The sequence below is a fragment of the Ornithorhynchus anatinus genome, chromosome 13, assembly GCF_004115215.2.
Source record: "Ornithorhynchus anatinus isolate Pmale09 chromosome 13, mOrnAna1.pri.v4, whole genome shotgun sequence".
Classification (NCBI taxonomy): domain Eukaryota; kingdom Metazoa; phylum Chordata; class Mammalia; order Monotremata; family Ornithorhynchidae; genus Ornithorhynchus; species Ornithorhynchus anatinus.
This window is the reverse complement of record NC_041740.1, coordinates 286558-353996: the sequence shown is the minus strand read 5'-3', so window position 1 is coordinate 353996 and position 67439 is coordinate 286558. Positions and strand designations below refer to the sequence as shown.

The 67439-nt window shown below is 56.7% G+C and overlaps 4 protein-coding genes across 10 annotated transcripts in view; 2 read left to right on the top strand and 2 right to left on the bottom strand.

The window, feature by feature from the left end:
* Nucleotides 1–3216, top strand: part of CSRNP1 (cysteine and serine rich nuclear protein 1) — a 9051-nt gene extending 5835 nt beyond the window's left edge. The window contains exons 2-5 of the mRNA XM_029078421.2: nt 248–444; nt 635–894; nt 1001–1297; nt 1685–3216. Of these exons, the coding sequence (XP_028934254.1) occupies nt 276–444; nt 635–894; nt 1001–1297; nt 1685–2428 (1470 nt within the window). The 5' untranslated portion in view covers nt 248–275 and the 3' untranslated portion in view covers nt 2429–3216. The remainder of the gene's footprint in view (nt 1–247; nt 445–634; nt 895–1000; nt 1298–1684) is intronic.
* Nucleotides 3217–12454: 9238 nt separating this feature from the next.
* On the bottom strand, nt 12455–32025 carry TTC21A (tetratricopeptide repeat domain 21A). Of its 7 annotated transcripts, none has more exons than XR_005660716.1 (29): nt 31925–32025; nt 29012–29141; nt 28368–28478; nt 27922–28088; nt 27069–27191; nt 26354–26511; nt 26130–26214; nt 25552–25650; nt 24314–24506; nt 23256–23353; nt 22849–23049; nt 22572–22701; nt 21763–21920; nt 21383–21598; nt 20039–20277; nt 19785–19857; nt 19131–19241; nt 18523–18661; nt 17067–17170; nt 16607–16795; nt 16348–16458; nt 15732–15813; nt 15495–15645; nt 14698–14862; nt 14378–14567; nt 13693–13917; nt 13353–13473; nt 12719–12975; nt 12455–12596 (listed from the first exon to the last, which is right to left on the bottom strand). XR_005660716.1 is itself a non-coding variant. In XM_039913959.1 (29 exons), exons 1-29 carry the CDS (start codon nt 31952–31954, stop codon nt 12519–12521), a joined length of 3945 nt encoding a protein of 1314 aa, XP_039769893.1. In that variant the 5' UTR covers nt 31955–32025; the 3' UTR covers nt 12455–12518. The 7 variants fall into 7 exon arrangements, 6 of the variants coding, with proteins under 6 accessions (XP_039769893.1, XP_039769894.1, XP_039769895.1 ...); XM_039913959.1 differs by having other exon boundaries at nt 12719–12786; XM_039913960.1 differs by having other exon boundaries at nt 12719–12786; nt 14698–14859.
* Nucleotides 32026–32351: 326 nt separating this feature from the next.
* On the top strand, nt 32352–42768 carry GORASP1 (golgi reassembly stacking protein 1). Its single transcript, XM_029078364.1, has 9 exons — nt 32352–32483; nt 36628–36708; nt 37122–37325; nt 37655–37741; nt 38211–38341; nt 38507–38681; nt 39170–39332; nt 41648–41779; nt 42198–42768. The coding sequence occupies exons 1-9, from the start codon at nt 32421–32423 to the stop codon at nt 42416–42418; spliced, it is 1257 nt and encodes a 418-aa protein (XP_028934197.1). The 5' UTR covers nt 32352–32420; the 3' UTR covers nt 42419–42768.
* A 2094-nt stretch (nt 42769–44862) lies between these two features.
* WDR48 (WD repeat domain 48) lies at nt 44863–59264 on the bottom strand. Its single transcript, XM_029077917.2, has 19 exons — nt 59147–59264; nt 56592–56732; nt 55676–55754; nt 55280–55362; nt 55021–55150; nt 54366–54454; nt 54147–54248; nt 53695–53919; nt 52922–52996; nt 52319–52421; nt 51569–51666; nt 51027–51134; nt 50635–50731; nt 50236–50331; nt 49287–49392; nt 48671–48758; nt 47764–47840; nt 47013–47205; nt 44863–46462 (listed from the first exon to the last, which is right to left on the bottom strand). Exons 1-19 carry the CDS (start codon nt 59192–59194, stop codon nt 46367–46369), a joined length of 2034 nt encoding a protein of 677 aa, XP_028933750.1. The 5' UTR covers nt 59195–59264; the 3' UTR covers nt 44863–46366.
* Nucleotides 59265–67439: the final 8175 nt, after the last annotated feature.

The following is a 67439-nucleotide window of genomic DNA, read 5'->3' as shown; positions in this document are numbered from 1 at the left end:
ATATGCACGGTTGGCCATTGTTGGTCAGGGCTTTAAGCAGGCTAGCTGCTCGAATCAATCAGCTGATGCTTGTAACATTTGGGACTGTTTAGGCCTTGTGGGGTGGTGCGCGCCACCCCTCCCCTCTTCCAGTTCAGGGCCAGCATCTTGCAAAGCATTGGTGGTGTTCAAGGAGGGGAAAGAGGGAGGCCTAAGAGAATGATGGACCCCAACATGTCCACTCATCACCCATCCCTGTGTCCCCCAGGACTCTGTGCCACAAGTGAAGCCCAATCATGAGTGCAGTGTTGAAACGCAAGTTTGATCAGCTGGAGGACGATGCTGCCTCCTCCTCCTCCTCCTCATCCTTCTGCTCGTCGGGATCCCCGGGCTCCTGCTCATCCGGCTGGACCTCCGACGAGGAGACCCCATCTGGCAGAGCCTCCCCCGGCCAGGAGTTAATCCGTGAGTAGCCCGGTGCCCTCGACCCCTGGAGGCTTGGAGTGGGGGGTGTCCCTGAGTCTTGGGGTGGGAGGCTCTGTGGGTCTCGAAGGCGGGTGTGTGTCGGGGGCTCGATCCTTGGTCACCCCAAAGTGGTGTCCAGGTCCCCCAGCCGCTACTCCTCACGTGACCTCTGTGTCTCCTCCTCTTCCAGCCCCGTCCATCCTCAGGAAGAGCCAGCCCCAGGCGAGGAAACGTGTAGCGTTCGCAGGAGTCACGGTGTTTTACTTCCTGCGCTGCCAGGGCTTCATAGGCGTGCCCAGCCGGGGCGGCTGCACCCTGGGCATGCTCCGTCGGCACAACTCCTGCCGCCGCTTCACGCTGGCCGAGTTCGCTGCCGAGCAGGTGCGCGGGCGGCAGGAGCGCCTGCGGGCACGGCTGAAGGAGGAGAAGCTGGAGGCCTTGAAGTGGAAGGTAGGCGTGGGGTCGGGTGAGGGGTGGAGACGGTGGCTGGGCTTGCCTGGTAGGAGCGGGGCAGCCTGGGGGTTTTTCGTCTGATGCCACTCCTCTTGACCCCCAGCTGACTCTGAGCGGCACGGAGGAGGGGGACGAGGCCGACCGGCTCACGGTGGACGACGTGTCGGATGTAGAGATGGACCTAAGTGGCGGGGAGCTGGACGGAGGGTCCTTCCTGCAGCCGAACCCCCCCAGGAGGCGCCGAGAGCTGCTGCGGGCAGCGGGCGTGCGCAAGATTGACCGGGAGGAGAAGCGGGAGCTGCAGTCACTGCGCCTCTCCCGTGAGGACTGCGGATGCAGCTGCCAGGACGTTTGCGATCCCGAGACCTGCAGCTGCAGCCTTGCCGGCATCAAGTGTCAGGTACCGCTGGGCCGGTGAGAGGGGGAGGGGGAGGCAGGGGCCCAGGCCTGTGGATAATCCATGGCCCAAAGTGGGGCCTCTGAGAAGCGTTGGCTGCCTCTCCGGCACCGCAGGCCCCCATCAGGCTTAGTCAGTGGAGGTCAGTTCTCCGCAGTTGGGTGCAGGGAAGCCTTGAGTAATGGCTGCTGTGCTCAGACTATGGGCCTCGGCCGCGTTAGTGGTGTGTTGGCGGCATCGGCTGCCTCACTGAGGTCGTTGGCTCCCGTCCGGCTCGTGAATTATCTGGGTCAGGGAGTGGGTAGTGGGTACGTGGTGGGGCGGCATGCTTCCTCGCTTGGGCTTCCGGCCCTGACCTCTGCTGGTCCTGCTCCCCCCCGCCACTTGCAGATGGACCACACGGCGTTTCCTTGCGGCTGCACCCGGGACGGCTGCCGCAACCGCGAGGGCCGCGTGGAGTTCAACCAGGCACGCGTGCAGACACACTTCATCCACACGGTCACACGGCTGGAGCTGGAGCGGAGCCAGTGGGCCGGCGGCCAGAGCGACCAGACCCCTGAGCCGCCCCCCTGCCCACGGCTCCCGACGCCAGTGGAGGAGGAGGAAGAGGAAGAGGAGGAGGAAGAAGGGGAGCGGGAACAGCCGCCCCCAGAGGCCACCCTCCCTCTCGGTACCGGGTTGGACTGCGGGGCTGTGGCCAGCCAGAGCGAGGAGCCTGAGGGACTGGCCGACAGGCCACACTTGGACGCCGGATTCGGCCGGACCCTGCCCCCCTCTGGCCTGGATGGGAGCTCTCCCTGTACTCCCTCCCTGGCTGCGGGCGAGCTGGGGGCCAGGGGCTCACTGGACCTTGGCCTGGCCGACTCCTTGGACCTGTTCCAGGTCCTGGCAGAGTACGGGCTGGGGCCGCTGGACCACCCTCTGCGGGATGCTGATCTCCTGGATGGCCTGTCAGCCCTGCAGCCCCCCTTCCCCGGCCTGGCCCCCTCCCCCGGAGAGCCGGGCCCCTGTGTCCTAGAGTCCCTGCTGGCGCTGGCTGAGGCCGGACCCGAGGCCCCTGCCCCCTTTGCGGACAGCCAACTGCTGGAGGATGCGCTGCTCCAGGCTTCTATGATGGAGGCAGTGCAGGTGTGAGGGGAGGCAAGCCCCTCTCTTCGGCCATGACGCAGGTGGTCATCTGAGTTTTGTGCAGAACCTTGCCACCCACTCACCACCCCTCCTGGACCATGGGCAGTCACTGCTACTCCCTTGAAGTTAGAGGGGTGGACCTACACAGGCGGTGGTCAGGGAGTCCCTCCCGCCCAGTCCCCTTCCCCCTATTTATTGCTGCACCAGCAGGAGGCCTGGGGGGGGGGGGGCTTGCTTGTGGCATGTCCTCAGGGGACTGGGCAGGCTTCCATGTCCCTTTGGGAACAGGGGCCCAGACCACCCTGCAGCCCTGTGGCCAGATGCTGGCCTTCATGTTCGTGACCCCTTACCCTGACAGATGGCTCCCCCCAACAAGGGCTTGCGTTGGCACAATCGCTCCTTCACACCCGACGCAGGAAGCAGTGGCTTCTGGCATGCAGGGGTAGGATCCATCAGGTGGTTTCAGCGCGACCGGTGGGAAGGGCTGTGGTCTCTACGGGGGTGGGCAGAGCCGCCCTCACCGGGCCCCACCTCTCAGAAGCCCGGATCCTTCTGGATACAGCCCTGCCCTAGAAGGCGAGACTCTGGTTTTCTGTAATTTATTTGGTGCGTTTGTGTCGGGTCATGAGCCGTGCTCTCAGGCAGAGTTTTTGATTTGGGCCTCCTCTGGGCCCAAACGGAGCTAGGCCGGATATTTCTAGATGTGGATTAGCAGACAGCCGCTGTGCCTGCTTCCTCGGGTGTGTGTTTGTCTACGGGCCCGGTACAAGTAAAGCCGCATCTTTTCTTCCTGACCGGCTGTGACCTGTGTTGTGTCTTATTGCAAAATTCATGGGCCATGGTGTGTGTTTGGGGATTGGTAGGGAGCATGAGGAGAGCCTCATTTATCCTGTCATGGGACCACCAAGAGCAGTTCAGAGTAGATAAAGGTAAGGAAGGGGATGCCAAAAAGACAAGAAGTCCCTGGCCGTTGTTCCTGGACCTGGCCCGGCCACTCTATGGTTACTCCCTCCATCATTCGGTGCCACAGTAACTCTACAGTCCGGGAGGGATGTCAGTTAGGGGGTGGCTGGCCTGTTCCTCCTGCCGCTGGCAGGTGTTTGCCCTGCTGCACAGCTGACCCTGAGCCAAGAGCTGTGTGAAACCAACTGAGCTGCTCCCAGCTGCATCCTGAGTCGTTTGCCTTGGGGAATGGGGTGGGGGCGGAGGAGGCTGCACATATGTGCACACAATCCCTGCACCTCTCTTATACACACACAAACACACACTCCCTCCCTCTCCCTCTCTCTCTTTCTCTCTCCCTCTCTCTCCCTCCCCCTGGGCAGCCAGGAATGGGGGCCCAAATTCCCTGAATACCCCATACCCAAAGTCACAGCCTTGTCCTCAGTTTCCTAATTTGTAAAATAAGACTGGTGTGTGGCGGCTGTTTCGGAGATGACAAACTCTGCTGGGGAGAACTGTCTGGTGTAGGGAGGCTTATCTCCAGAGCCCCCAGGATCTGAATTCAGCTCCTCTATCCTTAAGCCCTACCCTTGCAGCAACCCCACTCCCCACTCCAATCCCAGCATGGGTCCAGACAGAGATGTAGTATGTCAAGGAGGTTTGGTTTATTGGTTCAAGGTGGCCGGTTGGGTTAGACCGCAGGAGTGAGGGCCAGCGCTGGTCCTGTTCCTGGCCTGGCCTCCTCAAGCCCCACCGTTGACGTCCATGGTCTGCGGGACAAGTGAGGCTTCAGATCTTGTGAGCAGAGACCCAGGCCCGCTGGACCCACCCATCAACCAGTTGGGCTTCATTGACCCCCGATAGGTCCCAGAGAGCTGTACTGAGACCCCTGGGGAGTCCCCCAGATGTTGGAGCTGGAAGCGGGGTGGGGGTGGGACCCGGCCACGAGGGATGGTCTCCTCGGGGGTCTGAGAGGTGCCAGAGTGTGGCGGGGGATGAGCGAGGGGTCCCAGGAACTTGGGAGGGCAGGGGTGAGACTCACGTGGTAGATCCAGTTGGTGAAGGCGGAGACACGCGTGAAGACCGTGGGTTTCTGGAAGGTGTTGCAATGGGGCACGAGCCCGAAGCTCACGATGCCATGGACCTGCCACTCATCATCCCAGAAGCAGTGTAGGGGCCCACCTGAGTCACCCTGACGTGGGCAAAGGGCATTGTGGTAACCTCCTGGGTGCCTCAGCTGCCTGGTTCCCTCATCTCCCCCCACCCTGATGCCCCTGCAGCCAGTGCTGTTGGGCTAGTGGGGACCTCCAGTGCTCCCTGCCTGCTCTCCTGCCACTGGGCATCTGGGTCCAGCTAGAGGAGAAGGCCCCTCCCCTCCTTCCACGCAATGGGTGGCCAGTGAGGGGAACATATTTGGAAGCGGAGGTCTCCCCCTCCCTCTGATATGCCTTCCTGTGGCCCTTACGCTGCAGCCAGATGACCGCCCATCGCCGCCGGCGCAGATCATACTGTCCAGTGCGAAGGAACCCCACCAGTTGGGCTGGGAGCAGACCGAGTTTTCCACCACGGGGAGGAGGGCTTCCTGCAGGAGGCTGGGGACGGTCCAGTCCACTGGCAGGGGGCAAAGGGGGAGAGGTTCACAGTGCCCTACCCCGTCTGCCAGTGCTGGCAGCACTTCGTCTCCCAGCCAAGTGGCCTTGACCCTGGTGGTGACAGCATGTTGGGGTGCTGGAGCGATGAGATCTGGTCCCCTCTCCCTCCTGCCTCGGGAATACGACCTGGGGGCCGGCTGCAGGCAGCCTGCCACAACCTCTGCAAGCCCGTGCTAGCCCCGGCCAGGACTCTGGCCACAGATTAGTACCTGCTGCCACTCATTTGCTTGGGCTGGGCTGGGGTTGGGCTGAGATTGGGACTGGGGCCAAGGGATGGAGCTGGGCTTGGTCAGTGTCCACTCCCTCATGGGGACAGGACACTCCCTGCCCTGATGGGCTCATCCTCCAGTGCTCACAGCTATCCACTCCCCAGCCAGACACATAGCAGGGGTGATCAGCAGGCAGAACGTGGTCATCTCGGGGCAGCCGGGCCAGGGCCACGAAGCCGTTGTCGTAGGCCGACGTGCTCAGCCGCAGGAGTGCGATGTCGTTTCTAAGATGGGGAGGTTGCAGTGGAGAAGGGGGATGATACACTAGTGGTGCAGGACCCCCACGCCCCCACCACTCAAAGCTTGGCATGAGTCTGTTTGGGTCACGTTGGCCCACAGTGGGCCAGATGAGGCCACACAACTGTCGGGAACCCCCCCTCCCCCAACCCTCCAGCACTTCTGGCTGCAGCCCAAGGAAGAACTGAATGTGGTTCCTGTGGGTAGGGAAGCCCCTCCACCAAACCCAGGGCCGAGTCCAATTACCCATTGCCGATGTTGAAAGGGTCCCAGTCCTCGTGCATCACCACCTTTTCCACCCCGATGAAATACTCCGTCCCATCCACCTCAAAGATGTTGTGTTCACCTAGGGCCACCCGGTAAGTCTGGTCGTTCTGCCTGGGAGTGGATTGGACATATCCCTTAGGCCAGTGAGACCCCTCTGCCCCAGAAGGCAGGCCTGGGTCCCCAGGGCCAGGACCTGCAGCATAGACTCACAGAGGTCAGAGGTAGGAGCAGATTCAGAGCAGGAAGGTCGGTGCAAAAGAGATGTGGATGAAATTTGTGGGGCTGATAGTCTTGGGGCAGTTGGGGAGCTGGTGGTCCCAGGATAGTCAGGGTGCTGGCCACCATCTATCTTCCCCGCCCTCCCCCCACATCCTTGCCCGCACTTACCCATCTATGCAGTGAGCTGCCGTCATGACCCAAAAGGGGCTGATGAGGGTCCCGCCACAGATGTGATAGAAATGTGTGGGATCTTCTGGATAGGGGATTTGCAAGGAGACCTGTGGGGCGGGGGGATGTCAGACCTCAGCTCAGGTCCCCAGGGGCAGTGCCAACCCATTTACTCTCTCCCCTTCACTCCTGTCCATGCTGACCCTCCAAGCCCCCTACCTGCCTTGGTCTGTGCTCTCTCTCCCCCTTGGCCCACAGAACCAACCCACTGCCCAGCACAGAACCCACCACTCCCCACCCCAGGCTCCCCTCTAACCAGACCTGCCATTTCCACTGGTTTCTTGGGGCTTCTTGGCCTCCAATGACCCGCTGCGCATTGTGGTCGGCGTGGAGGGCGAGATGTTCTGGGACCACTGGGCTGGCCAGTGATCTGCCTACGGGGGTAAGTGTGGGTAAGTGCTCCTGCTGTACCCTGGCCTAACACATACACCAGTCTCCTCTGACCACCCGCTGGCCACCCCCCCTCCCCATTTCGCCAGGGGTTGCTAGGTGCATTTTGGGGGTGACCTGCCCCATCAACTTACCCAGGCAAAGCACGAGGACCAAATGGTACAGCATTGTTAAGAGTGTTAAGAGAAGGGCTGTGCACCCCTTTTATAGTGTGGGACTGATGAGGTTTCATCTTGTATACTCCACTCCTGAGCCTGGACCCCAACTCCGCCCCTGCCTAAAAATAGTGCAAGGCCAGGAGAAGCCAATAATGACCTGGGGCCAGATGACTGCCCCATATCTTCCCACAACACCCCCCCCCCCCCCCCCCCCCCGCCCAACAGGTAGAAGCCTCTGGGCCTGTGTAACTGAACAGCTGCTTCCAATGCCCAGGGGTGGAGACAGGGAGGTCCTTGCTCCCGTCCGCCCACCTTGACCCAGACACTCCATCATGTCCGCCTTCTCCCACCTCTGATCCACTCCTCCCTCACTTCCTGGGCCAACCCCTCCACCCCCCTGCCTCTGCTTTGAGCCTAGAGCTGATCACAGGGGGCTCCTGGCTCTTCAAGGGCCAGTTGGCAGACTCCAGTCACCAGCCCTCAACTCCCCGATCCACACTCACCCCGTTTTCCCATGCGGGGCTGGGAAAACCCCAGCCCCGCACCAGCTAGATGGGGGAGGGGTGGTGCATGAGGTCATCAGTTGGGGAAGGGAAGGGGAATGGGAGAGGGAGCAGGTGATCAAGGCCAGGTGAGGGGCCTGTGGATTCTGCCTTCAGACTTTCAGAAGTGAAATGGTCACCCTACACTGGCCCCACCTCCCGGACTCAACTGCCTCCCTAACGTGGGCCTCACCTGGCATGTCTCAGTGCCCACCTGCCCACTGTCTCAGGGCCCCATGATCCCTGGAGAATGGTCTGGGACTGGATTTTGCCTGGCCTGGGATTTTTCCCAGGAAGCAGCATGATCTAGTGGAAAAAGCCCAGGCCTGGGGGTTCTAATTTCACTCTGCCACTTATCTGCCATTGTCTACTTGGGCAAGTCACTTAATTTCTCTGTACCTCAGTTACCTCATCTATACAGTGGGAATTAAGACTCTGAGCCCCAGGTGGGATGTGGGCTTTGTCCAATCTGATTACCTTCTATTTACCCCAGCACTTAGTTCAGTGCCTGGCACATAGTAAATGCTTAACAATGCCATAAAAAAGGGCTGTTGGTCAGAGGAAAACCTCTTTCAGGAGATTTTCTCTGACTACATTCCTCCCCCCCAGGGTTAACACCCCCTTCTCCTGCCCCCACATCATGCCACCCCATTAGCTACTTCAGCACTAACCTATCCATCAGTAGTATCCAGTAGTGCTTTTCAAGAGTGTGGAAAGTGTTTTAAGGACATGGGAAAGCAAAGTCTCAAATAATATTCCCAGAGCAGTGTGGTTCAGTGGAAAGAGCATGGGCTTGGGAGTCAGAGGATGTGGGTTCTAATCCCCATTCCACCACTTGTCTGCTGTGTGTCCTTGGCAAGCTACCTCACTTTTCTGTGCTTCAGTTACCTCATCTGTAAAATGGGAATTAAGACTGTGAGCCCCATGTGGGACAACCTGATAATCTTGTATCTACCCCATGCTTAGAAGAGTGCTTGGCACATAGTAAGTGCTCAACAAATATCATCATTATTATTATTATTATATTACATCCCAACTGAAAACTGAGAGTTAGTGGTTGAAGACTGACCAGAAAGACGCACTGCCACGAAAAAGAAAGTGCCTCTTTTTGAGCAAAAAGTTTCAAACGAGAGAGAAGGAGGCAAAAGAAAAAACAGTGCAGGGCACTATAAACATCAAATCACAACAACATCACAATGGGGAACAGTCTTTTTATGTGTGCTGGGACTGTGGATCCCACACTGGCCTTTTTAGCCTCTTGCCCTCATAAGCGAACTTCATCATCAGTGGTGTCATCTTCCAATATGAAGGATTGCTTCATATTCATACCACTCTATCAGGCATTTTCTATGAGAAAACACAGAAAAATATGTCAGTCATCTCAGCACTTAAGCACTTGTGGCCACACTCTTAGCACCTCTGTACATATTCATTTTTTAACTTCAATAATAAATTGTGGTAGTTATTATATGCTTACTATGAGCCACACCATATGTATTACGCACTCCCTTGGATACAAATACATTCAAATCAGGCACAATAATAATAATAATAATGTTGGTATTTGTTAAGCGCTTACTATGTGCAGAGCACTGTTCTAAGCGCTGGGGTAAACACAGGGGAATCAGGTTGTCCCACGTGGGGCTCACAGTCTTAATCCCCATTTTACAGATGAGGGAACTGAGGCACAGAGAAGTTAAGTGACTTGCCCACAGTCACACAGTTGACAAGTGGCAGAGCTGGGATTCGAACTCATGAGCCCTGACTCCAAAGCCCGTGCTCTTTCCACTGCGCCACGCTGCTTCTCAACCTAACCTAGGTTAACCTAACCTAACCTATGGTGGCACAATCCATCCCACATGGGTCTCAGTATAAAGGGCTGAACTTTCATTCAATCCTCTTTTTACAGATGAAGAATATGAGGTACAGAGATGTTACTCTTCGATTCAAGCGCTTTCTCCTTAATCTTTCCATTCTCCTTTTCCTTCTAAAATCATTTATTTAGCCCTTATGCCCAATGCACTCTTCTAAACTCTGAAATAGATACAGATATTCAGAGAGGTCACAGTTCTTACCCCAAACTGAGTTCACAGTCCGAGAGAAAGAGCAGGAATTTTATTCCCAGGGTGCAGAAGAGGAAACTGAGGCCCAGAGAGGTTAGGACTTCCTCTCACCAGCCTCCTCTCCCGCCTCCCTTTCCCCTGAATTCCACCGGCCTGAGCCGTATCCCAGGGCTCTGCCAGTGGACAGAAGCAGAACTCTGGCCCAACTCTCGGTGACGGTGGGTCCGGCCTAGGGAGCTGGTAGCAGGAAGGTGGCGTAGCCCAGGGGTGAGAGCAGGCCAGGGGCACAGCTGAGAGAAGCAGCATGGTGTAGGGGGTAGAGGATGGGCCTGGGAGTCAGAATGTCATGGGTTCTAATGTCAGGATGGCCAAATAATAATAATAATAATGTTGGTATTTGTTAAGCGCTTACTATGTGCCGAGCACTGTTCTAAGCGCTGGGGTAGACACAGGGGAATCAGGTTGTCCCACGTGGGGCTCACAGTCTTAATCCCCATTTTACAGATGAGGTAACTGAGGCACCAAGAAGTGCAGTGACTTGCTCAAAGTCACACAGCTGACAAGTGTGGCTCAGTGGAAAGAGCACGGGCCCTGGAATCAGGACTCATGAGTTCGAATCCCAGCTCTGCCACTTGTCGGCTGTGTGACTGTGGGCAAGTCACTTAACTTCTCTGTGCCTCAGTTCCCTCATCTGTAAAATGGGGATTAAGACTGTGAGCCCCACGTGGGACAACCTGCTTCCCCTATGTCTACCCCAGCGCTTAGAACAGTGCTCGGCACATAGTAAGCGCTTAACAAATACCAACATTATTATTATTATTAAGTGGCCAAGCCGGGATTAGAACCCCTGACCTCTGACTCCAAAGCCCGCACTCTTTCCACTGAGCCACGCTGCTTCCCACTTGTCTGCTGTCTGACCCTTGGCGAGTCACTTCTTGTCCCTGGGCCTCAGTTGCCTCATCTGTAAAATGAGGGGTTGTGACTGTGAGCCCCACATGGAACAAGGGCCTCATCCAACCTAATTAGCTTGTATCCTTCCTGGCACTTAATACAGTGCCTGGCACATAGTGAGTGCTTAGAAAATACTATTATTAGTAGTAATAATAAAAATCAATTATATTTATTGACTGCTTCCTGTATGTAGAGCCCACTGTACTAAGCCTTTGGGAGAGTATACTATCATAAAGTTGGTAGACATGTTCCCTGCCCACAAGGAGCTTACAATCTAGAGGGGGAGATGGACATTAATATGAATGTTACTATAGGGGCTGAAGGTGGGCTGAATAAAGGTTGCAAATCAAAGTTCTAGGGCAATGTAGAAGAGAGTGGGAGAAGAGGAAAAGAGGGCTTACTTTTCTCACCTTCTAAGACTTATTAAAGGCACTTCTCCAAGAGGCCTTCCCTGACTTAGCCCTCATTTCCTCTTTTCCCCCTATTAGATCCCTTTATTCACCCCTCCCTAAGGCCTCTTAGGTACATATCTGTAATTTATTTATCTTAATAATGTCTGTCTTCCCGTCTAGACTTAAGCACTTGTGGGCAGGGAATGTGGCTACCAACTGTTTTTATATTGTACTCTCCCAAACTATTAGTACAGTGCGCTGTACACAATTAGTGCTCAATAAATACGATTGGCTTAGTTGGAAAAGGCCTCCTGAAAGAGACATGTTTCTAATAAAGCTTTGAAGGTAGGGAGAGTGATTGATTATTCAGTATGAAAGGGGAGAAAGTTCCAGACTAGAGTCAGGACTTGGGTGAGAGGTCAGCAGCAAGATAGATGAGATCGAGGTACAGTGAGTATGTTGGCGTTAGAGGAGAAAAGTAAGTATGCTAGGTTGTAATAGGAAATCAGAAAAGTAAGGTAGGAGGGGGCAAGGTGATTGAGTGCTTTAATGCCTATGGTAAGGTGTTTCTGTTGGATGTGGAGGTGGATGGGCAACCACGGGAGGTTCTTGACTAGTGGGGACTTTAGTAACATTCCCAAGGTGATGTAGCTGGCCAGGAGTAGGGTCGTGACAAGAACCCCAATCTCCTACTCCCCTTGCTTCTAGGGTCAGCTGCCTTCAACTCTACATCATTTTATGTCCGCCTCCTTCTTAAAGTGGTGAAATCTTCCAAGGCAGAAATCGTACCTTCTACTTCTAGTGAACTCTCTCCCAAACTGCTTAGTACCGTGCTCTGTGAACAGTGGGTGCTCAATAAATACTCCGGGGTGACCCGGAGTAAGTGCTGCAATCACTTGCGGGGGGGGAAGGGAAGGTGGCTGGAGGATGCTGGTCTAAACGCGGGGAGGCTGGAGCCTGCTAGGAGGGGATTGAGGCTGGAAGCACCTTTTTGAGGTTTGGGGGCTGGAGAAGGGTGGGGGGAGTGGGACAGTGGCGGTTCGGGGTCAAGGGTCAGATCCGATGGGCGTTTCAGAGAGAAGGTGAGGACGGGAGCTCCCTGCCGCGTCCCCGCGCGCTGATCGGAAAGGGGACCGGATCCCCCGGAGCATCAAGGATGTTCATTCATTCATTAGTATTTATTGAGCGCTTACTATGTGCAGAGCGCTGTACTGAGCGCTTGGAATGTACAATTGGGCAACAGAGAGAGACAATCTCTGCCCAATAACGGGCTCACAGTCTAAACTCAGGGGAAGAGGCCAGAAGCTGAGGACTAGAGAGCTGAGGAACAGAGGCCACAGAGCAGAGCGACCCCCACCAGGGGTGTTGGCGCAGCCAGGGGGAGTCTTGGCGGATCCAGCGGGCCCAGCATCGTCTGCTCGGCTGAACAGGGGCTCCGCTGGGCCGCTGCCGGCGGGGTCCCTGGACGCTCCGGGCAGGGCTCCGAGTCCCGCCGCGGGGCTCCGTGCAGCTTTCCGCGCAACGTTGCGTGTGCGCTGCGAATCTCGCCCCCGGACGCCGCGTGGGCTTCCCGGGCTTGGCCGCCAGAGGGCGCAGCGGCCCCGCCTGCAGGGGGTGGCGCGGCCCCCCCCTCCCCCCGCCCCCCCCCCCCCCCGGCGACCTCCCCTGGAGCCCCCTCGCCCCCTGGACAAGACCCCCCGTTGAGGAAAGAGAAGAAACGCGGTTGGGCCATGAGACTTTATTGGGCCTAATGTCCCGCCGCGCCGCCGCGGCCCGGTCCTTCCTGCTAGGGTTTTAGGGCTCCCTGCGCCTTCTCCAGAATTTCTTCCTTTATCCGGGGGTAGTGGGGGAACTCGCTCAGCACCTGCGAGGAGACAACGGTCGGGGTCCCCAGCCGGGACAGCCAGCCCCGGGCGGGCACGGGGCACGGACGGGACACGGGGCAGGGACACGGACAGGACGCGGGGCACGGGCAGGGCGCCCCACCTTGTGACACACTTCTATGGCTTCCACGTAGCGCCTGTCCTTCAGGTAATTGAATGCGAGTTTGTAACCTGGGAGGAAAAAAAACAGGAAAGGGAAATTCCCAGACACTGGCAACTGCGGGGATCCCGATTCTCACCTCTTTCTAGGGGGAGAGCTGGAGAACGACCACCGGGGCCAGGAGCAAGAGGAGGGCGACGTCGTCTCCGAGATCGCCTCTGTTGCTGTGTCGTACTTTCCCAAGCGCTTAGAACAGTGCTCTGCGCACAGTAAGCACTCAATAAATACGATTGAATGAATGAATACGATTGAATGGATGAATGAGTGAATGAATCCCGTCTCAAGGCTGCCCAGCAGCCCCAGCTGAAACCACTCCGACGGCTGAGGGGGTGTCTGCAGCCAGAAAAGGATCCCGAAGTCCCGTGATCGCAGTATTAACCCCGCTCTCCCCAGCGCCCCCCGAGGCCCGGCTGCTTCCAGATCGGCTGTATGTCCGTCAAAGGGCAGGGACTGTCTCTGTCTGTTACCAATTTGTTCATTCCAAGCGCCTAGTACATAGTAAGCGCTCAATAAATACTAGTGAATGAATGATTGAATGGCTGAGTCCCCCGCTACCAGCTCCCTCGCCCCCACCCACCGATGACGGGGTTGGCCCCGTTGCTGTATTTCCAGGCGAGTTCGTAGTTCACTGCCGCGTCCTTGTACGCCTGCTCCTTCTCCATGACGAAGCCCAGATACTCGTAGGCTTTGCTGCAGGACTGCGAAGGGAGCCGGGATCCGTGCGGGAGCAGGGTGCGGGGAATTGTGCCGGGGCACGGGGTGGGGAGCCTTGAGGCCCGGTCTTCGCAACCCCAGTCCCGGCCACGACAGGGGCAACCGCAGCGCTCCGGGACGCTCGGAGACCACGACAAGCCCCGCGCGGTTCCCGCCGCGCCCCGGCCCGTGCCCACACCCGTGCCCACGCCCAGCCCCCCCACCTGGTTGTACTGCAGGCAGCGGCGCAGCAGCTCGCTGGCCACGTCGAACTTGCCCCTGAGGCAGCAGACGTCGGCCAGCAGAATCCACGCCTGCTCCAGGGACTCGGCGTCCCGCAGGTTCCAGGGCACCTTGGCCAGGCGCTTGAGCTGCGTGCGGGCCTTGGGCACCTGCTTCAGGATCATGTAGGCCTGGGCCACGGCCAAGATGGCAGAGGCGTTGTCCCTCTGGAGACACGGACATCGGGGCCCCCGAGTGGGCCGACGCCTGCACGGCCCCCTCGGAGCCCCGCGGGTATAGGGCACGGGGCTCCCTGGGCCCGACGCAGTCGGAGCCCCCTAGGACCGTGGCATGGAGGAGGGCAAGCTCGTCGTGGGCAGGGAATGTGTCTGTTATACTGTTCTCTCACAAGCGCTTAGTACAGTCCTCTGCATCCCGTAAGCGCTCAGTAAATACGACTGATTAAGGAGGAGACCATGACAATACTCCCTGGGACGTGGGAAGCACATGGGCGGAGCCGGGCCTGATTCTGTGGAGGAAGCTGGTGGCGCCGGGGAGACGGATCCAGAGGAAATACCCCCGGAGGTCCCTCCTCTCCTTGAGAGAGCGCGTGGATAGCTGCCTCTCCTCGTGTCCCCTCCTCCACAGCCCTCCCGGCCTCCCAGTCCCCACCCCCCGGAGCCTCACCTCGGCCTGGGCCACCTGGATGAACGTACTGAGCGCCTGCTCCAGGCTGGGCTTGTCCCGGGACACCAGCAGGCAGGCTCCTTGCAGCATTTTCAGCTGGGTGTGTTCATCCTCGGTCCGTGGGCAAAACTCCCGCAGCAGCCGCTCCGCCGTCCGCACTCCGAGCTGCAGGGACTCCTCCGCCGAGTAGCTGCGGGTATGGGTGCGGGTGCAGGTGCGGGGGGTGGGGGGACGGTGCCCCGATCAGGGACGCCCCCGCCAGGGATGCCCGCCCTCGGGGGGGATTTCCAGAGCTGGGGGGGGCTGGCCCTGGCCCGTACCTGGCTTCCTCGCCCATCTTCTCAAACACCTCTCCGCCCACAACCTCGTTGTCCGGATTGAGGCAGATCTGGACCATGAGGGAGGTGGCGCCGAGGCCCCAGGTGCTGTCCCTTCGCGCCTTGTTCAGGGAGCGCAGGGCCTCGTTGGGGCGGCCGACGCGCCTGCTGGGAGTAAGGGTGCTCGAAGGGCGGCAGGCCCTGAACTGTGCACTGTACTGAACTCTTGGCAAAGTGCAATCGGACCTTGACCCTCCCCTTTCCGTCCCTGACCTCCCCCGCCAAGACAGCCCACCCGACACCCCTGCCTCTCCCCAGTGACCCAGCAAGGACCATATGTCACCTCTGACTCTCCTCTCTCCATCCTTGACCCCTCCCCACCCCAGTGACCCAACAGACCCTCCGACATCCCTGACTCTCTCCTCTCCATCCCTGTCTCCTCCCCGGTGACACAGCACGGCCCATCCGACACCTCTGATTCTCACCTCTGCATCCCCGTTTCTCCCCAGTGACCCAGAGTGGACCATCCGACACCCCTAACTCTCCCCCTCTCCATTCTGACCCAGCTTGGAGGCTCCATCTGGGAATCTCCCCAAATCCCTGAGGACGTGCCGGTGTTCCCGGCTGCACAGATCCCCGAGGGGACGGTGGGAAAGACGCGTTTTCTGTTTGTTCTTAACTTGCCCCCTCCGACTCCAGAGAAGCGGGGTGGGATTTGGGGCACATCACTCTTGGGTTGATCGTATCCCCCTTGCTGGTTCTGCCCGCCCTGCGCCTGCCTGGGCCGCAGGGGACGTTACCAGTAGTAGACGCCTTTGCAGTAGTTGTAGCCGGGCTCCAGGGACAGGTGGTTGGACGGTCTCTCGACCAGCTCGAAGAAGGCTGGGGCCTCGTCCATTTTCCCGCTCCGTCTCAGCAGGTCGATCAACTTGTTGAGCACGCAGAACTTGTCTGGAAGGAGGGGAAGTTGGAAGTCCGCGGTTCCGGGCCGCCATCTCGGGGTCTGGGGGTCCCGAGGCGCAGACCCAGGCCCTCACCGGGTTCTCGTTCCAGGACCCGGCGGTACAGGCTGACGGCGGCCGTGTATTTCTGCTTCCGGAACATGAGGTCCGCCAGCAGCTGCGGGGAGCCGTCCCGCCCCGAAAGGTGAGAGAAGCGGACGGTCCCGAATCCAGAAACTCCGACACGGCCTAGGCCCGGCAGGGAGGGGCCGCGCTGGACAATGCCCCCCCACCCAGGCCGTGGCGGGGAGAGGGGTCCCAACCCCCCTGAGGCCAGAGGTGACTGGACCCCCTCATCCTCACCCGCGGACCGGCCCGGTGCCTACCCAGGGAGAGTTATAATATAACGGTAATAATAATAATGGTATTTGTTAAGTGCTTCCTATGTGCCAGGGACTGTACTGAGCGCCGGGGTGGATACAAGCAAATTGGGTCGGACACAGCCCCTGTCCCACATGGGGGTCAGAGTCTCGATCCCCATTTTAGAGGTGAGGTAACTGAGGCCCAGAGAGGTGAAGTGACTTGCCCGAGATCAGCCGGCAGACGAGTGCCATGACCTTCTGACTGCCAGGCCCGCTCTGTCCACTGGGCCGGGCGGTGGGGTGGGGGGGAGGCGGGGGGGAGGCGGGGGGCGGCTGCGGGAAGCGCCTACCACGGCGGCGGCGCCGTTGTCCCGGTCCTCCTGCAGGAGCGCGGAGCACTGGTGCTCGCAGGCGTCCAGGTCTCCCTGCAGCAGGCACAGCTGCGCCTGCTGCAGCATCACCTGGGAGCGGCGGGGCGGGAGGCCGCCTGACCATCGTCACGGGGGGCTCCGCGGTGCCCGACCCCGAGTTCCTCCCCGGCCCCCCCGCCTCCTCCAGCCTCCCCGCCCCGGACCCCCGGGTCCCTCCCTCCCGCCGGCCCGCGCTCACCCGTTGGTCCCCCGGGCACAGCGCCAGGGCCTCCCGGAAGCGCTGCGCGGCCTTGGCGAGGTCACCCCGGGCGGCGAGCTGCTCCCCGGCCAGGCCCCAGAGCTCCGCCGCCCGCCGCTTCTGGGCCGGGATCATTTCCGCCTGCTCCAGCGGCAGCCGTTTCAGCACTCTGGTCTGCAGGTCCAGGGCCTGCGCGGAAGGAACCGGGCTTTCGCCCCCGGCCTGACCGTCCCGCCTCCCCGCCCCCGGCCCCTGCTGCCGTGGTCTCCCACAGGGAGCGGGGAAGGGTCTGCGGGGGGAGCGGCGGGGGGAGCGGCAGGGGAACGGGCAGGCGCCACTCACCCGGAAAGGTGGGAGGCCGCCCGAGAGCACCGACCGGACGGCTCGGCCAGGGAACGGCGGACCCGGGACGGGGTGTGAACCTCCCGCCGCCCCGGCCCGCGGAATCCCCGCTCCCCACCTTGTCCAAAGTCCCCAGCACCGCTTCGTTCTTGTTGCCCTTGTAGACTTGGGCCAGAAGAAGCAGACACTTGACGTCGTTCATCATGGAAGGGACGTCATTCGCTGAAAGAGCGGGACAACTGTTGTCGCCTCCCAGCTCCCCCACAACAATCCCTTTCCCCTCCCCTCCCCCCAGCTCGCTTTCGGTGGTCCTCTTCTCCAATCCCCCCACCCTCAGCTCTCCCTCTTCACTCCTTCCTCCCGCTCCCCCAGCTCACTCTTTACAGTCTTCTTCGCCATCCCCCCCTCCCCCCACAGTTCCCCATCTCTTTTCCACCCAGCTCACTCTCTAAGGTGTCCCACTCACCTCTCCCCAGCTCGCTCTCTCGACTCCCCCCTCCTAACCTCCCCCAGCTCCTCCCAAACCACTCTAGGAGTAACCACAAGCCCTGGCCCCCTGGCTCACACCCTCCCCTCTACTCCAAAATGGCCCCAACCAATCTGCCAGATTTTAGCTCTCCCCACCTGAGAAGTTGCCTCTTCTGGGGCGCCTTCCCTGATTGACCCTGCCTCCCTGGCCAGGCCACCCATCAGCTACCTCGGTGTTCGTGTGTGTGTGTGTGTGTTTGTGTGTGTGAGAGAGAGTTCCTTTCATTTTTCTTTCCTCACTCTATGCTGTCAGTAGGGGAAACTCAGTTTTCCACGGTAATAATAATAATGTTAAGCACGTACTATGTGCCGAGCACTGTTCTAAGAGTTGGGATAGGTACAGGGTAACCAGGTTGTCCCACGTGGGGCTCACAGTCTTAATCCCCATTTTAAAGATGAGGTAACTGAGGGACAGAGAAATGAAGTGACTTGCCCAAGGTCACACAGCAGACAAGTGGCAGAGCTGGGATTAGAACCCACGTCCTCTGACTTTCAAGTCTGTGCTCCTTCTACTAAACCATGCTGTTTCTCGGTATCCAATGGATGTTGACCCTGCCCACGTAGCCTGTCTGCCCCATCCCACTGTAAGTTTCTCGAGGCAGGGACCCTGTCTGTATGACTAATGACTCCCTCAAGCACCCTGCACTCCTCCCTATACCCAGCTGGGGCCTGGTCCAGTCAGTCAATCTTATTTATTGAGAGCTTATTGTGTGCAGTGCCCTGTACTAGGCACTTGGGAGAGAACAAAATAACAATAAACAAACGCATTCCCTACCCACAAATCTAGTCTAGCTCTACCACAGTCTAGCTCTCTGCACCCAGTGGGCGCCTGCTCCAATGCCCTGAATCCAGAAGGGACCCAATACAAGTGCTTTGCCCACAGGAGGTACTTAGTCCATCCTGGCCAATGAATAAATTTTCCTTGGCCTTCTGGCCCGCCCCTCAGGGGCTTGGTGGTAGGCAAGCTGCGGGGCCAAACTCAAGATGGGCTGGTGCGGTCCCATGAGTAGGCTGGTGCGGGCCATTGGTGGGGTGGGGGCTTGTACCAGAGTCATGCTCCAGGGCTTGTTGAAGCACCTTCTCTGCCTTGGAGAACTTTCGTAGCTTCAAGAGCAGCTGGGCCAGGTCCCAGCGCAGCGACTCCTGCCCGCTCATCTTCTGCGCTGCCTCATAGTAGCTGATGGCCTGGGCAGGGGAGGGCAGGGCTGGGCCGCGGCGGTTAGGGGCCAGACGGGCCCGTTTGGACCCCCCCCCCCCACCTTGAATAGACCGGCATCTGGGCCATTTCTTGGGCTGGTAACTGATTCTTCTAGGAGGGAGGATGGAATTCCACCTCTGCCCCATCCCTTCCTCGCCCCTTCCTGGGGTCTCCCTCATTGTCAGGAGTGGGGAAACTGGTGGCAAAGTTCTGCTCCCTCTGGTGGAACCGCCCCCCACCGTCCCCAAGCCAGCCATGGCCCCCTCCCCATGTTGCATTCATAGTGCCTGAGGACAGCCTCCCTCCTGCTCCATCTGGGGTCCACAAGATGCCCTGGCCTGCCAACACATGCCGGCTCCTCCCGGTGATCAACCACTGGGGATGGAAGGCAGGATCGGGATTTCCTGAGGCTGCTGGCACCCCCGCCCAATAAACCCGGCCACGGGAAGCGCGCACCTTGCCGTACTGGTGCGTCTTGACATAGGCTTGCCCGATGCGGCTGATCAGAGACGCGTCATGAGGATTTTTCCGGTAAGCTTGGTCGTACACCTCCAGGGCTTTCTCTGGCTGAGGGTCAGGTTCGGGCCGCCGGGGAAATCACAGGGAAACAGGGGGAATGGGGTTTCAGGAAAGAAGGCAACTGAGGCCCAGGGGGATTGAGAGACTTGCCCGAGGTCACCCAGCTGACCAGGGGCAAGGTTGAGATTAGGCACTTTCCACTTCAACATGTCACCTCAGCTTCTGAGAAACTGTTCTCCTACTGTCTCATTGTTTTTCATGCAGGTACCTGGTTCACTTCCAGTCCTGGGCCTTCTCTCTTGTGCAGTTTCCACCCCTACTCTCCCCCACCAGCTCCTCCTGCATCTGTGGTGGTGGGCAGAGCAGCCCGAAAGAGGAAACAGCTTCCCTTGGGGTCATGGGAGTGGCCTACTCAGACCACCCAAAGCCTGCCGTGCCTGGGCCAGAACCTGTCTCCATGGGTGGACCCTGTGGGCTGGGTGATTCAGCTGCCTGGTAGCCCCCAGGCTCTCAGAGGCCCCATCTGGTGGCCGTCACGCCTGGGCCTGGCATCTAGAGCACAGAGTGGTGGAGGCCTGGGCCCTTGCTCACCTCCTGGATGGTCATGAAGGCGTCTCCGAGGAGCAGGCTGCTGTGGGGCCCGGGCAGGTGGTCACACAGGTCACTGGGAAGGGCAAGACCCAGAGTCCTGAGCATCGGGGGGCACGCGGTGGCGGTGGGGGCCGGCCATGCCCATGACCTTGGGGGATGGACCGGCAGGTGGGGGCGAGTGGGGCACGGGTGGGTGGATGGGAGCGAGCGAGGGGGTGGTGCTAGGGAGGGACGGGCAGGGTGGGCGGCCGCACCGGTAGCAGCCGATGAAGAGCCGCGGGTCCTTGCGGGTTTGCAGGTAGATGCGGGCCATCTTCTCTTTGGCCTCGGTGTAGCAGGGTTGGTCCGGCGTGACACCCCGCAGCATGCTGACAGCCAAGTCCACCTGACCCTTGCTCAGTGCCAGGTCCACGTTGGCGATGGTGACGCGGATCTCCTCTGGGGTCCCGCTGAACTCATTGATGGTGTCCTGCATCACCTTGGTGGCCTCGTGCTGGGAGAGTAGCGGCGAGACCCCTGAATGCTGATCCTGGCACCAACCCGCATTTCATCCCTGCACTTTCCTGCCTCCTGAGGTGAGCCCGCAGGGTAGACTCCAGCCCCAGGGAAACAAGAGGGCGTCTCCAATCCCAGGGAACCATTAGGGAGTCCCCGTTCCCAAGGAACCATCAGGGAGTTCCCATGAAAATGGCAGACAATTCTCCAGCACCAGAGAAATGGTGAGGGAGCCCCAACTTCCAGGTAACAGCAGCATGTCCCCAGGAAAAGGGTGAGGGAGCCCCCAATCCCAGGGAAATAGCAGAGTCCCCAGGGAAATGGTGGGGAAGTCCCAGCCCTGGAGAAATGGTGAGGGAGGCCCCAATCCCGGAGAACAGCAAGGTGTCCCTAGGGGAATGGAGGGGTAGTCCCCAGCCACAGGAAAATGGTGAGATGGTCCCCAGGACCAGGGAAATGGTGAGGGAGCCCCCAGCCTCAGGGAAACAGTGGAGGAGACCCTGGTCTTGGGGAGAGGGTGTGGGAGATTCCAGTTCCAGAGAATTAGCAGGGAGCCCCAGCCTCAGGGAAATAGAAGAGGAGCTTCCAGATAGTTCTCATTTCCACTGGACCCCATCTTCTTGACCCCATGGCCTCTGCCACCCCCAGGGGCTGCCTCTATGCTTCTGCCCCCTCTTCCAGAGAGACCCTGACTGGTGTGTGAAAGAAAGCTCGGGGGCTCTTACTAGAGGCCCAGCCCTGTTATAGCCGTTTCTGCCGTGAGAACTGCTGGGCTGGGGGTCCTTTGTTTTATAGTATTTGTGGTCCAGGCACTGTTCTAAGCACTGGGGTAGATTCCAGCTAATCAGGTTGGACACAGTCCATGTCCCACATGGGGCTCACGGTCTTAATTCCCATTTTACAGATGAGGAGACTGAGGCACAGATAAGTGAAGTGACTTGCCCAAGGTCACACAGCAGACAAGTGATGGAGCTGGGATTAGAATACAGGTCCTTCTGACTCCTGTGCTCTATCCACGAGGCCAGGCTGCTTTTCACCAGTTCACACTATTCCTCAGGGTCCTAGGCCAGAGGGCTTCTTGGTCCGGGGGACAGGACCCTCACCAATTCTCCGTTCAGCCTCAGTGCCTCGACCAGCTCCAGGAGGACGGACACACGCTCGCTCGGGGGCATGGCTGTCCTGTGTACTTTCCGGCCTTCACCCTTCTTTAGCCCGGGCAGCTTCAAAACCATCTTCAGTGTCTTGATGGCCTCAGGGTAGTCTCCCTTCTGGTTCAACGCTCTGGCTTTGATCAAGTGGTAAAGGGGTTGGTCTCGGACCTGAAAAACCACAAACCATGTTCAGGACTGGGCACTCTGATCTGGATGCTGTGACTGGCCCCCTCCCCCCTACTCCAGGACCCTACTGGCCCCCTCCCCCCTACTCCAGGACCCCAGGGTAGGGGTCATGTGGCCCATGCCTCTGGCCCTGGCTAGTGTCTGACCTGGAAGTTGTGGCTGACGCCCAGCTCCAGTAAGTGGGAGCACATTTTGGAGTTGCCCTGGGCCAGGTAGACCTGGGCCATGAGCAGGTGGGCATCCGGTGAGGTGTGGTGCATGTCTATGCAGCGCTGCAGCGTGCTCTGAGCTGTGTCCAGCTCTCCTGCAAAAGGAGGTGGCCAGGCCATGGGGATGGGCTGTGGGGAGTACTCCAGCTGGCTAATCACAGGTCAGGGACACCGGCTGCCAGCCTCCCACACCTCCCCAAGCTTTGGCCTCCCCCTCTGCCTCGCCCCGCCCTGCAGAGTTTGTGCTCTGGAGCCCGTCCCAGATCCTGGCTTGTCTCTTCATCCATCTGCCTGTCCACTCATCTGTCTGTCCAGTCATCCATCTGTCCATCCATCCACCCATCCCACCCCAACCTGGATGAGGAAGATTCAGACACAGGGTGATGATGATGACAATGATATTTGTTAAGCACTTACTATGTGGCAGGCACTGTACTAAGTGCTGGGGTAGATACAAGCAAATCTGGTTGGATGTAGTCTTTGCCCCACATGGGGCTCCCCATTTCAATCCCCATTTTCAGATGAGGGAACTGAGGCCCAGGGAAGTGAAGTGACTTGTATGACAAGGTTATACAGCAGACAAGTGGAGGAGGCGCGATTAGAACCCATGACCTTCTGACTCCCAGGCCCATGCTCTATCCACTACGCCATGCTGCTTCTCACAAGGGTGGTTCGATGGGGCAACAGGTGTGCCCCAGGGTTCCAAGGCCCCCGACTGGCTCAGGGCAAGTGGACGGCCGGCTTACCGGACAGGTAGTTCACTTGTGCCATGAGATAGAGTGGCTCGAGCAGCGCGGGAGCCACCTGGATGACCGGACTGAGGATCAGGGCCGCTTGTTTGAGTAGAGGAGATACGATCTGGCCGGGCGGCCGAGGCTGGGAATGAAGTGGGGACCATGCCGGTGTCAGCTGTGCCTGGTGGGGAGCTCTAGGCAAGCTCTCTTCCCTCCTCACTCCACCCAGCCCTTCATAGGACCCCTCTGGGCTGGGCAGGTGGAGTAGAGCATGGCCCAAGGCACCCACCTGCTTGGGGCAGAAGGCCAAGAGTTCCTTCACCAGGTCTGCCAGGAAGAGGGGGTTGAGCCTCTCCAGGTATTCCATGCCCAGGGGGAGTCCGCGCAGGCATGAGAAGTGCAGCTCAGCCGCCTCCTCCAGAAGCATGGTGGTTGACTGCTCGCTTTTCTGCCCCCGGGATGCCAGGACGGCCTGGAGGTACAGGAGGACCTGCGGAGGGAGGGTTCTGTCTTGGATTTCCCAGTCCGCTCTCTGGGGGCCAAGCTCTGGAGTCCCAGGGCTGGGGGTTGGGGACTGAATGTCGGCTGCTGAGGAGCAGGAGGGTTGGGAGCCAGGGCGAGGTGGTAGGGAGTCTCTGTTCCCTGGCTGCAGGGCCCAGAGGCGCAGTAGCTGGCTCCCGGTTAGCCGGCTCTGACCTTGCATTTCCCCGAGGACTGCTGCACCTCCTGCAGGAATTCCAGCTGCTGCTCGGCCTCCTCCAGCCGCCCCTCCAGGACCTGGCACCTGATGATCCCTGCAGACCCGAGGGAGGACGTGGAAACAGGCATGCCAAAGAGATTCCTTCAGCCGCTCCACCCAGATCCCAGTCCAGCCCATTATGCCCAGACCTGTGCAGGTCAAAGCCTTCCCCTGGTGTTCCTGGACTCCTGCGGGTCAGAGACCAGGCCCCTGGGCCTCAACCTCAGCTCGGGAGTGGAGTTACAGTTACAGTGCAGGGGGTGGGGGGAGAATGGATGCTCTGGAGCCCTATTTTCCCCAACTCTTAAGCATACCTGATGCAGGTAATAATAATAATTATGGTATATGGTAAGCACTGTTCTAAGTACTGGGGTAGATACAAGGTAATCAGACTGGACACAATTTCTGTCCCACATAAGGCTCAAGTCTTACTCCCCATTTTACAGATGAGGTAACTGAGGCACAGAAAAGTGAAGTGACTTGCCCAAGGTCACAGCAGACAAGTGGCGGAGCTGGGATTACAACCCACATTCTGTGACTCCCAAGCCCGTGCTCTTGCCACTAGGTCATGCTGCTGCCCTCCTCCCCGTCGCCCAGCCAGGCTCCCGCCACCTCTGGCATCGACCCTGCTCCCTGCCCTTAGGCCCTTGGTATCCATACACCATCTGTGCCTGTGGTAAGCTATTTCTACTGTAACTTGAACTGCTTGGATTTGACATAAGGAAAGAAGAAATGTGGTGCTGTAAGTAACAGAAAGGCCTGCTGAGATTGCCCAGCATCACATGAGATTAGACAAAGGGAGAGTTTGCACTTCCTCAGCGAAAAGACATTATTATTGTTATTATTATTAGTATTAATAAATGAGCACTAACACCACCTACTCCTACAACAAAAAGATGTGTAATGGCAGGGCTATACGTTTCAGGATGGCCAGTCATCTGGGGGTGGGGGAGAGGGGATCCTCATGCCTTGAGCATAGGCCACTGCTGCCCACCCCTCCAAGGCCACCACACACCGGTCAGTGCGGTCAAGCTGCTCTCATCCAGCTTCATGGCTTCCGTGTACCACTGAGAGGCCTCCTTCACCTTGCCCTGGATCAGCAGCTGGTAGGCCAGCTCGGTGGCAAACAGGGCCTCTGATGGGGCCATCAAGAACGTGCGTTCCATTAACCCCGAGATGTGCTGCAGGATCATGGGGTTCCTCCCGCTCTGTGGGGAGAAGAGCCATGGGGTCCTGCTCATTGGGGTGTGGAAGAAAAGAGGCTCAGAGTCCAAGTCTCTGAAGAAGCTCTAGACATGTCACTCCCCTTCTTAAAAACCTCCAGTAGTTGCCTATCAACCTCCGCACAAAACAAAAACTTCTCACTCTAGGCTTCAAGGCTGTCCATCATCTTGCCCCTTCCTACCTCTCCTCCCTTCTCTCTTTCTACCGCCCACCCCGCACGCTACACTCCTCTGCCGCCCACCTCCTCACCGTCCCCCGTTCCCGCCTATCCTGCCGTCGACCCCTGGGCCACGTCCTCCTGCGGTCCTGGACCGCCCTCCCTCCTCACCTCCGCCAAACTAATTATCTTCCCCTCTTCAAACTTAAAGCTCACCTCCTCCAAGAGGCCTTTCCAAACTGAGCTCCCATTTTCCCTCTGCTCCCTCTACCCCCCCTTCACCTCTCCTCAGCTAAACCCTCTTCTCCCCACTTTCCCTCTGCTCCTCCCCCTCTCCTGACCCATCCCCTCAGCACTGTACTTGTCCGCTCAACTGTATATATCTTCATTACCCTATTTATTTTGTTAATGAGATATACATCACCTTGATTCTATTTAATTGCTAATGTTTTAATGAGATGTTCTTCCCCTTGATTCTATTTATTGCCAGTGTAAGCCCGTCAAAGGGCAGGGCCTGTCTCTGTTACCGATTTGTACATTCCAAGCGCTTAGTACAGTGCTCTGCATAGTAAGCGCTCAATAAATACTATTGAATGAATGAATGAAAGTCCATGGCCTGTGGGAGGGGGCAACTGATGGGGCTGCTGGTTGACTGGCCTACTCTGGTTGGCTGTCCCGAGGGGCCGATGGCCAGAGGGACCATAACGTTCGGCAGAGGCAAAGCCCAGGGACTGTCAGAGAGGGGCTTCTTCGCTGGACTGGACAGAGCACAGGGTCCCACCGTGGAAGTGGGAAGAAGCATGGGGTCAGGGAAAAAAGGCAGGAGGCGGGGTGAGGAGGGGAGGACCTGGTCCGGCTGCGCTCACACATACCAATCTGCTCACGACGCGGATTTTTTTCAAGTGAAGGTTTGGGTTCTGGGGCTCTCTGGTCTCCAGGGCCTTGATCAGGTTCCTGACGTGATCAATGGTCTGTGGGGAGAGACGCGAGTTGGAGTCCATTTGGCGAAGCAGGGGGTGTTGCTAGGTGGGTGGAGGGGCGCTCGGCCAGGCACTTGGGGGACAGGAAAGGCAGAAGGCCCGGTCAGAAGCAGGATCCTGCCCTCAAAAAAGCTCACTGTCCCACGGGTAGACAGAAGCCTGGCGGCCCTCTAGTTTAGGATGAGAAAACAAATGGAAGCCACAAGGCATTTGACTGATGAACCACTTAGATCAATACCTGGGTGGTGGGACAACTGGGAGGTCCTTAGTGGGTTAGAGCCCCACGCACCCCCAAACTTGCTGCTAGCAAGCACTGGGCTATGTGGGCTGAGTTCCGGGGGGTCGGGGAAAGGACTCACGATGGGGACACCCCTCTCCTCCACACCCTGCACCAGGACAGAGCCCCGGAAACATGCCAAGGACACACTGTCCCACACCCCATGCCCAAGAGTGGAGCCCCGGGGACCCACCGAGGACCCGCTGCCTTCTCTGGCCAGCGCGTGCACTGCGAGGAGCTGCCTGGCATCGAGGTTGCTCAGATCTTTCTCTAGGATCCTTCAACGACAGCGGGGGAGACTAGGCTGTGAGCAAGATGGGGTGCGGGGTCCCAGGGCTGACAGAGCTCCAGGCAGGGGGCCTGGGGCGCTTCAAGCAGGGCTGGGGTCCCGGCAGAGTAGTTGGGTCCACCGCTCACCTGTGCCCTGCCTCCACCGCCTGCTCCCAGTCCTGCTGGGCCAGGAACAGCTTCATTCTGAGCACCAGAGCGGGAATGAAGTGCGAGAAGGAGGCGGTCATCTGGTTAACGACTTCCAGAGCCCCAGCGTAGTTCTGCTGCAGCATGAAATAGCTGACCTATGGGGAGAAGCAGGGGTTGGGGGGCTTGCTTGCCTCACTGGTTCCTCACGATGTCTTCACTCGTCCCACTGCCCCGTGACTGCCCCGGGGCTTAGGCGGTGGACTGCTCTATACTTACCCAGCCACTGACAAGGGGCATGGCCAGTGGGTGGGGAGGCTGTCTTTCAGTACCCTCCTGTCCCCTCCAGTGAGTGTGAGAAGGACGCCACCCCCAGACCTCATGGCCATGCCAGATTTGTTGCCCTGCATGCGGATGCCCGTATGGTAGGGAGGGTATAGGTGTTAACCCCCTGCGTCAGTCCATCTCCCCAGGCCCCCATCACTGGGCAGCAGTTCGACACCCAGAGCCCCTCTCTGTGCTGGTCCCTCAGCCAGCAGACCAGCCGTCCATTCGTGAGGTTCGAGGGTGCTGCCGACCGGGTCCACGCCAGTCACCCCCCGGGGCTTCTCCTCTGTGTGTCACCCCCTTGCCCGGCCCTCCTCCCCGCGGCGGTGCCTCGGGCTAGGGAAGGAGGAAGGGCGCCACGCAGGGCAGTTCCGCCGAGCTGCCCCACCTTCCCCAACAGCCCGAATGCGTCCTTGGCGTCTTGCACACCCTGGTCCAGGAGCTTGATGGCTTTCTTCCCGGCGGCCGGCTGTTCGGGGCACAGCTCCAGCCAGCCTCGGAGGACGTAGCCCTGCACCGGGCAGGGAAGTCTCTGGTCAGTGGAGGGATGGGCCCCGGGGCACATGGTGGGGATGGATGGCACAGAGAGGTGCGCGGGGGGCCCCTATCCCCACCCAGGCGCCTGCTCCTTTTGAGGAAAGTGGAGAGAAAGGAGTGGAAAGGGAGGAGGCTCTCCCCCGGCCCAGGGGGTGACGGACTAGTTCTGGATGGGGGTTTGAGGATGCCCTCCCTGCAGGTCAGCAGTGTGGGTGGGCCTGGCACTGTCAGAACCCGACCCCATCAGAATGTGCTTCCTTCGAGGCATGTGCCCGTGCGTAAATGTGTGTATGTGTGCATGTGCATGTGTGGTGTCGGCGTTAGGGAAGCAGCATGGTGTGGTGGATAAAGCAAGGGCCTTGGAGTGAGAAGGTCATGGGTTCTAATCCCTGCTCTGTCACTTGGGTGCTGTGTGACCTTGGGCAAGTCATTCCACTTGTCTGGCCCTCAGTTACCTCATCTGTAAAATAGGGACCGAGACTGTGAGCTCAACATGGGACAGGGATTGTGTCCAACCCGATTTGCTTGTATCCACCCCAGAGCTTAGTGCAGTGCCTGGCACATAGTAAGCGGTTAATGACTACCATAATAATAATAATTATTATTAGGGCAGGGCCAAGTCCAGGATCGGGGCTTGAGGTGGGCCCAGGGGTGGGGGCAGGCTGGGGGCCAGGCCAAAGCTAGGCTCCAGTGGTGGGTGCTACCTCTCTGGAGCCCTTGGAGAGTTTCAGCATGCGGTCGGCATATTCCCTCGCCTTGTCTTGGCGACCCAGCAGCCACAGGAACAGCGCGGCGTAGTACAGCGCCTTCTCACCCGCTGCCTTGCGGGTTTCTTTCAGCTCCCGCTCCAGGTCCAGAACTGCTTCCCGGTCTGCAAGCACACGCAGCCTCAAGGGCCCGGCAGGAGGCCCAATTGGGTTTGCCGACAATGTGGAGACGGCCTACTCCATACTTAACCGGTGAGGCTGGGAGCCGGCTCTGAGACAGCAGGTTCGGCTGAGAAGTTGGGCGTGGCCAGAATCTGCCCCGGGGCCCACCCGCCCCAGGTCCCCACCCAGCCTCGCCCAGGATTTCCACTTTCTCGGCTCCCGGGTGGGTCCCTGCCCTCGCGGCCTTCGAAGAAGAGGACTCCAGGGGGGTAAGCACGCACCCACGGTTTCGCAGCGCTTGTGAGCGTAGATGAGGGCCATGATGGAGCAGAGGGAAACATCAGGGCGATTCCGGATGTTCTCCAGCTCACCGATGGCATCCCTGATCCTCTCTGCCAAGAGATACCTGGCCTCTCACTTTCCCCAGTGCTGTTTGCGGCCGAGGCTTGGGCGGCCTCCACAGCCTCCCGGGGGCAGGGGTGGGGACCTCTCTGGCCGACCAAGGGTGACCATGCTGCCGCTTACTTTGCTATTTTTTTTACGGTATTTGTTATGCATTTACTCTGGGCCAGGCACTGTACTAAACCTGGGGTAGATTCAAGCTAAACAGGTTGGACACAGTCCCTGCCTCAGCTGGAACTCACAGTCCTAATCCCCATTTTACAGATGAGGTAGCTGAGGTGTAGAGAAGTGAAGGGACTTGCCCAAGGTCACAAAGCAGATAAGTGGCAGAGGCGGAATTAGAACTCAGGTCCTCCTGACTCCCAGGCCTGTGCTCTATCCACAAGGCCACGCTGCTTCTCTATTGCACGGCTGCCGGCCTGTTCCCGCGGGGCGGCTGTGAGGTGGCGAGGAGGCCGCAGGGCCGGAGGCATCATCGCAGACGGGCACAACCGGGGATACGCGCCGTGCGGCAGCTGCTTACCCTCACGCAGCAGACCATAGGCTTTGAAAAACTGCAGCACCGCATCGTTGGGGGATTTCTCCAGCCCCTCGATGGCTGCATTCTGCACGTGGCGGAAGTAACCTTCTTGACAGTAGTATAGGATTCCAGCCTGGGGGCCCAGAGGAGAGGGGTCGTGGTTAAGTAAGCTCGTTGTAGGCAGGGAATGTCTACCAACTCTATCACACTCTACTTTCCCAAGCGCTTAGTACAGTGCTCTGCACACAGTCAGCACTCAGTGAATACCACCGATTGATTGGTTGAGGGGCAGTGCTCCGCTAGCCCTGGAAGGGTCAGGTCCCATCTCCCTGGGCTCGGTGAGGTCATTCATTCATTCAATCGTATTTATTGAGCGCTTACTGTGCGCAAAGTACTAGACTTAGCACTTGGGAGTGTACAATATAACAACAAGTAGAAATATTCCCTGCCGTGGGGGAGGGAAAACTGGCGAGGGAGAGGGAACCACGGAGAGACCGCAGATCTTCCGCTGCCGATGGAAGATCTCATCACTCTGCTTTGCTCTGGGCCCAAGGAAACGGTCTCTGTAGAGTCAAAGATTTTATTCCTTTAGTCACACCGGTCATTTCCGTGCCCCCGAGCCACCATCTGCGTGACCTCTGAGTGGCAATTGTTGTTTGGAGGTACGGGAGGGTAGCTTTGGCTCTGCCACCCGATGCCACGTGAAGCAGTAGGGTGCCGGTCTGGAAGCCGGAGGAGCCGGCTTTGAGTCCCACCCGTCCAGCTAGTCTGCCATGTGACCGTGGGCGAGTCACTTCACTTTCCTGCACCTCAGTTTCTCCATCTGTAAAATGGGGGTAATAATAACAATAATAATGTTGGTATTTGTTAAATATGAGAAGTGTGGCTCAGTGGCAAGAGTCTGGGCTTGGGAGTCAGAAGTCATGGGTTCTAATGCTGGCTCCGCCACTTGCCAGCTGTGTGACTTTGGGCAAGTCACTTCACTTCTCTGTGCCTCAGTTACCTCATCTGTAAAATGGGGATTAAAACTGTGAGCCCCACATGGGACAACCTGATCACCTTGTATCCCCCCAGAGCTTTGAACAGTGCTTTGCACATAGTAAGGGCTTAACAAATTCCACCATATTATTATTAAGTATGGAGGCAGGAAGGGCCCCCAAAACGCCAGCTTGGCCCAGTGGCCCGGGGAGCCCTGGGACAGAGCCGGCTGGTGGAGGGATGATAATAATAATAACAATAATGGTATTTGTTAAGCGCTCACTATGTGCCAAGCACTGTTCTAAGCACTGGGGGAGATACAGGTTTATCAGGTTGTCCCAACTGGGGCTCACAGTCTTCATCCCCATTTTGCAGATGAGGTAACTGAGGCACAGAGAAGTGAAGTGACTTGCCCAAAGTCACACAGGATGTGGGGGGAGACAGGCGGGCAGAGGGACAGAGCCTGCAGTGGAGGGAGCGGGGGAGACAGAGAAGCAGAGGGAACAGATCTGGGGACGGAGGGATGGAGAGACAAGGGGGGAGAGGGACAGAGCTGGTGGCGGAGGGATAGTGGTGGTATTTGTTAAGCGCTTACTATGTGCAAAGCACTGTTCTAAGCGCTGGGGGGGAATAAAAGGAGATCATGTTGTCCCATGTGGGGCTCAGTCTTCATCCCCATTTTACAGATGAGGTAACTGAGTCACAGAGAGAAGTAAGTGACTTGCCCAAAGTCACACAGCTGGCAAGTGGTGGATCTGGGATTAGAACCCATGACCTCTGATTCCCAAGCCCGGGCTCTTTCTACTGAGCCACGCTGCTTCTCATAGGGATAGATAGAGGGATAGACTGTGAGCCCGTCATTGGGCAGGGATTGTCTCTATCTGTTGCCGAATTGTCCATCCCAAGCGCTTAGTTCAGTGCTCTGCACATAGTAAGCACTCAATAAATACTATTGAATGAATGAATGTATGGAGGGGTGGGGACAGAGGGCAGAGCCGGCGGCGGAGGGCTGGGGGAGAGGATGTTGCAGGGTTGCGAGGGTGCGGCCGCCACAGAGTCAAGGGGACCTAGACACCCGTTTTGGGTCTTTCCAGGCGTCGGGAGGCTCTCATCCATTCATTCATTCAAGAGTATTTATTAAGCGCTTACTATGTGCAGAGCACTGGACTAAGCGCTTGGAATGGACAATTGGGCAACAGATAGGGACCATCCCTGCCCAACGACGGGCTGCCAGTCTAAACGGGGGAGACAGCAAAGCGAAACGGAACAAAACAAAAACAAGACAACGTCATCAAGATAAATAGAATCAAGGAGATAAACGGCTCATTAACAAAACAAATAGGGTAATAAATAATATAGATAAATGAGCACGGTGCCGAGGGGAAGGGGAAAGAGCAGAGGGTGGAGGGGAGAGGGTCTCATTCATTCATTCAATAGTATTTATTGAGCGCTTACTAAGTGCAGAGCACTGTACTAAGCGGTTGGAATGGACAAATCGATAACTTTCATTCAATAGTATTTATTGAGCGCTTATATGTGCAGAGCACTGGACTAAGCGCTTGGAATGGCCAAATCGGTAACAGATAGAGACAGTCCCTGCCCTTCGACGGGCTTACAGTCTAATCGGGGGAGACAGGCAGACAAGAACAATGGCAATAAATAGAGTGAAGGGGAAGAACCTTGCGGAACTGTCCATCCCAAGCGCTTAGTCCAGTGCTCTGCACATAGTAAGCGCTCAGTAAATACTACCGAATGAAAGAATGAGTGAAAGCGAAGGTCAGCGAGGCTACAGTCCGGCCCGGACGGAGGGGAGGGAGACACTGGCTCCGGCCCCGCGGCTGCATCCCCGGGGGCACCGGTCCCATCGCTCCCACGGCTGGATCCCGGGGAGGCACCGGCCTCGTCGCCCCTCCCGGTCTCTCCCGGGGCCGCACCCACCAGCAGGGTGGGGTCGCCGCTGGGGCTCATGGTGGGTCCCAGGGTGGGTCGAGGCGTCGAGGGGTCGAGGGGGTCGGTCCTGTCGAACGGCCGCCGCCCTGCCAACGGGAGGCCCCGCGCCCGCCCCCTAGCGGCAGCCCGCGGCAGCCCGCGCCAGGCCGGCCAGTCGATCTCAGAGCGGGCGAGCCCGGCCCCGCCCCCGGCCCCGCCCCCGGCCCCGCCCCCGGCCCCGCCCCCGGCCCCGCCCCCGGCCCCGCCCCGGCCCCGCCCCCGGCCCGCCCCCGGCCCCGCCCCCCGGCCCCCATCGGCGCTCGATTGGGCTCGGCTGCAGCGCTGGCAGGTCCTTCGGGTGCGGCCGCGGCCCAGCCCGGCCCGGCCCGGCCCGGGCGCAGCGGGGCTGCAGGGGGTTGCACGGGTGGGGGGTTGCAGGAGCTGCAGGGGTTGCAGGAGCTGCAGGGGCTGCAGCGGTTGCAGGGGCCGGCGGTCCGGCAGGGCCATGGGCCTGGGGGCCAGCGCGGAGCGGCCCGAGGGCGGCGCAGAGGGCTTCCATCTGCACGGGGTGAGTGACGCCCTACCCCCCCTGCCCTTCCTTCCCCCGCCCCGCCTCCGCCAGGCCTACGGGGCTGCAGCAGGAGCGCCCCAAGTTAATAATAATAATGTCGGTATTTGTTAAGCGCTTACTATGGGCAAGTCACCTCACTTCTCTGGGCCTCAGTTCCCTCATCTGTAAAATGGGGAATCAGACTGTGAGTCCCATGTGGGGCAGAGACTGTGCCCATCTTGATTAGCTTGTATCTATCCCAGTGCTTGGCACAAAGTGAGCACTTAACAAATACTGTAATTACTATTACGATGATGATCGATGGATCAATCTCCTGGAGGCCCCTCCCCCCAGAGCCCTTAATAATGTTGGTATTTGTTTAGCGCTTACTATGTGCAGAGCACTGTTCTGAGCGCTGGGGTAGACGCAGGGGAATCAGGTTGTCCCACGCGGGGCGCACAGTCTTCAGCAGCGTGGCTCAGTGGAAAGGAGCCCGGGCTTGGGAGTAAGAGGTCATGGGTTCGAAGCCCGGCTCTGTCACTTGTCAGCTGTGTGACTGTGGGCAAGTCACTTAACATCTCTGTGCCTCAGTTACCTCATCTGTAAAATGGGGATGAACTGTGAGCCTCACGTGGGACAACCTGAGCGCTTAACAAATACCAACATTATTGAGAAGCAGCGTGGCTCAGTGGAAAGAGCGCGGGCTTTGGAGTCAGGGTTCATGAGTTCGAATCCCAGCTCTGCCACTTGTCAGCTGTGTGACTGTGGGCAAGTCACTTAACTTCTCTGTGCCTCAGTTCCCTCATCTGTAAAATGGGGATTAAGACTGTGAGCCCCACGTGGGACAACCTGATTCCCCTATGTCTACCCCAGCGCTTAGAACAGTGCTCGGCACATAGTAAGCGCTTAACAAATACCAACATCATTATTATTATTATTATTATTATCCCCATTTTACAGATGTGCCTGAACCGAGGCACAGAGAAGGGAAGTGACTTGCCCATAGTCACACAGCTGACAAGAGGCCAAGCCGGGATTCGAACCCATGACCTCCGACTCCAAAGCCCAGGCTCTTTCCACTGAGCCACGCTGCCTTTCCCTAGGCCCAGGTAGCACGGCGTCCTCCCCACTGTTTACCCACCTGTGTTTACCCGGGGACGTGGCTCTGGCCCGGCTGGGAGAGGCACCTGGGGGACGGCAGCTGTCACCCCTAAACGTAGGTCCAGCGTCCCTTCCTGCCTCCCTGAGTGGGGCCCCGGAATTTGGGGCCCGGGGCTTCATCACAAGTCCACCCCAGTGGTCTGTGTGTGGGCTGTGGACTCTGGACGTGGGATTACAGGAGGAGATCTGCTTTATTGCGGGCAGCGAACGTGTCTGCCAACTCTGTTGTATTGTGCTCTCTCGAAGCTTAGTATCGGGCTCTGCACACAGTGAATGCTCAATCAATAGTATTGATGATGATGATGATTCCCCCCAGAAGTTCCCAAATCCCTGTGGGAGGTAGACAGATGGTGTAGATCTCTCCTAACGGGTAGGGATCATGTCTTCTGACTTTTGTATTAATAATAATTGTGGTATTTAGCACTTAATAATAATAATAATAATGTTGGTATTTGTTAAGCGCTTACTATGTGCAGAGCACTGTTCTAAGCGCTGGGGTAAACACAGGGGAATCAGGTTGTCCCACGTGGGGCTCACAGTCTTAATCCCCATTTTACAGATGAGGGAACTGAGGCACAGAGAAGTTAAGTGACTTGCCCACAGTCATACAGCTGACAAGTGGCAGAGCTGGGATTCGACCTCATGAGCCCTGACTCCAAAGCCCGTGCTCTTTCCACCGCGCCACGCTGTGCTAAGCTCTCTGGTAGATAAAATACGGTCAGATCAGTCACAGTCCCTGTCCAACATGAGGCCGCCTCACAGCCTAAGGTAGAGAGAGAGAGAGAGCACACAAATATTTAATCTCCATTTTATGAAAGAGAAATCTGAGGCACACAGAAATTAAGTGTTTTTTTCCCAAGATCACCCTAGCAGGCATGGGGCAGAGCCGTGCGTTTTGTTGAGAAGCAGCGTGACCTAGGGAAAAGAGTACAGGCTTGAGAGTCCAAGGACCTGGGTTCTAATACTGACTCTGCCAATTGCTTGCTGTGTGACCTTGGACAAGACACTTCTCTGTGCCTCAGTAACCTCATCTGTAAAACGGGATTACATTTTCATCTCTCCAGTTTAAACATTGAGCCTCATGTTCAATCTCATAAACTTTTATCTACCCTAGTGCTTAGAACTGTGCATGACGCATATGGCGCGCTTAACAAATACCATAAAATTATTTCCAGAAAACAACAGTCCTGTGCTCTTTTCTCTGGGCTCCTCTGCGAGTCCTCATCAGCACTTAGTACAGGGTTCTGTACACTATCAATTTATCAATCAATGTTATTTATTGAGCACTTACTATGTGCAGAGCACTGTACTAATTGCTTGGGAGAGTGCAATACAATGGATTTGGTAGTCGTGATCACTGGCCTTGAGGAGCTTGCGATCTGGTGGGAAAATAAAAAGAAATCAATAATATATAGCTAACTGTTTAGGGTGGCTAGTGGGATGGCATTATCAGGAAGGTGGAGTTTAATTGGGAAACTTAGTGTGTTCAAAACAGAACTCTTCATTTTCCCACCCAAACCCTGTCCTCCCCTGCCTTTCCCATTACTGTATCCAGCACCACCCTCCTCCTTTTCTCACAAGTTCATAACCTTGGCATTAGCCTAAACTCATGTCTCTCAGTCAACCCACATATTCAGTCTGTCACCAAATCCTGTCAGTTCAACCTTCACAGAGCTAAAATCCACCCTTTCCTCTTCATCCAAATAGCCATTATGCTGACCCAAGCACTTATTATCACTCCATTTTTTTTATGGTATTTGCTAAGCGCTTACTATGTTGCCAGGCACTATACTAAGCACTGACTCCAGCTTAGTACATCAGCTTGGCATCAGCCTCCTCACTGTCCTCCTCCCTGCCTCCAGTCTCTCCCAACTCCAGTCCAAACTCCTCGCTGCTGCCTTGATCATTTTTCCAAAAAAAACCCACCCACTCAGTTCATGTTTACCCACTTTGCTAGAACCATCCACCTCCACGTCAGAAATTCCTTACCATCAACCTTCAAGCACTCAGTCACTTTGTCGCCTCCTGTCTTACTTTCCTGATTTCCTACTACAACCCAGCCTGCACACTTTGCTCCTCCAGGGCCACCCTACTCCCTATCTTGCTGCCGACCCCTTGCCCACGTCCTGCCTCTGATCTGGAATTCCCTTTCCCTTCATACCCAACAGACCTCCCCTCTCCCCACCTTCAAAGCCCTCCTAAAACCCCATCTCCCCCAAGGGGCTTTCTCTGACAAAGCCCTTATTTCCCCTACTCCCTCTCCATTTTTCTTCACCCATGAACTTGAATTTGTACCGTTTATTCACCCCACTCTCGGCCCCGTAGCATTTATGTGCAAATCCAGACTTTATTTTAATGTCTGACTGTAAGCTCCTAGTGGGGAGAGAACATATCCATCAACTTTACGTTATATTCTCCCAAGTGCTTAGTAAAATGAACTGCTCCCAATAGGTGCTTATTAAATACGATTGATTGATTGGTTGAATTAAAGCCCTCCTGGAAGAAGAGGGCTCTGTAGATGAGGAGAGCTGTGGTCTGGTGGATTTGAAGGGGGAGGGACTTCCAGGCCACAGGGAGGGTGTGAGGCAGAAGGCAACTGAGAGAGATGGGAAAGAGGCACAGTGTGCTGCCGAGCTTGGGAGGATTGGAGAGGGCGAGCATGGGTGGAGGGGAAGAAGAGAGTGGAGAAATAGAAGAACTGATGGAGCACCCATAAACCGATGGTCAGGAATTTCTGATTGATGTAGAGAGGAGTGGGAAACCATTGGAGGGCTTGTGGACAGGAGAGTTGTTTAAAATGGTATTTTAGGCAGACGATCCAGGCAGTAGCATGGAGAAGTGGTGTGTTGCTAGTGGCTGGGATGTGGGGCTTGGGGAAAGGGTGTGGTCTGGGGAAGGGGGTGACCGTCTATGCTCTGTGGCTAATGGTAGAGGGTAATATCTAGGCAGGGAGTATGGCCCGGGCAGGGATCCGTCGCTGAGTTTTGCTGTCATGCCGCAGGTTCAGGAGAACTCTCCAGCACAGCAGGCCGGCTTGGAGCCCTTCTTTGACTTTATCCTCACAATCGGCCATGCCAGGCTGGTAAGCACAGGGGCAAGACCTCTGGAAGTGGATGGGGCCACCCTGAGAGGTGTCTACGCCATCCTGGGGGGAGGGCAGGCTGTGTGCTCAATTGGCTAGGGCAGGGGTTGCTCTACAGAGGGGACTTAAAGTAACTGTGCCCCGGGAGACATTTCCCTGTTAGGAATCGGGGAGAGGTTGGGGGGCGGAGGGACGGACCTTGCAGAGCTGGTTGGCATTTCAGTGCTTTTTCCCGAGGTTGGGCTTTTGTGGGAAGAAGCTCCAAAGGAAATGGGAGCAGTGTGACTGAGTCTTTGGGCTATATGTATGAGTGTGTACGTGTGTGTTTACATGCCTGCGTGTGCTGGTCAAGAGTGGTAACCCCCCACTCTGTTCTCCCCTGCTCCCCATCCCGCTCCACTCTCTCTTGCCAGAACAAGGAGAATGCCACCCTGAAAGACCTGCTGAAGGCCAATGTGGAGAAGCCGGTGAAGCTGGAGGTTTATAACATGAAGACGATGAAGGTGCGGGAGGTGGAGGTGGTTCCCAGCAACATGTGGGGAGGCCAGGGCCTGCTGGGGGCCAGCGTCCGCTTCTGCAGCTTCCGGGGAGCCAGCGAGCACGTATGGCATGTGTTGGTGAGATCCTGCCCTGGGCCCACCCCTGTGCCCCCTTGCCCCTGCTCTGAATCCACCTGCACCCAGCCCCCCCCACCTCGCCTCTGTGTCCACTTCCCCCGATCCCCCACCCCAAACTAGGCTCCCTCACCCCAGGTCCATCTCTGTGCCTACTGGCACGTCCAGGCCCTTTCCATTCCTGCCCAGCCCCCTCCCCATGTTTGCCCTATTCCCATCCACCCCTCCCCCTTCCCTGGAGTATGGGGCCATTGGCCTGCAAAAGGGCGTGTGCCCGGCCTGAGTCTGCTGGGATTCCCTCCCTTCCCTCCCCCATCTCCCCCTGTCCCCAGGATGTGGAGCCCTCGTCCCCAGCCGCCCTGGCTGGCCTACAGCCGTACACGGACTACGTGGTGGGGTCTGACCAGATCCTTCAGGAGGTAATGAGTGGCAGCTTCTGCCGTACAACATGGGCCTAGGGTCTGTGGGGCAGGCCTAAGGTGTGTGGGGTGGGCTTGAGGTCCAAGGAGTGAGCCCATGATATGCAACTGGGGTGGGACTTCTCCTGTTTGCAGTCCAGTATGGCTGTGGCAGTGTCTGTTGAGGTTCTGGCCTGACTTGGGCACAACCCTCCTCTCTCCGGGTGAATCAGGAAGCCTGACAATCCACCTTCCATCTCCCCCATGCCCCCAGTGCAACCATCTCCGTAGGGGTCCTTAGAACTTCAGCTGCAAAGCCTCATCCTCAGGTCCCGAAGCTGAGGACAGCCGCTCCCCACCCCCCACTAACACCCCAGAGCTCCATCTTCCCCTTGGTCTTGGTTTGTCATGATGCGGGGACCGGGGCCGGGGTGTGTCCCTCATCCCTGCCCTGCCCAATGACCTCCTCCCCCCGCCCACGCCCCCCCAGTCGGAGGACTTCTTCTCCCTCATCGAGTCCCATGAGGGGAAGCCGCTGAAGCTGCTCGTTTACAACTGGGAGACTGATGCCTGCCGCGAGGTGCTGGTCACGCCCAACAGCGCTTGGGGAGGAGAGGGAAGGTAGTGATGAGGGGGTCCGGGGCTGGGAGAGGGTGGGTTTGGAAGATGCAGAAGCCAGGAAGGCTGACCAGGGGGTGGGGAGAGAGAAGAGGGCTGGGGGCACTCCACCGGCTGGGTCCACGGGGCAGGGGAGTTCTGCAGCCCCGCGGGCTGGTGCTCTTGCAGCCTAGGATGCGGCATCGGCTACGGCTACCTGCACAGAATACCCTCCCAGCCCGGCCACCAGAAGAGGAAACCAGGACCTGTCTCCTCTTCCCCTGTACTTCCCACCCCCACTCCTCCTTCATCTGGCCCCTTGGATGACCCTCTACTAACTCAGGCTCCCGATGGCTTCACGGAGGTAAGGAAGCATGCCAATATGGCCCCGGGGCCTTGAATACAGAGCATGACACCCCCCCAGACATTCTAACCTGAACCTCCAGATCTGGACCATCTCCACATTCTGAGCCATTCTAGGGTCAGACCCAGAAGCTGACGGTCTCTGGGCAGGCCCGGGATGGAGCCGGGGCAGTTCCGGGTAACTCCCTCTTACCATCCCTTACTACGGAGGATTCTAGGAGTCACTTGGGCTTCATCTCCCTGCATTGTGGGCAGGAGCATGGCTGTCTGTCCGTTGCTTCCTTTCTCCGTTTCAGTTTCCCCCCAATTTTCCCCCAAGTCTCAAGGCTCTCCCCCACATTCTCTCCTCCGCCTCTTCTCTCTTCCAGTGGCCCGAAGGTGCCCAATGACTTCCCCGTGTCGGCCCCCCTCCCAGTTGGGATATGGGAGCTGCGGGTGCCTGTGGCTGGCTCTCTGCCCCTGTTGGTTACAGGTCTCATTCTGTTGCAGGCTCCCCTGCAGGCGCCAAGCTCCCAGGCTGACCCTGCAGTCACCCAAGCCTCCCCTGCTGATGGTAGCATTTCGGACCTCCCTCCCAGCTTCGAGGCTGATGTTGGGGTCCTGGAGACCCTCCTCCAGCCTCCACCTCCCGTCCAGAGAGTGATGGACCCGGGTATGGACCTCTCTCTCCCACTTTTCCTCATGGGGGACTGACTGACTGACTGGCTAACCCAACCAGGAAATGTGGTGTCAAGGACGGAGAGGGGAGAGTCAGGAGTGGCAGGATGCCTGGGCCGGGTCACTAGGGGAGAGGCAGAGGGTTTGGACAGTCCATGCTGGGTTTCTAGGGGAGAGTCAGGAGCAGAAAGGGAAGAGTCAGGGGCTGTCAGATGGTCGGTGCTGGGTCATTGGGTAAAGTCAGTGATGTTGGATGGGGAGGCAGAAGAGTGGTACCAGGCTGTAACTCTAGTGCTCCGTACCTCCCCTCTGTGGGCTCAATCAATGGTACTAGCTAGGGATTTACTGTATGCAGAGCACTGTACTAAGCGCCTGAGAGAGTACACTACAACAGGGTTGGTAGATGACACCAAGAGAGCTGCATGGCCTAGTGGATAGCAGAACACTGTACTAAACGCCTGAGAGAGTACAATACTACAGAGTTGATAGATAAAACCAGAGGGGCAGCATGGCCTAGTGGATAGAACATTGGCCTGGGAGTCAGAAGGACCTGGGTTCTAATCCTGGCTTTGCCACTTGTTTGCCGTTTGACCTTGGACAAGTCACTTAACTTTTCTATGCCTCAGTTACCTCATCTATAAAATGCACATTAAGACGATGAGCCCCATGTGGGACATGGACTGCATCCAACCTGATTATTAGGTTTTATCAACCCCTGTACTTGGGGCAGTGCTTGACACATAATAAATTCTTAACAAATATAAAATAAAAAAAAACAACACATTAACTGTCCCCAGGGAACTCACATCCTAGAGAGGGAGTCAGAAATATTAGATAATAGTGATTGTGGTATTTGTTAAGCGCATATTATGTGCCAGGCACTGTATTAAGAGCTGGGGTAGATACAAGGTAATCAGGTTGGACACAGTCCCTGTCACACATAGGGCTCACAGTCTTAACCCCCATTTTACTGATGAGGTCACTGAGGCACAGAGAAGTGAAGTGACTTGCATAAGGTCACACAACAGACAAGTGACATCCAGGATTAGAACCCAGGTTCTTCTGACTCCCAGGCCCTTGTTCTATCCATTAGACCATGCTGCTTCCCTTTGTCTGACTCCTGTGGGGCTGAAGGTGGGAGAATATCAAGTGCTTAAAGGAGTTCAGATAGAAGTTCATGGGCAACACAGAAGGAGAGCAAGAAGGGAAAACGAGGGTTTAGTTAGGGAAGGTCTCTTGTAGACGTGATTTTAGGAGAGCTTTGAAGGTGGGGAGAGTGCTGGTCTGTTGGATATGAAGGGGGAGGGAGGATGTGGGAGAGGGGTTACCGGCGAGATAGATGATAAGGTACAGTGGGTATGTTGAGGTTAGAGGAACAAAGTGAGTGGGCTGGGTTGTAGTAGGAGATCAGTGAGATGAGTTATGAGGGGACGAGCTGATGAGCTTACGGCCAATGGTAAGGAGTTTCAGATGCGGAGGTGGTTGGGCAACCACTGGAAGTTCTTGAGGAGTGGGGAGATGTGGACCGAATTTTCTTTTTAGAAAAATGATCTGGAGAACAGACTCACCTATGGACTGGAGTGGGAAGAGACCAGAGGCAGGGAGGTCAGTGAGGAGGCAGATGCAGTAGTCAAGGAGAGATAGGATAAGTGGTGGGAGTCAGAAGTACCTGGATTCTAATTCCGGCTCTGCCCTTTGTCAGCAGTGACATGTTGGGCAAGTGACTAGACTTCTCTGTGCTTCAGTTCCCTCATCTGTAAAATGGGGACTAAGACTGTGGGACAGGGACGGTGTCTAACCTAATTAGCTTGTATCTACCCTAGCGCTTAGTACGGTGACTGGCACATAGTAAGCGCTCACCAGGTATCATAAAAAAAATCAGCCTGGTAGCAGTTCACACTTTCCCAGTCCCCTGTCGGCCCCCAGGACCGGCACCGGCCCCTCCTTGGGCTGGTCATTTCCCGAGGAAACGGCACTCAAGGGCTCAGAGGGCCTCCTGAGCCCCTCCTGGTGTCCCGCTGCCAGAGGCAGCCAGGTCGCCGACCCCACGGGGGTTCTGGCATCTGACTTCTGATTGGGTCTGGGTCTGTGGACTGAGGGCTGGTGCTGGGTCAGAAGTGGGTGGCAGGGCAGTGTTTCTTGGTGGGTGAGGGTTAGGGAATTGTGACTCAAGCTCTGTGCCAAGGGTCCGTGGCCAGGTAGCCATGACCACCGGCATTAGCTAGGTGTCAGCCAGCCCTGGCCGGTGTAAAGACTTTGCCGGAGCTGGCCGGGGCTTTGGCCTATGCTGTCCTTTGCCCTGATCCCCAGGTTTCTTGGATGTGCCTGTTTCTACCCTTGTGCCTTCTCCTGCTGCTTCCCTGCCGTATGCCGTCGCCCTGGCTGGGCCGGATGGAGACCAGAGGGAGACGGCTGTTCCTGACACTAGTACCGCACTTCCTGGTGAGAGGGGCTGGGCGCCCCAGGAGCCCCCTTGGTGGGGGACAGCTGTTGCACTGAGGGATAGGCCCATAGAGACCTCCAACCGCTGTGGCCTGCCATCCCAGCTCCTTGACCAGACCCAAGGGCAGAGAGAGGGTGGAGGTCAGGAGGCAGAGATATAGGAGCTGGGATTGTCTGAGCAGCAGGGAGTTGGGCTGGGGAGAAATGCATACCTACTGAGGGGCCCCTAGGGGCTTCAGCACCAACTCGGTCAAGTCCCTGACTCGATTTCCCCCTCCTCTGGTCAGTCACCTTGTCTGGCCAGCCCACTTCAGGTGAGACCCGATCAGGATGGCCTTCCCCGGCTGGGACAGGGTCCCTGGGGCTGAGAAGGGTGTCTCCAGTCTTGTCACTCAGTTCCTCCGCCTCTGTCTTCCAGATCCAGTCCAGGGTTTGTTCCTGGATGGGCCAGGGGCAGTGTCTCCCCCAGAGCAGTCGACTTTCACATTATCGCAGGATGCACCATCCTCCACGCCACCGCTGCTGGACGCGGGTCCTGGCTGTCTGTCTGCAGAGCACACTGAGGACTCGGACCTTTCTGGCCCGCTTGGGGCCTGTAGACAGATGGAAGGTCTGAATGCCGAGCCGGGGCAGGAATAGTCTCAGCCCCGCCGGCTGCCCCTGGCCCCTGGGCCACCTCCAGGAGAAATCCACATGCAGGCTCCTCTGCTCTTGTCTTCCTTGGCGGGGGGCGCTCCATCGGGTATGTTCCTAAGGCATAACTGGTTCCTGGACTGGGGTGCTGGCCATTTTCACCTGGCCCGGGCAGGGGAGAATGTAATACCTTCCCATGGTTCCGGGAAATGGACTGGGACGGCAGCAGCCGTGAGGGAGCCTGGCAGGGGAGCCAGGTCAGTGATGGTTCCTGGCCCCCTCCAGCTGGGTGCCAGGGCAGTTAATAAAGGTAGCGTGGAGCTGGAGTGTCGACAGATGCTCCAGCCATATCCCGATCTGGCCTCCCCTTCGTCGTCTTGGAGGCCCCGGGTGGGAGGGGGCTGGGTGGATCCCAAGCAGAGATCATAAGACCTGAGTGATGTGTTCAGAGTTGGGCCTCCCCACAGCACCCAGAAAGGACAGTCTTCTTTTTGTGAACCCTAGTTGTTGGAGAAGCAGCGTGGCTCAGTGGAAAGAGCACGGGCTTTGGAGTCAGGGCTCATGAGGTCGAATCCCAGCTCTGCCACTTGTTGGCTGTGTGACTGGGCAAGTCACTTAACTTCTCTGTGCCTCAGTTCCCTCATCTGTAAAATGGGGATTAAGACTGTGAGCCCCACGTGGGACAACCTGATTCCCCTATGTCTACCCCAGCGCTTAGAACAGTGCTCGGCACATAGCGCTTAACAAATACCAACATTATTAACATTATTATTGTCCTGGCCAGCCTGGGTCCTACTGGGGAGAGTGGACCATGTTCTCGTGGGGTTCATGGTTGCAGTTGCAGGCTGAGCAGTTTCTCGTGAAGGCTTAGGCCGGGGCAGCACAGTGGAGGGTGGGGAAAAATCTGGGGTCTGGGTCACTGTCAAGTTTTTGAGTGGCATGGAGGAAAGAAGTCAGACCCAAAGCCAGTCCCAGGTTCTTCTCATCATCATGTGTTGCCTGGTCTCCTCCTAAAGCAGTGGGCTGGGTGTGCACTGTATGCAGTGAGAACACCGCTGTGCTGTGCTCCTACTATGTGCAGAGGAATATGCCAGGTGCACTCTGAATAAAGCACCTTGCTGGGGGCACCCAGTGAGTGCAATGGGTAGTGCTCATCATGTGGGAGTGGAGATCTGGGCCCTCCCTGCCCTAGAGAAGATGCCGAATCCATGGAACGATACCCTCATGATTTGGTCTGGCATTTCATGATCACATTTATTACATGTCAGCCACTGGAGTAAGCACTGGGATAGGTGCAAGCTATTCAGGTTGGACACAGTCCAGGTCCTGTGTGGGGCTCACAGTCATAATCCCCATTTTACAGATGAGGTAACTGAGGTACAGAGAAGTGAGTTGCCCTGGGTCACAGCATATATGTGGCAGTGTGGGGATTAGAACCCAGATCCTTCGGTGACTCCAGTAATGTTTTCACTAGGCCTCACTGGTCCTCCGCTTCACACTGTTGTTCTTATACCTCTGGAAGGGGTGAAGGAAAAGCAGGGACTCCCACTGAACAGAGAAAATAGGCTCAGAGAGGGCATGTGACCTGTTGGGACTAGAACCTGTCTCCCCATCATCCTCTGAGACTCTTTCCATCTGGTCATGCAGCAGGAGAGACGCTATGATGGGAGTTGAGGGCACGGGGCTGGTGGCCCCCTGGGGATGGTGGGGGGAGTGTAGATAGGGGGCAGAGTGTACCCTGAAAGACAGTGGGGAAGCTGCAGTCCAAACACCCACCCACCCAGTGGGGGATCCCCAGTGGTAAAATTCCCTCCCCTCCCCCCACCTGCTGAATGTGCATGACCTCAGGCCCAGGGTGATGGCTGGATTAGTTCCCACCAGGTTTAGTGCCATGAGCAGGCCCCCCTAGTACCTGGAGTTCCATGTCAGTGCTGTGCTCGGCCTTGGACCCTCCCGAGTGGGTCCCCACTCAGTACTTCTGACCTCACCCTGCTTCCCTGGGTGGGTGGGCAGGCAGGGGAGAAACTGCAAGCTCCTAGTGTGGGCAATATCAAGTAGGTGGAATTCCAGGGTCATCAGGACAGCCCACCTCCACACAGCACAATCCATGTTAGTCTGCATTCTAATCAACCCCACCAGGTAAGCCCCTCCTTCCCCACTCCCCACCAACTTCCTCTGACTGTTCCCCCCACTGCCTCAGTCGCAGAAGAGGTTGGGGTGACTTCTGGCTAATCAGTCACCCTGTCACACAGGTCCAAGCACAGAGATGCAAATGAAGTTCTGGATGGTCTGTGGGTTTCCTCAACCCTTCCCCGGTCCCGACTGGACAGGGAACAGAGAGTGGGCCTGTCAACTTGGTCCAGATGTGGACCAGGCCTGGGATCTGCTTGGGCCAAAGTGGTGAAATGACCCACCCGCCTCCAGGAGAGGAATGGAAGGGGAAAGTGGCCTGCTGTGTGAAACAGTGGAACTAAAGCCTTTATTCCAGACACCTGTAAAACACAGACCAGCTACTAGCAACCCGCTGACCCTCCCTCCCTCCGTGAGATGGACCAAAAATCAAAGGATTTCTCAGGTGGAAGGAGAGATGGCAAGAACTCCTGCCATCTAGGAAAGTCCCCCCAGGGAAGTGGGCAGCAGCTTCTTTTGAAACGGAGGGCTGTGCACACCTACACCCGGATGACCAGATGGCTGGAGAGGGAAGTACAGGCCCAGGACAGACTGGTTATGAGGCAGCCTGCTGGGAGTGAGAGTTCCTGCTTCCCCCCAACGCTGCCCAGACCAGGATGTCCGGATGCAGCGAGACCACCTGGATCTCTGAGGTTAACGGATTTGCCCCCGGGTGGCCGCTGGCAAATCTGGGGGCCCCCTTCTCTGGCCTTGTGAACAGTTGCCTGCCGGCCCTCAGGCTGCAGTCTAGTGGTACTAGTCCCGTGGGCCCAGGGGCAGGCCAGGCAGTGGGTAGTTTCTTCTGCCACTGGTTAAAACTTTTTGCTGTCTGTGGGGCGTGGCCGGCGAGGAAGTCTGAGGGTATTAGAACAGGAAACGACGAGACCCAGATCCAGCTCTCACCATCTGATGAGGCGGCAGCAAGCACAGCTTGTCCTGGGTCAGGAGCGGCAAGCCGGGGATGCAACACCTTCGTCCGCTGCCATTGTAGACCAGGACATCTGGCCCGGGGGCAGGGGGCTTCAGCATGCCCGGTATGGTAGTCCATGTGCCTAGGCAGCGCGGGGGGAGCCAGGGAGTGCTGCCGTCCTCTAGGGCTGGCAGAGCCCGGCTCTGCTGTGGGACCAGCCGCTGACTCCCCCAGCTCTCTGGTGAGGTTCCCACAAGGGCCCATAGGGATGGCTGTATGTAAACTGCAGTTTGGATTGCCCGGGCAGCTCACGGTGCCAGTGGCGCCTTTCTGCCTGCTCCGAAAAGCTGTGGGGGGGCAGGACTGCGGGCACGGAATGTTTTCTCTAGAAAAGCTCCCTTGTGGGTGGGTTGAGTTCTGTCTAGGGCCAGGCTGAGCTACACCGGCAAGGTGGGAAGAGATCGGGGGGGCGGGGCGGGGGCGGGGGCTGAGTTACATTCGGGGCTCGGTGGGGTTGGGGACAGGGTCGGGCCAGGGTTACGCTCACCAGGGCCCAGGGGAGAGAGACGCAGCAGCGTTTCATGCCCTGGGGGAGCAGATGAAGGGAAGAATCTCTTGGAACACAGAGGAGGTGGCCAGGGGCCCGTGGTGGTGGTGGCTGGGGGCCGATGGTGGAGCCCTGGCCAACCTGGCCTAGCTGCCTGGGCACTCGGCCCCAGAGTTCAGTTCTAAGGTTCAGAGGCTCGCGGTTGCTGTACCGGGGAGTCGCCCACCTTCTTTCTGTCTGGACGTCCATCCGGTCCACCCTCCACTCGTGGCCACGCCGGGCAAAGGGATGCCGGATCCCCCCACCCACCCACTATCCACCTGGCCGCTCACGTGGACTTCTGGCGGTAGTGAAGGGTCAGGTCGCCGCCGCTCTTCCAGATGAAATGTTTGACCGTCCGCAGGTCCATGTTTGGGTCCAAAACCTGAGGAGCAAAAGCCGCTGCTTTTCCTCATGGAACCCTCAGACACATACACGTGTGGTGCGTACCGGGGGGTGTGTTTTTGTGAATGTGTTCTGGCAGCAGCAGTCACAGACCTCAGAGGAGGTTGGAGAAGCTGCAGCTCTCAGACCTCACAGCTCCTGCAGTTCTCACTGCAGCAGGACACACTGGAGGGGAGGGCTTGGAGTAGGGAAGTTGCAGTTTCTCCTATTTCCTCCTGCCATCACTAACCCTCCTGCTGGTGCAGATGGACACTGGAGCAAGGGCCAGGGCTGTGCTACCTAGCAATGGGCCAGGGAATGCTAAAAGCTAGATTCAGGGAGGGTGCCCAGTACACGTGTCCTCTCAGTGCTCATGACAGATAGAGTCCTGAGCCAGGCACGCAGAAGTGGGGTGGGGGTCGCTTACCTCCCACAACACCAGGAACGTGCCCTTCCATGAGCAATGGGGAAGTCCAGCCTCTGACCAGGCCCAGCCCCAGCCCCCAACTCCCTCCGGTCCCGCTCTGGGTTGTGGCCTCCGAGTCCCTCACCTGGTCCTGGCACAGAAGTTCGATTTTCTCTTCTGCCAACCCCGAGATGTCCTCGTCCTTCTCTTGCTCCCCGGGCTTCTCATTGTTGGAGGAGCTGGTGGTCTGTGAGTCGTTGTCCAGGGTGATGATTTTCTCATACACGTGCTCCATCACCTTCCTTACCTGCAGCATGTCACTGGCTGACAGGCGGTCTCTGCAAGACAAGACCCAGGTGGCCACGAGTCACAGAAGTCCATTGCTCCCTCACTTCAGGTCCATGGGGCCCATTCCCATTCAAAACGGCCACCATAACCCCCTGGTCTGCTGGCTGCCTGCCATGTTAAGGTACAGGAACTTCCTTTCCAGATTGGACGTGGCGATCAGGGTGGGATCTCCAGACCAGTGCTCAGAATCCACTTGAACAGGATCTGAGCCCAGAGTGATCTGTCCCCGGTCAGCCCCACGATAAGTGGACAAGCTGGAGCACCTCCAGGCTTGGGTTGGTCAGAATTGCTCCAGAGAGACTCGGCAGTCTACCCCCTCCCCACCCGTGGGATGCTCACTTCTGTGCAAGTGGGGAGTAAACTCTCCTGGACCAGGTCTGGGGGCACTGGGCCACCCAGACCCGGTGCACATTATTAGTTGAGAGCTCTGGGCCACTTCATCGAGGGCTGGAGCTGCTTGGCATTTATGCCCCAGCCCTACAGCTGGTTTAGAGAGCAGGAGTCTGGGCAATGACACAAGCAGAGAAACTGGCGTGTTACTGGCTTACTTCTTCAGCGTCTTGGCCCCCGACGATGAGTGTGGTTGGAGGTAGAAGGGGATCTTGTTGAATTTGGGCATGTTTTTCTGCAAGAGAGTAGAACCCAATCGTCAAGCCTGGTGCCGATTTCCTCAGCTGCAGAGCGAGCTCTTGGCTGGACGCGCGGTCTGATAGATGCTTTACAGCTAAAAATGGATCTGGAAACTGAGCGGCTTCCACTGGCTGGAGAGAAGACTTGCCGGGGAGCGTCTGAGAGCCGGCTGGGAGGGAAATGTGAGGGGGAGCAGCAGCGGTGAAAGGCTCTGGCTGCCATGCCGTCAAGGAGGAGAGGGTCCTCCCTGGACACTGGAGCTCAAGTGCCAATGAAGCTCTGGCCAGTGCTCTGCCCTACCCTTCCTCAATTCCTCATCCCTCAAGGGAAGCAGCACAGTACAGTGGATAGAGCATGGGCCTGGGAGTCAGAAAGATTTGAGTTTTAATCCTGGCTCAGCCACTTGTCTACTGTGTGACCTTGAGTAAGTCAATTAACTTCTCTGGCCTCAATTACTTCATCTTTAAAATGGGGATTAAGACCGTGAGCCCACTGGGACAGGGACTTTGTCCAAACCGATTAACTTGTATCTATCCCAGCACTTAGAACAGTGCTTGACACACACTAAGTGCTTAACAAATACTATTACTATTATTATTAATAAGGGGAGACTGGAGCCTCATGCTACAAGGGGGTCAGCAAACCCCTGGGCTCCCACTGTTGAGAAGGGACGTGGACAAACACTACCTATGCCACAAAGGGTCACTGCTGGACACTGCCGAGCCTGTGTGTCGTACCGGGGGCTCAGTACCAGGACAGATGTTGTGTCTCCGCCTCTGGTCAGCTCCCTGGGGCCGAACAAGAGTGGGATGGGGTGCCACTTACATCCACGGTGATGTCGATCACCCACTGTGGCACTGTCTCGTTGAGAAGCATCGACTCGGTCTCGCCCCCAGAATCCCTGCACAGCAGCCTGGGAACAAAGCGGGAGCAGTTCTGAAGTGGTGGAGGGCGCAGAGGAGATACCAGGATGCCCGACCGGAGCCCAAACCATTCAGGTATTGGCCAGTGAAGGGAATCGAGATCCTTGTGCCCCTTCCCCTCCACCCCGGGGCTCCGTGGACCTGCCACTGAGGTACTGCCTGGGAGCTCCAATGAGTTCCCCTCCACTACCACCAGACTCTGGAAATCTTCTGTAAATGCTCACAGCTCCAGAACAGTGCTCCCCCAGAGAGTAGTGAAACCAAGCCTGGGCCGCGCGAGGGGTCTGGTCCTTCCTGACCCCCGAGATGCTGTCCTCTCTTGGGTGGCTCACGGTGGCTTGGCAGGACCCGGGCCAGGTCTCTTGGCTGTTGCCCCCGAGTGCTAGACCAGTTTTCTCACAGATCGAGGAAGGTCTGGAAGCTTTTTGTGGGCAGGGAATGCTCAGTACACAGCCCCTACTGGCCGGCCGGTCCCCACGTCGGTCGGTGAGCGGTCTGGACTTCCGCTGTTTCCATACCTGAATAGTGTGCGTCCTCCGGCTTCCCCAAAGATGACTGGTGTATGTGGGGGCACCTGGAAGTAGCCGTTGCCCCTCTGGACCCTGCTCTCCTGCTCGCCGTTCACTAGGGCAGGAGGGGCACCAGCTTAGGGTTCTGACCTGAGCCATGATTCTCTAAAGTGTCCACTATGAGTAGGAAAATATGTCAGTCACAGCGGGGACCAGGTGGAGAGGCTTTGGGAGACCAAGGGGCCAGGTTGGGCCACGCTTCTGGACGAGCTACAGGTCACTGGCAGAGCAGCCTAGCTCCAACCTTCCGGACCTCCAGGAACCCCTCCACCTGACTCCCTCCCCTCGCCCTGCTGCTGATGCAGTGGATAGAGCTTGGGGCTGGGGATCGGGGATACCGGGGCTCTAGGTCCAGCTCTGGGCACCCCTGCCTGGCCACTCCGTTGCCCAGAGGGAACCCGATGGACAGGGACAAGAGAGTGAGAGTGGTGCTGTGCCAGTCCCCAGCTCTATAGCCAACTCTTCCGGCAGGATCTCAGTCCTGAGATCTCAGCACCGAGGCCCATCTGCCGTTCCTGACAGGAGACTCCATCAGCTACTTCCCTCCAATAAGGTGTGATCTTTTTGCCTATAAGTAGGAGTGAAAGCTTTTCTCCCAGATATTTGTATGTACACACATACAACTGGCTGCGTACACAGAGATGCACACGTGCATACATGTGCACACCCACTGCCCTCAGTCAGTTCAGCGGCCCGCAGGGAGGGAGTAGGAGCCTGTCCACCCTTCCCGTTTCTACACTGTGCCTGGGCAGAGCTGGCACCGCTGCCCCCACAGAGACATCAGTAGTGGAAACTGTTGTGGGCCAATGTTATAGAGGCAGGTACATCACCCGGGCCACTGGGAGCCCAGAAGTGCCTGTGAAGTGGTATCAGCTGGCCGAGCCCCCCAGCCCCTCACCGTGGCCAGCTTCATTCTCCTCTTCCTCCATGGGGTTGATGTGTGTCCTGGGCCAGTATTCCAGGAGAGCTTGGAGCAGGAGCCCGCCGAGGTTCACTGGAAAACAGAGGTGGCGTTGGCGAAGCCAGCGGAACGGTGAGCTGGGGAATTGGCAGCCACCACAGAGGCAGGACCATCTCGGCCTGCCTCAAAGTCCCCTCTCCTGATCAGGAGACCAAAAGAGTAGAGAGTGGGCATCTCGCCCCTCTTCTTGAATCCGGGGAAATTACTTTACCCAGCGCATTAGCCCAGTAACGACTTTTAGTTAGAAGCTCGTGAGTTGGGGACTCCATTACAGGAAGGAAGGTGTATCCCACAGCCATTTGGAAAGAGAGGCCGGCAGAGAGACGGCAAACTCACATTTTGGATCTGACCCGTCGGGACTGCTGAAGCCAGCATCTTTGGCGGAAACCCAGGCGGCAAAGCAGTCGGTCTCGTCGAGGGTGACGGTCAGCATCTGCCCAAGACCCAAGGAACACCAGGGTTTCACGGCCAGTCCCTCGCCTTTTCAGAGGGGCTCCATTGGCTCAGAGCAGGGAGCTGCTTTGGGGTTGGATTTAGCACGCCTAGGCCACCCATCGCGCCCTATGGGGAAGGCACTAGTAGGATTGGGGTCATTCACAGCAATTCCTTCCCAGTCGCCCGCACAAAGGCCTCGGCGGCTAATGGAATGCAAGCTTAGTCGGCCGTGGGATTTCTTAGAAAAGCCCTGGATCGACCACCTGTGCCCCACCGTCAACCTGAACACTCACCCCCGTTTTTAAGTCCACCGAGAACCAATTGGGCACATACACCATCTTAAATCTCTTCTTAATTTCTTCCTCAAAGTCCACTTTGCCGAGGTCTTCGACTTTACATGCCTGAACGTCCCAGAGAAAGGTCAACAGTGACCCAACCGCTGGTCAGCCTCGACTCCAATCACGCACCCCCGCCCGCTGATGGCAACTTGGTCTCTCAAGCAGCATGAAAGAGGGCAGACCCATCTGGTGATTGTCCAACTGGGGTGGCTCCCCGCTCTCCCCATCCAGCTGGAGTACCGCTACCCCCCACCCCAAACCCCACTCTGAACTGTAAGCTCATTAGGGGTAAGGAACATGTCTGCGAATTCTTTGTATTGTTCTCTCCCAAGTGCTTAGTACAGTGCTCTGCACATAGCACTCAAAAAATACCATTGATTGGTGACACTTTACTCCTCCCCCCTCCGCCTACCTTCTTCTGGTAACCACCTTGGTAACCTCAAAAAAGGCCTGAGGCTAAAAGTAGACAGACCTGACTCTCCCTGGGTCATGCCTACCTTCAGGACATCCCAATAAGCGGCATTGTGGTTGGTGTCTTTGGTTAGGATGTGCCTCTTGTCGTTGAGGATGTGGTACTGAGTGATGCTGGCCCCGCCTGATGGACAAGGAGCATGTTGACGTGGTGCCCCCAGAAAGGAAGCCAGGAACGGGCCGAGAACCGGGAGAGACTTGAGCCCCTGCGCTAACGCTGTGCCAGGAACTCGTCTCCTGGACCACTGGATGGTGAGTTGTTGGGTGGAGGAAGCCGTGGCCTGATACTGGAAAGCTGGCCGTGCTCTGTCAACGGGCCCAGGGGCTGCGACCTTGGGCATCTCCCCTGCCCTGCCTTGGGTCTTCCGACCCTGCTGTCCTGTGCTCTCATTCCTGCCTGGATCCTCCTTACCCGGCCCCATCCCTCTACATCTCCCTGAGGCTTCTCAGGCCTGACCCCCCGGGGCCTGGCTGGCTTATCCGAGCGGGTGCCTGCCCACCCCGGTCCACGCCCTCTCGTATACCTTTGCCCTAGGCAACCAGCAGGCAGCACCCGGCCTCAAGGGCATCACCTAGGCCCCGGCTGGGAAGGCCATTCTCACCTCACCCCTACTCTTCACTATCCCGGCTCCGGCTCGGGGCTTCCTGAGGTTTGGGGCTGCAGCTCTACCTGGAATCGCCTCCGAGCAATTCCACGCTCAGTCTCTCTGGCAGCGGAAGGTGGCCGCCTGGACTCTCCTCCCGTCCCCTTCCCCTCCTCCTCCTTCAGCATTCACCTTTAATCACTTGGTCAGGCTGCGAGCCCAAGGGCGTGATGGGATTGGAGCAGTCGTTGTCATAATCTCCAGATGCTCGGAAATTGTGAACCCCCTTCAGGGTCTATGAACACAAAAAGAAATGCAGGTCACTGCTGCCAACCAGCCTCCTTGCACCCAGCACCAGTGATGCCTTTTGCAGCGGCTCAGACCCCGGCTCTTCGGCAAGAACAACAGAAACAACCCATCACTTCCTTCCCAAGGCCCTGCGAGTCTACTGGACCAGAACAGTGTAAACCCCCAAACCACTAGGTAAGCTTAAACAAGGTGAGTGAAAATGAAAAAATTGAGTGGGTCTAATTTTGCATAGCAGCAAAGGTCAGGAAATCAGGCCTGACTGAAATCTGAACCCCATGGTTCTAGGGACAGAATGGGGTACAGATGGATCATCCCACACCTCTGATTTTTCCCCAGTCACCCAACAAGGACTATCCAACACTCCTGATTCTTCCCTCTCCATCCCAGACCCGCCCCCAGTGATCCCGCACCAACTGCTCACCCTTGGGTCTACTCTAACAGGGTAGGGGCAGGGCCAGCCAGAGCTCAGTAGTGTCACCCACTCACCCACTTATTAACAGAAGACTTAGTAGTGGCCACCCAGAGAGCAGGAGGAGGGTCCGCCGACCTGTCGAGTTCCATCTGAGGCACAAAATCAATAGTCACGTGTGAGGCCGCCAGGCTGCTCTGGGACCGGAGACTTGAACGTCTACACTAGGTTGATGAAGGTAGCACCGGCCTGACCCAAAGAATCAAACAGCACACTCTTCTCCGCTGGCCACCCTGTTTGGGAAGCGTTGCCCCCGCTGGTGGGTTCGACCCCCAACTCGGCCCTGGTTATTACCGACATCGGTGACTCCCTGGGGCAGGTGGAGTCTTGGTCTCTGGCGTCTTAGAAGCCAATTGCATGACTCCAAAAGGCTTAGGACCCAGCCATTATTGCGATTTCCCTTTATCGCAAACGAGTGCCCAAAGATGTGACTCTGACCCTGGCCCTCTGGCCCGGCACCCACCTTCCCAACCTCTCCCTGGCCTGGAGATCCTGATGTCTGAGGACCGGGTCAGGTCCCAGCTTGGAGCAGCTTTCCCTGCACCACTGCTTACCTGACAGCTGGTGGGGAGGGGCCCAAGGACCTCTAGAGCCCCATCCTGGCTCCAGTTGGGTGGCAGAATGCCAACTACCCAAAGTGGTGGGGGCTTTCAGAGTTCTGAACCTGGGACTGTCTCCAGGCCCTGGGAGCTCTTCTCATTCCTGATGGCCAACCTGTGCCACCCGCATGCCAGCTTCCCCCAAGGACCCGAGGAGACCGGGGACCTGTCCTGCTGGAGACCCCACATACCTTGAGCACCGGTGCCTTCTCCTCACAGACGAGCACCCGGATGTCTGGGTTCCTCAGGTCCGTGCAGTAAACCTTCCGGTCACGGCCGCCCGAGTAGACGTGGGTGAAGGCTTCGTTGGCCTGCAGGGCCCACACGCCTTCGTCGTGGACACGATAGGTGGCAATGCAGCGCTGCTGGCCCAAGGACCACAGGCGGATGGTCCCGTCAGAGCTGCCCGACAGGCACTGCAACGACAAGGAGATCCAGAAGCACAGGCCTTGGAGCTGCCCCAAGAGTGGCCCACCGGACGTACTTCCCTTCCACCTCCCGAGCCCCCGACGTAAGTGGGAGGGTGCAGTGCTGCTCTTGGCCTGAACACGGACTGAGCCGGAATTCAGCTCCTGGGTTCTAGAAGCCTGAGTGCACTTGACCCCAGGAGGAGTGCGTTAGAGGCGGCCCAGGCCCCGCATACCTGAGTCCCATCTCTGTTCAGAAGCAAAGCTTTGACGTTATCCGTGTGACCTTTCAGTTTCATCAACTTGGCACAAGTCCTTGGATCCCAGACCCGCAACACCTGTGATGCGAAGCGACCCTATGACCATCGTGACTGGAACCCGGGCATTTTCAGGCCCACGACTGCCTCCTAACCTCTGCCCCCCATACCCACCCCTGGAGGGCCGGCTGCTCTTACCTTTTCCGTGGAGCCCGATACAATGATGGTCCCCAGCTGGTTCATGGCCAGGCTATAAATGGAGTCTTTGTTCCCACTCAGGGAAGATGCTGGGGAAGACAAAGGAAAGAAAGCTGCAGGTTACTGTAGGTCACTGCTGCAAACCGTCCAGACAGCTGAAACAAGAGGAGGTAGCGTGGCACAGTGCCGGATGCCCGGGAAGCAAGACTCAATGCCACCATTATTAAAAAGTGTCCATTTGTGGAGGTGGAGCTGATAAACCAATTTTGCCGCTGGGCCGATCCTGGGGCCAATGGCTCCCGTGATCATCACCAGCTTCAACTGAGATGGTTCCGCATGGATGATACTTTTGGAAAAGGCTCAAAATAATATGCTGGCTCTGCCCAACATGGACTGGAAACCCATGTGGGACAGGGCTGAGACTGATCTGACTCTCCTAAATCTGCTGCAGTGTGAACTCAGCTTTGGGGTGGGCCCAGAGGGAATGCTGGATAAACACCGACCCTAGCTAAAGTTAGGCTCTGCGCTGGGTCTATGGAGTAGGAAGGCCGGAAGTTGGGGGGAACGGGCCGGCCCCCGTGCCCAGTCCTGCCCAAGATGGGGCAGTGGTGCCGGGAGCAGCACCCTGCCCTCCCACCAGCTCCGGACAGCATACTTGTGACGGTGTTGTTGGAGGCGGTCAGAGCGGTGAGCGTGTTGACATCCCAAAGGAATATCTGTCGATCCAGACCGGCTGATGCCACCAGTTCTTTGTCCCTGGCATACGCCAGGGCCTTCACATAATCCTGCAACACAGCCCAGGACCCCATGGGTCAGGGAATGCCACCAGCACAACCATTGAGGATGGGGAGGCGGGCACGGTCGGTGCGGTGATGGGGGAAAGGGCGCGGTGGAGACCTCAGGCGGCAGTTTACCTTGTGGGTTCTCAAGGTCGACATGCAAAATCCCTTGTGGGCATTCCACACTTTAACCGTGGTGTCAGCCGAGGCCGAGATCACTAGGAGGAGACAGAGAAGTGAGATCTCAGACACTTCTGCCTGACTCAGGAAGGGACCAGGCTCCTCCAGGGAAAGGAGAGTGGAAGCAACATTTTTCATGCACTCAACATTCAGGAATGAAATGGTAAGGATTCCAAGGAATGACCCAAGGAACCCACCTCCCACTCCCAAACCTTCCTAGTGGGAAGGAGGCAGCTGGAGACGGGCACAAAATGCTGTGGCCAGGAGTACTTCACGGTCATGGCCGATGGTGGGTTTCCTTCCTGGTCTGACCTTCGACTTCTCCTTACCATCAACCCCCGGACAACTTACACGTTTTCCCATTGCAGCACAGGACAATGTCGTTGACCCAGTCGGTGTGGTGTTCCATGGAAGCGATATAGGGATCTTGCTGCAATTACAATAAAAAACCAACACCCAGTGACATCCTTATACAAATCCTGCTTCACGTATGAATCCTGAAGCCGCTGAGATCTCCCGTCCTACTGAGGACCAGACCTAGCATGCCGTCCATGAGTGTTTGTGCTCCTTAAAGGGTGGGCCCTTCCGCTCCCTCCTGCTGCTTTCTCAGGCTGCTGCAGCAGCCGACAGAAAGGGATTTGTGGGCGTGGGGCAGTCCCGGGTCAAGGGACCCTGCCGGGGACAGGGAACGTTCTAGCCTCGCCGCCGACTCGAGCATCCCCGACGATCTTGGTTGCTGTGCAGGCAGGGGGATGGTGGGCGGGAGCTGACCCAGGACGGTCAGGGCAGAGCTCGGCATCCCCTGGAAGGCGGTGACTCAGCAGTGGGCGAGGGGGCTGGATTTATCAAATTTTTATCTCCACGTGTTTTACTCTGGGTCTTGCGAGCTCGGCTGCCCAGAGCCACTCGGACCCATATTGGGGTGCTCTGGCTTAGCCTAAGGCTCATTCATTCATTCATTCATTCATTCATTCATTCATTCATTCATTCATTCACATATTCGTATTTATTGAACACTCACTGTGTCCACAGCATTGAACTAAGCGACTGGGAGGCACATTCTCAGACCCGAATTGGGGGAGTAGTCAGCAACGGGCTGCACGACTTGGCCGTTATCGCCGTGCGGCGGGGGCCGTTGTCACCCAATGCACCAGCATGGGCAGCTGTCACAGCAGTACAGCAGTGCACGACAGGCCCATGGAGCTCGGAGTATCTGAGAGCTGGTCTGGGTAACGAACTCCGAACGCGACCCTGCGTCCCAGCTGACCTTGTGCTGATTGACGCTCCATATCCTGATGATGGAGTCTCGGCCGGCAGTGAAGAGTCTGTTCAGCGCTGGGTCCAGCTGAAGGGCATTGACGCCATTCCGATTATACTTCTCGACTTCATCACGAATCACGTAGGAGACCTGAAACCATTAAAACTGTCAGCTTTTCCATCCCCACCACCAACGCCAGGGGTGGAGGAGAAGTGTATGACACCGCCGGTACCCGGAGGACCTCGCCATCTGAGAGGAACACAAGAACACCCAGGACAATGAGGAAACAGTCATTCAGGGAACGGGAACCTTGCTGAAAAACAAACATTTGAATAGGTACAGATGGAACCAAGAAACATACAAGTCCAGATGGTGAGATATGGAGGATGTGGTGGTGGAGAGGATGGTGGGGACCGATGGGTTGGGGGTGACTTAGGGAATCCTTCAAGGAGATGGTGGCTTTTTTTAAAGGAGAAGGAGGGATGGGGTTTGGCAAAGCTGAGGGAAAGTAAGCATTCCCAGCAGAGGGAAGGGTGGGTGCACAGGGTTGGGGAAGGGAGGGTCTTGAGTGAGAAAGCTGGTTATTTGAGCAGGGAAGGAGCAGGAGCAGCAGGAGGATAGGTAAGAGGGAGGCAGCCACGAGACAGCTTGGAACCTAATTGTTTAGAAGTTTTGCTTCCATGGGAGAAAAGACGGGTGGATGCTGGAGGGCTTTTAAAAGGGGAGCGATGTGTTCTGATGTGCGCTTCGGAAAGATGATTCGTGTAGTCATCTGAAGGACAGGCAGAAGGCGGGGAGGCCTGGGGACAAGGCCTGAGAAGCAGCTTGGCCTAGTGGATACAGCACGGGCCTGGGAGTGAGAAGGATCTGGGTTCTAGTCCCAGCTCCCCCACATGTCTGCTGCGTGACATTGGGTAAGTCACTTCACTTCTCTGCGCTTCATCTGTAAAATAGGGACTAAGATTGTGAGCCCCATGTGGGACAGTGGCTGTGTTCCAACCCGATTTGCTTGTATCCACCTCAGTGCTTAGAACAGTGTCTGCCACATAGCAGAGCTGAACAAATACCCCAATTATTATTATTACGGCAACAGTACAAAGGTTGCTACCATGGCACGAGAAAGGTAGTTCTCTCAATTTCCGGTTCATTATTCCCTATTCACAGTTTTTTGATCTGGCAGGAAATAGGCAGTGTCTCCTACCCTCTTCACTTGTAAATGGTTAATCAAGTGATTAATATTTCCAGGAAGTTCAGTTTGGGTGCTTAATTTGGGGAAGAGTTCCTGTGTTGCTTAACTGAAGCAGATAGGTAATTCCTAATGGTTGAACATCAAACCATCCTCTCTAGGATCAACACTGGCCTTCTTTTTGACAAATCCAATGACTTTGCCTGTCTGTCTCCCCCGATTAGACTGTAAGTCTATCACTGGGCAGGGATTGTCTCTATCTGTTGCCGAATTGTACATTCCAAGGGCTTAGTACGGTGCTCTGCACATAGTAAGCGCTCAATAAATACTATTGAATGAATGAATGGCCCTGCTGGGAGGGGAAGAGGATTTTTCATGCTCCTCCTGACCCCAATCAAGTCCTGTAGTGAGGGCAAGCCTGTGGGGAGGATGAGTTGGTCCCCCCGTGTAAACTGTAAATTCCTTGTGAGCAGAGATCATGTTTAGTGCCACTGCACCATCTGCAGAACTCCGTACAGTGCTCTGCCCATAGTAGGTGCTCAGTACATACAACTGACCCACCTAATGGTCCCTGCCCCGAGAAACTCACTGCACCCCTCAAAGGTGGGAGACCAACCCGCAGCACCCCAAAGGGTCTCCGGACCCCATCCCATCCTGGGTGAGGCTCCGATCCCCACCCGACTCTGGCCGGGGACTGCAGACCCCGAGTCCTCCCGGAGGGGATCCGCCCCCAACCCTTCCCTAAACTCTCGGCCCCACCCTGATAGAGACTCCGGACTCGGTTAAAGTCAAGGGAGCCGCGTGGTCCGGTGGGCAGGGCGCGGAGCTGGGAATCGGGAGACGCGGGTTCTAATCCCGGCTCCACCCCTGGCCTGCGGTGTCACCTCCCCATCTCGCCGGGCCTCAGTTTCCCCCCAAAATGGGGGTGATACCGGCGACCTCCGCAAGCCCCTGGGGGGGCAGGTTAATTATTATATTGCATCTCCCACCCCGGGGCTCGGCATATATATGTTTACTATATGTAAACTATATATGTTTATAGAGTGAGCGCTATATAAACATGGGGGTTCGGGGGGCTGCTGCTCAAGCTTAGGATGTATTGAGCGCTTCCTCTGTGCAGAGCACCGTACTAAGCGCCCGGAGCGTACAATCGGACAGCAGATGGGGTCCACCCCTCCAGCGTGGGGCTTCCCGGGGCCCGAGGGCGGCCGGTCCCGGCGGAAGCCCTAAATGCGGCGGTTGGGCCGGGCCCGGCCCCCGGCCGAGCCCCCCCCCGGCCAGCCCGGCCCGCGGCCCCCTCCGGTCCTGCGGGAGGGGGATGGGCCGGCCGGGAGGGCGGCCCGGGGGGTGGGGGGAGATGGGGCGCGGCCGCCGGTACCTGCACTTTCCGTCGCCCCGCCGTGTTGGGCCTGTGATGAGCTGCCATCTTGCATGTTGACACTCGGCCGTCACTTCCGGGGAGGAGGGGCCCGCGGGGCGTCCGGACCCTCCCACGCCCCCTCCCACGCCCCCCTCCCACGCCCCCCGGCCGCTGCTGGACAACGGCCTGAGCAGGAGCGGCCTCCGCGCCGGCTGCGCGCGCCCCCGGCGAAGGCGAGGGAGACGGACGGGCTCAGGCACGCGCGTCCGGGCGCGCGCTTCGGCCCGAAGGGGCGGGGCCCAACTCCCTCCACCTCGTGCGCGCGCCCCCGGCGGAGGCGAGGGAGACGGAGGGGCTCCGGCACGCGCGCCCGGGCGCGCGCTTCCCCCCGTAGGGGCGGGGCCCAACTCCCTCCTCCTCGTGCGCGCGCTCCGGGCTGAGAGGAGGGAGGCGGACGGGCTCAGGCACGCGCGCCCGGGCGCGCTCCCCCCAAGGGGCGGGGCCCAGCTCCCTCCACCTCGTGCGGGCGCCCCGGGCGGAGGCGAGGGGAGAGCGAGCTTCCCGCTTGCGGGGGCGGGGCCTGGAGCCCGGCCCTTCTCGTCTGTCCGCCTCCCCCGATTAGACTGTAAGCCCGTCCAAGGGCAGGGGCGGTCTCTATCTGCTACGGATTTGGCCATTCCAAGCGCTTAGTCCAGTGCTCAGCACGTAGTAAGCGCTCAATAAATACTATTGAATGAATGAATGAAAAAGAGCGGGGAGGGGCCCTGAGCAAGCTGGCCGAGAGTAGGCAGGGACGTGGGGGGCATGGGATGGCAGAAAAGCAGCGTGGCTCAATGGAAAGAACCCGGGCTTGAGAGTCAGTCATTAGTTCGAATCCCGGCTCTGCTCCTTGTCAGCTGTGGGACTGTGGGCAAGTCACTTCTCTGGGCCTCAGTTACCCCATCTGTAAAATGGGGGTGAACTGTGGGCCTCACGTGGGACAACCTGATGACCCTGTGTGTACCCCAGCGCTTAGGACAGTGCTCTGCACATAGTAAGCGCTTAGCAAATACCAATATATTATTTGAGGCTGCCACGCCTGGTGGAGGCCAAGGAGGCAAGGCGCGCCTGGCGGCGGGGCCGAGGCGAGCTCCACCCTGAGCGTGTCGGGTAGTGCGCATGCTCGGGCCGAGGGGAGCGCGCTCTGGACCGTTGGGCTGAGAGAGGGCTCTGGGGCGGCCTCCGGGGGGAGCCGAGCCCTGCCGAGTCCTGCCGAGCCCTGCCCGAGCCCTGCCCGAGCCCTGCCCGAGCCCTGCCGAGCCCTGCCCGAGCCCTGCCCGAGCCCAGCCCGAGCCCTGCCCGAGCCCTGCCCGAGCCCAGCCGACTGGTCGCTGAGAGGAGCGGAGCGGGGGCGCGCGCCCCCTGAGGCCGAGAGGGAAGCGGCTTGACCCCAGGCCCACGGGGCGGGGGTGCGCCCCGGCTGAGGAGAGGGAACCCCTGCGAGCCCGCCATTCGGCAGGGGTGGTCTCTATGTCTTGCCCAAGTGTACATTCCAAGCGTTTAGTACAGTGCTCTGCATATAGTAAACGCTAAATAAAGACGACTGAATGAATGTACTCCAGGCCCAGGGGCGGGGGCGCGCCCCGGCTGAGGGGAGGGAACCCCTGTGAGCCCGCCACTGGGAAGGGGTGGTCTCTATCTGTTCCCGAATTGTGCATTCTAAACGTTTAGTACAGTGCTCTGCACATAGAGCTCAATAAACACTATTAAATAAATGAATGACTCTGGGCCCAGGGGACGGGGCCGTGCCCCCGCTGAGGAGAGGGAACGCTTGTGACCCCGCCATTGGCCAGGGATGGTCTCTATCTGTTCCCAAGTTGTGCATTCCAAACGTATAGTACAGTGCTCTGCACATAGTAAATGCTCAATAAATAATATTAAATGAATGACTGCAGGCCCAGGGGAGGGGGGCGTGCTTCCGCTGAGGAGAGGGAACCCCTGTGATCCCATCATTGGGCAGGGGTGGTCTCTATCTGTTGCCAAATTGTACATTCCAAGCGTTTAGTACAGTGCTCTGCACATAGTAAGCACTCAATAAATATGACTGAATGAATGACTCCAGGCCCAGGGGACGGGGGCACGCTTCCACTGAGGAGAGGGTACCGGCTGGACTCCAGGCCCAGGGGACGGGGGCACAGGTGGAAGCTGAGGCACAAGAAATTGAGATTTGTCCAAGGTCACACAGCTGACAAGGTGGATCTAGAGTTAGAACTCACGGAGTAGAAATGTGTGAAGTAGAGAAGAACCAGTCAATGAACGATTGCCATGCCTTCCCCTATAAAGCCTGCTTATGGGGCCTTGTGACTGGTGGGGTGGGGGGTGGACATGGACATAAATGGGTTTCATGAGGCAGGAAGACTTTGCTAAGGGTCCTAAAAGTCCCAAACCATAGTAGTATTTCAATTTTTGCTTTTGTACCCCCTTTCCTTTAGCATGAACAGGATTCTTTTGTCCACCAGGAAATGGGATTAATGTGGTTTCACCTCAGAAGGTAACAGCACACACTGCCACTGTTGCTCCTCTACCCCTCTGGGGGTGTAAAGTTGCTTCCTGAGTTAGGTCAGGCCCTTTAGGAGAGCTGTGGTTCTTTTTGACCATGAGCACCTTGAGATGCAAAAATGAAAGGCTTTGAGCAGTACTCAACAGACCTTGATCTCCTTCCAGTCAGTCAGTCAAATTGGATAGTGCCTGGCATTTAGTAAGTACTTAAGTACCATTACAAAAAAAGAAGTCAATCCTGGATTTTCTCTATTCAACAGGACAGCAACAGGATGCTTGGATGGTGATGGCAAGTCTGTGCCATGTGCCACCCTCTGTGGTTTGAAAGAATGCCTGCTTTTCCCTAAGGGCCTGGATGCTCCCTTGGGCTTTCAGTTTTGTTTTTTTAATAGTATTTGTTAAGCGCTTAGTATATGGTCAACACTGTACTAAGCACGGGGGGAGACTGGGTTGGGGACAGTCCCTGTCCCACATAGGTCTCAGCCTTAATCCCCATTTTACAGATGAGGTAACAGGCACAGAGCAGTGTCCATGGTCACACAGCAGGCAAGTGCTGGATCTGGGATTAGAACCAAGGTCCTCCGACTCTCAGGGAGGGGCTCTTTCCAGTAGTCCATGCTGCTTCTCTTCCAGTTCCTGCTTTACAAGTGAAGGAGCCTTGTGCCTCAGCTACATTCTCTGCCACTCCCCTGGCTCCTGCTACTCCCATGGCGGATGTCAGGATGAAGGGCTAGGCCCTAAGGGCAGCCAAACACACAATCTGGTCTTTTCAACAGCATTTGCACTCCAGTCAAGCAATGTCAAGTAGGGGGAGGAATTAATACTGAGTATTATTATTGTTAATAATAACAATGATAATAATGGTACTTGTTAAATACTTAATATGTGCCAAACACTGGGGTAGATGCAAATTGATCAGATTGGACATAGTCCCTGTCCCTCATGGGGCTCACAGTCTTAACCTCCATAATGAGGTAACTGAGGCCCAGAGAAGCTAAGTGACTTGCCCAAGGTCACACAGCAGACATGTGGCAGACCTTGGGTAAGAACCCAGGTCTTTTTGACTCCCGGGCCTGTGCAATATCCACTAAGCCAAGCTGCTTCTCTAAACACCCACTGGGTATGGTGTACTGCATTATGAGCTTGGCAAGTATAAAACAAACCTGTCATGCACTCTCTATTCACAAGGAATTGAAGCAGAATAACCTGGAGGAAAGGGCCTGGGAGTTAAAGGACCTGGGTTCTAATCCCAACTCTGCCACTTCTTTGCTGTGTGTCCTTGGGAAAATCACTTAAAATCTCTGTACCTCAGGTTCCTTTTCTGTAAAATGGGGATTAAATCGTACTCCTTCCTACTTAGACTGCGAAGCCCATGTGGGACAGGGTTTGTGTTCAACCTATCTGTATCTACCCCAGTGCTTATACAATGCTTGGCACATAGTAAGCACTTAACAAGTACCATAATTACAGAGTTTATCTGCTAATGGGGGAGGAAGACATGAGAATATTTACACCGTAATCAAAACGGATAATTGGAGGGGCAATTAAATGGATGTATATTCATAGGTGCTTGAACTAGACAATGGGTTTATGCGGCTTTGCATGTGGGGAATTAATCAGAGAAAATAGGGAGGAAGTGAGTTGTCAGGAGGGCTTTGAACCCAAGGAGGTTTGTGGTCTGAGGGTGGGGGTTCCAAGCTTGGGAAACAGCATGAGCTAGAGGATGGAGGTGGGACAGTTGGGAAAAGGTACATTTAGAAGGTTTGTGTGTGAGGAACAGAGAGTCTCTGAGTATTTAGGAGAGTCCAGTAGAGTTAGTGGATATGATCCCTGCCTTCAGAGAACTTACAGTCTACCATGTGCAGAGCGCTGTGCTGAGCTCTTGGGAGGGTACAATATGTTTAGTAGTCACAATTCATGCCCTCAAGGAACTGACAGTCTACTATGTCCAGATCACTGTCCTGAGCGCTTGGGAGACTACAGTAGTTAGAAGAGCCCAATCCCTCCTTTCAGGGAGGCAGCAGTCCTTAGAGGCAGCACAGAGGGTCCTAGGGGAGGAGCAGAAACAGGAAGCTGCTGATGGCAGAAGAATCAAACATTTACTGAGCGCCTAATGTGTGCAGAGCACTGGACTAAGTGCTTGGAAGATGATAATATAACAATATAACAGACACATTCCCTGCCCACAGTGAGAGCCAGCCAGAGACCTGGGAACACTGCCTCTGGTTGTCCAGCAGCCCTGGTGGTCTGGCAGCCCCTGTGGACAGTCCCAGCTGCCGTCGGCCGTCATGCCCTCTCACGTGCAGTTTAGGGAAGCATATCTACTCCTCCCACCACAATGGGGCATTCTTTGCTACCAAGCCCCCAGTAAGACGCTGTCCCCCTGGAGACCAATTCTATGCCCAGTTAGTACGTGACATGATGTGAATAACTGTCATAGTCTGTAGGGAGCAGAGTATAAGTTTTCCGTACGATTGACCCCCGGGTTCCAGCCTTCAGCTGAGACCTGCCAAAGCTGTCTGTCTCCAGGGACTGGGGTGATTCAGGTTTTCTGCTGCCCCCCCGTCACTGTGTCCACTGGCCTTACCATCACTGTTGGGTTGCCCTGTGAGACTGGCGAGCTCTCCCAGGGGCTAAGTGCCACATCATTTTCTGACCAAAAAAACCCATTCTGTTCATATCTCCCTACCTTTCAAGAACCACCAAGCGTTGCCCTTCCATCTCACCAAAATAAATTCCTTGGCATGGGCTTTAAAGCACTCGATCAGTTCACTCCCTATTATCTAATCTCATTCATTCATTCATTCATTCAATAGTATTTATTGAGTGCTTACTATGTGCAGAGCACTGTACTAAGCGCTTGGAATGTACAAGTCAGCAACAGATAGAGACAGTCCCTGCCCTTTGACAGGCTTACAGTCTAATCGCTGATTTACCTACTACAATCTAGGGGGCATGCATGGTTCTCCAGCACCAATTTACTCACTGTACTTCAATCTCATCTAGCTCATGGTTGATCCCTTGTCCAAGTCTTCCCTTTGACCTGGAACTCCCTTTCCCTTCATGTATGACAGACCACCACTCTCTCCACCTTCAGAACGTTATTAAAATCACATCTCTAAGAGGCCTTCACTGATTAAGCCCTCTTCCCCTACTTCTCTCTTTTGTGTTGCCTAATACTCTTGGATCGATACCCTTTTAGCACTTAATACTGATTAATCAATCATTTATTAAACACTTATTGTGTGCAGAACACTGTATCAAGCGCTTGAGAGTTGGTAGACCTGTTTCTTGCTGACAACAAGCTAGCAGTGTAGAGTGTAGCAAGACAATATTGACAATAGACAATACTGACCCCACTGTCTGCCCTACAGCACTTACTAGGTATTTGTAATTTTTTTATATTAATGCCTGTCTCCCTGTCTAAACTGTAACTCCTTGTGGGCCGGGACTGTATCTACCAACTCAGTTGAACTGTACTCTCTTATGCACTTAATATAGTGCTAAATACACAGTAAGTGCTCAGTACATAGCATTTTTTTCATGGTCTCTGTTAAGCATTTACTATGCCCGGCACTGTTCTAAGGCCTGGGGTAATAGTTACAAGGTAATCAGCTTGGACACAGTCCGTCTCCCACATGGGACTCACAGTCTTAATCCCCATTTTACAGGTGAGGTAACTGAGGCACAGAGAAATGAAGCGACTTACTCAAGATCACATAACAGACAAGTGGCAGAGCTGGGATTAGTCCCCAGGTCCTTCTGATGCCCAGGCCCATGCTTTGTCCACTAGTAAAGCAGCGTGGCTTAGTGGAAAGAGCCCGGGCTTGGGAGTCAGAGGTCATGGGTTCTAATCCTGCCTCCGCTGCTTGTCGGCTGTGTGACCATGGGCAAGTCACTAAACTTCTCTTTGCCTCAGTTACCTCATCTGTAAAGTGGGGAGGAAGACTGTGAGCCCTACTTGGGACAACCTGATTACCTTGTAACCACCCCAGTGCTTAGAACAGTGCTTGACACATAGTAAGCGCTTAACAAATACCAACATTGTCATTATTAGACCACATTGCCCTACCATTTACTGATTTTGATTGATTGATAGGAAGCCCTGGGCAGCTTTGAGGCTCTCTATAGCATCTCTCTCTTTAAGGTACTGGGAGCTATTCTGGCTTCTGCCCTGCTGAGAACCAAATGTTTGTTCATATCCACCCCAGGGTGGGATTCAGGCCTCAGTTGACCTCTTGCCTTGTCCCCCCCTCAGACTGCAAGTGGAAGCCATTTAGGTGCAGACTGGAGGGAATTATTCTTTGTCTATTTCTGAGACATACGTTATCCTGGACTGGATTTTCCTTCTCGGGCGCTGGGCCACGGGTGTGTAGAGATGCCCTTTCCAGGAAGGATTTTTATCCACGTGCCATGGTCCAGTCCCTACTCTCACAGCCCAGCCAAGGCTCAGTGGCCAATGGCCAGATGGCTGCAGTGATCGGCGGGAGCGATGGCCCGGCCTGGGAAGCCTGGCGTCTTTTCCAGTCTGGAGGTTGTAACCTTTGCCCGCCTGGCTGGTGGATCTGTGAACCTCCCTCTTGCAGGAGCAGGAGTTTGAGGGAGGTGCGGTGACCCGAGTAGCAATAATAGAGCTGCACGGGTGGGTTCGGAGCAGCGTGCAGTTCTCACCTGCCTCACTCGATGGCAGTAGCCACCAAGCATTTATTAAGCGCTTCCCGGACCCAATGTAGGGAAAGTGTGCGGAGGTGGAAACTGGAATCGGTAGCCCTGAGGGGCCTCACAGTCTGACAGTAGAAGGGGCGAGAGAGGATAAATTTAAATTGTGCTGTAGGGCCAGGGGTGAGCTTGGATTGGAGGACTGTGGGGTGGAGCCTAGGGGAGAGAGGGAAAAGCAGAGGAAAAAGGGGAAAGAAGGGAGGGAACTCAAGTGTATATATTTCATTACCCTATTTATTTTGTTAATGAAATGAACATCGCCTTGATTCCATTTATTTGCTATTGTTTCAATGAGATGTTCATCCCCTTGATTCTATTTATTGCTATTGTTCTTGTCTGTCCGTCTCCACCGATTAGACTGTAAGCCTGTCAAAGGGCAGGGACTGTCTCTGTTACCGATTTGTACATTCCAAGCGCTTAGTACAGTGCTTTACACATAGTAAGAGCTCAATAAATACTATTGAATGAATGAATGAAAAGGAAGAAGGTTTGTGCTTTGCTGCAGCTCCTCCTCAGCCTCTTTCTCCTTTCATTCATTGATTTAATCACATTTATTGAATGCTTACTGTGTGCAAATCACTGTACTAAGCGCTTCAGAGAGTACAGTATAACAACAGGCACATTCCCTGCCCACAACGAGCTCACAGACATTAATATACATAAATAAGGAACAGCATGGCCTAATGGCAAAAACCCGGGCCTGGAAGTCAAAGGTCATGGGTTATAATCCCAGCTCCACCACTTCTCTGCTGTGTCACTTCTGCAGGCCTCAGTTACTTCATCTGCAAAATGGGGATGAAGACTGTAAGCCCCAAATGGGACAAGCTGATTCCCAAGCGCTTAGTACAGTGCTCTGCACACAGTAAGCACTCAATTAATAGACTGAATGAATTACTTTGTATCTATCCCAGTGCTTAGAACAGTGCTTGGTACATAGTAAGTGCTTAAAAAATATCATTATTATTATTACTACTATGACTAATAGTAAATAAATAAATAAATCATCTTCCCCATTGGGATGGCTCAGACAAGTCACAGCAGCTACTGCTTGGGC

Bases quoted from the DNA above. Each gene is read 5' to 3' on its own strand.
- WDR48 (XM_029077917.2), bottom strand. From the start codon at position 59,194: ATGGCAGCTCATCACAGGCCCAACACGGCGGGGCGACGGAAAGTGCAG. The intron at 51,135-51,568 runs GTAGGCATGACC...TGGGACGTTCAG, and splicing joins CTTATTGGGATGTCCTGAAG to GCATGTAAAGTCGAAGACCT. The intron at 46,463-47,012 runs GTGAGGGACTCG...TTTGCTCCTCAG, and splicing joins AACTTCTGTGCCAGGACCAG to GTTTTGGACCCAAACATGGA.
- TTC21A (XM_039913959.1), bottom strand. From the start codon at position 31,954: ATGAGCCCCAGCGGCGACCCCACCCTGCTG. The intron at 28,089-28,367 runs GTGCGTGCTTAC...GTGTGCTTGCAG, and splicing joins CAAGCGCTGCGAAACCGTGG to ACCGGGAAGCAGTTCTGGAC. The intron at 20,278-21,382 runs GTGAGGGTCCTG...CTACTCTCCCAG, and splicing joins TGAGGCTGAACGGAGAATTG to CACGAGGCCACCAAGGTGAT.
- GORASP1 (XM_029078364.1), top strand. From the start codon at position 32,421: ATGGGCCTGGGGGCCAGCGCGGAGCGGCCCGAGGGCGGCGCAGAGGGC. The intron at 37,326-37,654 runs GTGAGATCCTGC...CCCTGTCCCCAG, and splicing joins AGCACGTATGGCATGTGTTG to GATGTGGAGCCCTCGTCCCC. The intron at 38,682-39,169 runs GTAAGGAAGCAT...ATTCTGTTGCAG, and splicing joins CTCCCGATGGCTTCACGGAG to GCTCCCCTGCAGGCGCCAAG.